The sequence below is a fragment of the Nicotiana tabacum genome, chromosome 19, assembly GCF_000715075.1.
Source record: "Nicotiana tabacum cultivar K326 chromosome 19, ASM71507v2, whole genome shotgun sequence".
Taxonomy (NCBI): domain Eukaryota; kingdom Viridiplantae; phylum Streptophyta; class Magnoliopsida; order Solanales; family Solanaceae; genus Nicotiana; species Nicotiana tabacum.
Window position 1 is genome coordinate 107,049,138 of NC_134098.1, and position 72,089 is coordinate 107,121,226.

General features: G+C 35.4%; 5 protein-coding genes and 1 long non-coding RNA gene across 7 annotated transcripts; 1 reads left to right on the forward strand and 5 right to left on the reverse strand.

Moving 5' to 3' along the window:
- The first annotated feature begins 4,014 nt into the window (after positions 1 to 4,014).
- LOC107759179 (uncharacterized) lies at positions 4,015 to 15,691 on the forward strand. 2 transcript variants are annotated; one of them, XM_016577055.2, is made up of 9 exons: positions 4,015 to 5,028; positions 6,026 to 6,214; positions 8,575 to 8,667; positions 8,831 to 9,013; positions 9,105 to 9,207; positions 9,307 to 9,492; positions 10,133 to 12,579; positions 13,166 to 13,761; positions 15,127 to 15,691. In XM_016577055.2, exons 1-9 carry the CDS (start codon positions 4,801 to 4,803, stop codon positions 15,134 to 15,136), a joined length of 4,035 nt encoding a protein of 1,344 aa, XP_016432541.2. In that variant the 5' UTR covers positions 4,015 to 4,800; the 3' UTR covers positions 15,137 to 15,691. The 2 variants fall into 2 exon arrangements, with proteins under 2 accessions (XP_016432541.2, XP_016432542.2); XM_016577056.2 differs by having other exon boundaries at positions 4,076 to 5,028; positions 13,169 to 13,761.
- An 8,959-nt stretch (positions 15,692 to 24,650) lies between these two features.
- On the reverse strand, positions 24,651 to 32,195 carry LOC107780767 (DEAD-box ATP-dependent RNA helicase 31). Its single transcript, XM_016601352.2, has 10 exons — positions 30,864 to 32,195; positions 30,032 to 30,138; positions 29,730 to 29,785; positions 27,762 to 27,986; positions 26,829 to 27,035; positions 26,669 to 26,755; positions 26,486 to 26,581; positions 25,881 to 26,096; positions 25,332 to 25,514; positions 24,651 to 25,150 (listed from the first exon to the last, which is right to left on the reverse strand). The coding sequence occupies exons 1-10, from the start codon at positions 32,084 to 32,086 to the stop codon at positions 24,923 to 24,925; spliced, it is 2,628 nt and encodes an 875-aa protein (XP_016456838.1). The 5' UTR covers positions 32,087 to 32,195; the 3' UTR covers positions 24,651 to 24,922.
- A 5,455-nt stretch (positions 32,196 to 37,650) lies between these two features.
- On the reverse strand, positions 37,651 to 46,200 carry LOC107780776 (long chain acyl-CoA synthetase 4-like). The gene is made up of 19 exons (XM_016601362.2): positions 45,875 to 46,200; positions 44,681 to 44,744; positions 44,340 to 44,429; positions 44,062 to 44,118; positions 43,475 to 43,523; positions 42,785 to 42,861; positions 42,587 to 42,626; positions 42,411 to 42,505; positions 41,566 to 41,733; positions 41,251 to 41,361; positions 41,086 to 41,173; positions 40,363 to 40,429; positions 39,861 to 39,936; positions 39,618 to 39,735; positions 38,883 to 39,128; positions 38,652 to 38,791; positions 38,261 to 38,443; positions 38,003 to 38,122; positions 37,651 to 37,896 (listed from the first exon to the last, which is right to left on the reverse strand). The coding sequence occupies exons 1-19, from the start codon at positions 46,024 to 46,026 to the stop codon at positions 37,861 to 37,863; spliced, it is 1,977 nt and encodes a 658-aa protein (XP_016456848.1). The 5' UTR covers positions 46,027 to 46,200; the 3' UTR covers positions 37,651 to 37,860.
- A 6,711-nt stretch (positions 46,201 to 52,911) lies between these two features.
- Positions 52,912 to 53,998, reverse strand: LOC107780749 (uncharacterized). Its single transcript, XR_012702891.1, has 2 exons — positions 53,630 to 53,998; positions 52,912 to 53,151 (listed from the first exon to the last, which is right to left on the reverse strand). It is a non-coding gene; the product is annotated as an uncharacterized LOC107780749 (long non-coding RNA).
- A 5,870-nt stretch (positions 53,999 to 59,868) lies between these two features.
- Positions 59,869 to 64,967, reverse strand: LOC107780788 (cyclic nucleotide-gated ion channel 1). The gene is given in 10 exon segments (XM_016601369.2): positions 59,869 to 60,115; positions 60,117 to 60,366; positions 60,467 to 60,861; positions 60,944 to 61,180; positions 61,687 to 61,798; positions 61,893 to 62,182; positions 62,479 to 62,691; positions 62,786 to 63,320; positions 64,608 to 64,765; positions 64,857 to 64,967. Coding segments are annotated over 9 exon segments (2,145 nt in total). The 5' UTR covers positions 64,640 to 64,765; positions 64,857 to 64,967; the 3' UTR covers positions 59,869 to 60,034.
- A 1,688-nt stretch (positions 64,968 to 66,655) lies between these two features.
- Positions 66,656 to 67,349, reverse strand: LOC107780759 (non-specific lipid-transfer protein 1). The gene is made up of 2 exons (XM_016601341.2): positions 66,927 to 67,349; positions 66,656 to 66,831 (listed from the first exon to the last, which is right to left on the reverse strand). The coding sequence occupies exons 1-2, from the start codon at positions 67,265 to 67,267 to the stop codon at positions 66,816 to 66,818; spliced, it is 357 nt and encodes a 118-aa protein (XP_016456827.2). The 5' UTR covers positions 67,268 to 67,349; the 3' UTR covers positions 66,656 to 66,815.
- Between the last annotated feature and the right edge of the window lie 4,740 nt (positions 67,350 to 72,089).

Genomic DNA, 72,089 nt, shown 5'->3' on the forward strand with positions numbered 1-72,089 from the left:
TGTAATTGTATTTATCAATTGTTGAGCGATATTAACGGTGATTTTATTGTCTTACTATGCACATCACTAGTTGTTTTATGTTGCCCATATTGTTATTTGTTACCTATTATTTTGTATATTACATTGCACAGGGTATTGGACTAGTGAGTGTCTTGACTGTACCTCGTCTCTACTCCACTGAGGTTAGTCTTGATACTTATTGGGTACCGACCGTGGTGTACTCATACTTACACTTCTGCACATTTTTGTCCAGAGCCAGGTATTGAAGATATCGGACTTGGGCAGAGTTTAAAAGGGATCGTAAGGATTCAAGGTAGAGTTGCTTGGTCGTCGCAGTCCCTTGGAGTCTTTTCATTTCATTGTACTGTTAATTTTTAATCAAACAGTATTGTATATTCGGTCCTCGTGATCATCCCATGTATTCAGTTAGAGTTCGTGACTTAGTACTACCAGTCTTAGGAGGTTGTATATTCATATTTGTTCAGCTGTTAGTTTTGATTACTTATTCATATTAAAAAAAAATCTCCAAAAATGTAATTGAAATCGGCTTACCTAGTCTTAGGGACTAGGTGCCATCACGACGCCTGTGGTGGAATTTTGGGTCATGACACTACTCTACCGAGGTTAGGCTTGGCACTTACTGGGTACCGTTGTGGTGTACTCATACTACACTTATGCACATCTTTTTGTGCAGATCCAGGTTCTTCCCACCAGACCAGATATCAGTGAGTTGGACCGCACGGGGAGACTTCAAGGTATATCTACCAGCGTCCGCAGACCTCGTAGTCTCCTCTCTATCCTTACTGTATTGTTTTCTTTAGACTCTAATATATAGAGACACTTAATAATTGCTCTTAGAAGCTTGTGACTTATTTCCACCAAGTTTTGGGAGTTGCAAATTATGGATTCTGCAGTTTTATATTTATATATCATGTGTTGAGATCAAAGTTAAACTTATTATTTATTTATTCCGCAAATTATTAGGCTTACCTAGTCTTATAGACTAGGTATCATCACGACATCCCACGGAGGAAAATTGGGGTCGTGACAGATGGTGGAGTTGTTGCGGCGCCACTGTTGCAAAAAAGAAAAAAAAAGTTAAGAAATTAAGGGAAAATGGAGGAGGAGGTTGAAGAATCAATGGAGGAGGAGTGAGAGGGAGACAGGAGGAGAAAACGAGAGAGAGAGAGAGAGAGAGAGAGAGAGAGAGAGAGAGAGAGAGAGAGAACCTTACCTAGAGGGAGAAAAATGGTGAAGGATGAGAGGGAGAGAGGAGGAGGAGAGAAAGAAGAAGGGAAAATGCATCTGTTTTGTTGGGAACGGGGTCGGGTAGGATTTTAAAATAATTTTCCGACCAATTTGGTCGAAAATATTTAATTATTTATTTTAAAAATACCGACCGAATCAGTCGCTAATAAAGTCGAACTAGTCAAACCGTCAAAATTTAAAAGTTTAATATCGACAGATTTGGTCGGAAATAAATTCCCGGGCTTTTGCGCCAAAAATTACGACCATAGTGGTCGGAAATGTGGTCGAAATTATTTTTAAAAAATTATATTTTTGATTTTTTTTATTTATTTTCCAACCGATTTGGTCTGAAATTTCCGACTATTTTTTTCAGTCAGAAATTTCGATCAGAATTCCACGATTTTCTAGTAGTGTATAAGATTTTTAGTAAGTTTTTTAGTATATATATATATATATATATATATATATATATATATATATATATATATATATATCTAAACTTCGTATCGAAAGTTATGAGTTCAAAAGAACTCCTAACCGCATTAAGTGCCTTGATTTATCATGTGATAGCTTGTTGTTTACCTCTATAATAGTCCTTTTCCTCTAATGTTGATAACCCTGAAATGTAATTTTTTTATTATTACAATTGCAAGAAAGCCATTTGGCGTTAAACATGCTAGAGTTTATCCTATCAAGTATTAACCATCATCCATTGATAATAACTCGTTTTTTTCTTCTTTTTCGCGTCATATGTCAACTATGTGTTCCCAAGCATTGTTATACTTAGCCTATACATAGATAAAAACAACTGGAACACGTAATGATTCAATGGTAGGAGAACAGCACAACAATGCATATCACCACCAAGGACCATTTTAATGGATCTACACCGCTTGAATCGATACTGAACTTTTTGAATTGACTTAATTCTCAAGGCTAGTCCCACAGTGATTAGACCGGCCATGTTGTATGAGTTGAGTGTTGACCCGTTAAGAATTCACATATCCAAAAGATGAAAGTAGCAGAAATGAAGATGTTGAGGTGGATGTGCTGGCACACTAGGATAGATAAGATTAGGAATGATGTTATTCGGGAGAAGGTGCACGTGGCTCCCACTGATGACAAGATGCGGGAAGCGAGACTTAGATGGTTCAGACATGTTCAAAGGAGAAATCCAGATGCTCCGGTACGGAGTTGTGAACGGCTGGTTGTGGAGGGCACGAGAAGAGGTAGAGGCCGGCCTAAGAAGTATTGGGGAGAGGTGATCAGACAGGATATGGCGAGGCTCCAGATTTTCGAAGACATGATACTTGATAGGAAGATGTGGAGGTCGAGTATTAGAGTTGTAGGTTAGGATGTAGTTGAGTCTTGACTTACTTCGTACCAGTGTGGGACTAGCCAGGTAGGGTTTTTGTCTAAGATAGCTAGTGACAATGTTGTGTTTTACTACTTCGCTTTTCAGTGCATGTCCTATTTACTAGCTATCGCATTTGCTTTGCATCTTTCTTCTGCATTTCATGGTATTCCTATTTTTCCTATGACTGTTGTGGTGATACTAATATTGTCTCCTTTTGTCCTTTTGTCTTTTTGTTTTCTTGAGCCGAGAGTCTTTCAGAAACAGCCTCTCTACTCCTTTGGGGGTAGGAGTAAGGTCTGCGTACACACTACCCTCCCCAGACCCCATTAGTTGGATTTTACTGGGTTATTGTTGTTGTTGTTGTTAATTCTCCGGGCTACTTCTTTTCAAAATACACACACATATAAAGTTTTAAATAAACAGAACACATGATACGTGTAAACACATTAATAGCTTTAAAATAGTCAATATTTTAATGTAAAATTAACATATTAATTAATTGAAAAACACTTGACAATTTAGATATCCATAAATTTAAACATAATGAAATACATGCTAAAGAGAAAAGGGGATAACACAGAGATGAAGGCAAAAGATGTCATGAAAATGTACATTAGAAACTAGTGATAAGGAGGTAAAAATTAACAACACATCAATGAACACACATTAGTAACATTTGCAGTAAACTGAAGTTGATGATTATATTTTATGAAGAGAAAGGAAATACACAAAGATATAAAGGCAAAAGACATATCATGAAAGTGTATATAGCGTAGAGGAGCGATAAAATCAAGAAAATGAAAAAAAAAAACGCACCTTCTCAAAATAAAGTAATATATTATTAAATTTAAATAGTAACAAAAACAGAAAACAATAAAAAAAAGAAAAGAAATTGAGCAGGGTTTGGTTAGGGCTAAGTAAGGCCCAACGCCAAGACCTACGCTAGGGCACTGTGTTTAGGTTATTGGCCCAAAATGCATAACGTCTACATGCACTTTTGATATTTCCTTCCCACAATAATAAGTAGTATAAATTTTTGTATTATTATTAATAAGATACCAAAAGAGAGAAGATTCACTAGATTCAAATTGTGAAATATTATTCAAATTAAAAGATAATAAATTAATAAAATTCAATTCTGCCCCCCATACCTCATTTTGTTAAAAATATTTGCGAAAAGCACTAATATTGTTTCATTAAGTCACGATATTAAAATTTCATGTGTTAAGTTCTTTCAAGCGGAAACTTATTAGAGGGTTTTAATTATACTAATAAATATATTTTGTGATTTTTAAAATATCAAATTCCATCATCGAAAACTTATGTGATTTTTAAAATAATCAAATTCCATCATTTGCCAAAAGTTTACAGACCCATCCCTTTCATTTGATCATTAGAATTAGAACATCACCAAATAATAGAGAAGAAGGATAAAAAGGGGCCAAAAAGGAATAACAAAAAAGAAAAGAAAAACAAATCTCTCTTCCTCCTTTCCCCAATATTTTTCTACGAGGCCAACATCCTCAAACTCAAAGCGTCAAAACCAATTCCTCTCTCTTTCCTGAATTCCAATTTTCTCTCACACACAGACACACACTTTAATCTGTGCTTCCTATTCTCACACACACACCTCTCTACGCTTCCCTTTCTCCTTTCCAGAAAAACACATTTGCCTTTTTTTCCTATTTTCTTTCCTTTTCTATTTTTTATTTTGGGAATGAAAAATTCCATCTTTATCTGTTAGAAAATCAAGAGAAGTTGTGGATTCGTCATTTTTGTTGTATTTCAGGGCTTATTTGATTTTCTCTTTTAGGGTTTCCTTTTCCAGTTTAATCCCTTGATCAATTATTCCTATCAGACCTCCTCTTTAGGGTTCTTTTTGTTTTAATTTTTTTTTTTTAAATTTGGGGAAAAGGTGGGGGTTTTTGGATTGATATATAGGAGTATATAAAAAACTATCAAGTGCTATTGACACCCTTTTTGGTAATTTATGGTTTGTGCAATTCAAGAATTGGCCTTGGCTTTTATTAATATATTAACCATATTGTTGAACTGCTTTCTTGGGGGTTTTATTTGTAATTCAGATTTAGCTTTTGTATGAGATACTTGATAAAGGGGTTGCTAGTTTAGCTTTGTGGGGAGAAAAGGTTGGATTTTCATTGAACAATTTGTAGTGAGGTTAAACAAGTAGTTGTATGGGAGAACATGAGGAATGGGCAGAGCCAAGTGGGCTATTGCCGAATGGGCTAGTGCCCGATGCAGGACCCGTGATCGGAGTCCTTGACTCTGAGAGATGGTCAAAGGCTGAGGAAAGGACTGCTGAGCTCATTGCCTGCATTCAGCCTAACCAACCATCCGAGGAGCGCAGAAATGCTGTTGCTGATTACGTTCAGCGTCTCATCATGAAATGTTTCCCATGTCAGGTTGTCTTGAATTTTGGTTACATTGCAATTTTGTTGGATTTATCTGTTGTTATGTTATGTGACATTTTGCTACTTCTCTGTGATATGAGTTACTTACTACCTCTATGAAGGAGGACCAATGAGTTTTCTTGTTCTAAATGCATTAGGAACTTTAGTTTGCATTGTAAACTTCTAAAATGATGTACATCTTATTGAAATTAGTGATCTTTATTCTGCATTCTGGAGCTCATTATTGAATATGAAACGGCAGATTAAGTTGGCTATTTGGTTAAAAGTTTGGATTTTCTTGTGGGAGTTCTTGGAGGGAGGGAGCCGAGGGTCTATTGGAAACAACCTCTCTATCCCAGGTAGGGGTAAGGTCTGCGTACACACTACCTTTCCCAAACCCCACTAGTGGTATTATACTGGGTTATTGTTGTTGTTGTTGTTGTTGTAGGTAATATTACTATGAAGTGCAGATTTCTATTTTTCTTTTATTTACAGAAGTAAAGGGAGCGGATTAGATACAAAGGTTGGATAGAAATAGTTGGCGATATTATGAAGGCTAATGAGTTCTGAAGTGGGAAAATGGAAGAGAATGTAGAGTGTGGGTATGTGGTGGAGGTGGGTGAAGAGAGGACAAGGTGGACTGGTGATGTTCTTTGGTGGTTCTAACTATTGCCTCGCAATCAATCTTTCCTAAAAGAGTGGAGTCGTCGTTCTCATACACACATAGCATTTGATATGTCAATAAACTTTGTTCTATGTCAGATACCAGTAAAGATAATGAATTTACTGGGTGAAATGAGTCTTCAAGCATGACTTCTACATTTTACTATTTTTTTTTTTTCCGGTTGTAAGTCTTCCTTCACAATGGAAGTGGTTACTTGGAGTTGCCATATAGGACTTTGTTCTATTTGCTCATCTGAACACAAAAAAGTTCCAGCCTTGTTTATGTTTTGTCTCATTTTTTGGCGTTTTGCTTGTAAATTTCTTTTAACCGCTTCAGATTTTCCAGGTTTTTACATTCGGCTCAGTACCCTTGAAGACTTATCTTCCTGACGGGGACATTGATTTAACTGCCTTCAGTAATAACCAAAGTTTAAAAGATACATGGGCTCATCAGGTTCGTGATATGCTAGAGAAAGAGGAGAAAAATGAAAATGCTGAATTTCATGTCAAGGAGGTTCAGTACATTCAGGCAGAAGTAAGTCCTCGCCATAAACCCCTTTTCTTTGAGATTTGCATGCACATATTCTTAATCCTCTGCGTTGATGCCTGTTAGAGAGAGTAGGTAGTTTTCTGGCTAGCTTTCTTTAGGAGATAATTGGAATTCGGCAACTTTTGACTTCTGATAGGATGGAGAATGTTTTAGGAGTATCTTTTAATTATAAGGAGTACTGTTCGGGTATTTTTTTAATTCAGAAAACTAGATGGTGCCATGAGTATCTTTTGTTGGTTATAGTTGGGACTTGAATTTCACTTGTCCCTTGTTTTTGGGATTCTAATCTAGGATGGTATAAAGTTATGGAGCTTCCCTGCTGACTATATTTTGATATTTGCTGTTGAATTTCAAAAACAAATTAAAATTTGCTTTTGTGACTATTTTTTGGATCAATCTTTTGAAACTTTTCTTTCCTTTTGGCTTTTCAGAGAATTTCTTTCCTTTTCATTTGGATGCAAGAAAACATGCACTGTCTAGTTTCTTATTTTATGGTTTACGCAATGGTTCTGTCTTGTGGTTATGGTCACTTTAGCCGAAGATTTCTCTGTGCAACTATCAAAACTTTGGTTCTTCTTTGATAATTTTGTAATGAAAAATTGTGTTACCATATCTATTTGAGATTACTTACCATCTGCTGATTTGATTTTTTAATTAATATGGAAGGAACTATCTTGCCTTATAAAAAAATAGAAGGAACTATTCCTATGAAAATATGTGACACTCATTTGATCCCTTTTTTAAAGTTGCAAAAGTAATGAAACATTTCTCTCATATTTACTTGAGACAAATCCTAATTAGCATTAAAGGAGCATCTCATACAAACATTAAAAGTATGATTGTATTTCACTCTAGTTGTCAGAGCAGAATTATAGTATTCTAAAAATTGTGTCAATGCTATATTAAGTTTCTTTCTTAATGCTTTTATACGAAGATATCATAGAATCAAGTGTTTAACATTTGGTCTCGTACGTGTAGATGATTTATGACTCTTTGGGATTATGTGTTTCAACTTTCAAGAGTAATTTATTTATGAGATTGCATGCCAGTAAAAAAACTAAATTGACTTCTGTCTGATATTTCATGTTTGTTAAGCATCACAAGAAGTTCTGCAAAATCATCAGTTTCAAGTGTTCTTCCCAATGCTCCTATTTATTGATTGAAGGAATGTTGCATCTGGCATTTAATATACATTTTTTCCCCTTAGTCTACCTTCTTCGGATATTTAATTGGAGTTATATTGGTATCATCATATATTCTGTTTGCATTTTTCATTCCCCACACTAAGAGCCCGTTTGGACATAAGAAATTTTTCCCTTTTTTTCGAAATCAGCGTTTGTTCATGAAATTTTCAATTTTCACTTGAAGATGCATTTTGGAAATTTTCGAAAATTTGAAAAACTCCAAAAAGCTGTTTTTCAAAATTTTCACTCAAATCACTCACAAAACTTAAAAAACAACCCAAAATTATATTCATGTCAAAATACAACTCTAAATTTCAAATACCATTTTCACTTGAAAAAAATTTTCCCCCTATTTTGGAATCTTACAATTCTTATGTCCAAACGCCCACTAAGTATATTGAAGAACTTAGGGAATTTCATCATGTATATAGTTTTACGTCTATAGTTGGATTTGTTGTAATGCTCCTTCCCGAGGTCGCTAACTGTAATACTTTTTATGCCTTCTTAATAGTATTGCCCTTGCTTTTAGGAATGATTACAATTGATTTCACAACAGTGTAATTTTTTTAGTGCTTAGACACAGACATTTTTCTCTCCCCTTGTTCTGTCCGACTATCAATCAGGAACTGAGAAATGGGTGTATAAGTTCTCCATAGAAAACCTCTTTGGTCTTTTTCTGCAGTTACTTGACCCTTCCGGTGTGGATCTTATCAATCAGATGTAGTGATACCTATGTTATTATCGGAGCTCATGAAGCTACATATAGAATATTTTAAGACTTATCTAGTTGGAGTATGTTCATTGCATAGACTTTTCGCAAGTTGTGAGGAATATCCTCCAGTTCCACTATTATCTGGGACCAAGGATGGGCTCTAAGAGATTATAGTGTTGAGTGGAGTTGGGAGATAAAGGAAATGTTATTTAAGTTTGTAGCTAATATATCTGTTTCAGAAAAAAAGGAAAGAAAGAAAGCTAATACTTCAAGATGAATAATCATTCATCTTTCTCTACTTGGATAGCGTAATAAGGATAGTAGATGCTAATGGTGCTTACTTGGTTATGTAGTTGAATTTTCTGTAGTTACTCTTTATTTGCACCAGTGCCTTGGTGATTCTGTTGTCAATGAATCCCTCTCATTGTTCTCTTTTTTTCTGACTGCAGGTGAAGTTAATAAAATGTTTAGTTGAAAATATCGTGGTTGACATATCTTTCAATCAGCTAGGGGGTCTATGTACCCTTTGCTTCCTGGAGGAGGTGTGTAGTTTCTTATGCTATTACAAAATCTGCTGTTTGATGATACAACCATAGATTTTACATGCTGTGCTAAGTACTTATCCTAAAATGGAACTAGTGGAGAAATAAAGAGTTCTGAGTAAAGGAGCATGAACTCTTTACTGTACTTGTTTGTTATTTGTAGGTTGATCACCTGATAAACCAGAATCATTTATTCAAGCGCAGCATTATCTTGATTAAGGCATGGTGTTATTATGAGAGCCGTATACTGGGTGCTCATCACGGTCTCATTTCAACTTATGCCTTGGAAACCTTAGTTCTTTACATATTTCATGTGTTCAACAATTCCTTTTCTGGGCCACTTGAGGTGACTAACTTTTGACTGATGTTTATTTTTTCCTCTTTATTTTTTTACGGGTTTTATTTCTTGTTCTTTAATGTTTACAATTCATACTCAGGTCCTTTTCCGCTTCTTGGAGTTCTTCAGCAACTTTGATTGGGACAACTTTTGTGTTAGTTTATGGGGTCCTGTGGCTATTAGTTCACTTCCTGATGTCGCTGGTAATGCACATGTGTAGGGTCATTTAGTATTTTTGATTTCCTGTAGTTTTGCTTGAGTTAATTTGATGGCTTAATTTTGTTGTGGGCGTCGTGTTACAGCGGAACCTCCTCGCAAAGATGGTGGAGAATTGCTTCTCAGCAAATTGTTTCTTGATGCCTGTAGCTCCGTGTATGCTGTTTTTCCTGGTGGGCAGGAAAACCAAGGGCAACCTTTTGTCTCTAAACATTTTAATGTGATTGATCCTTTACGAGTAAACAACAACCTTGGTCGTAGTGTGAGTAAAGGTACTTGAAATTTGGATATTCTTGTTCACTAATTATGTCAATATAGGCTCTGATGTCATCTTTTTAATTAACTTCTGTTCACTCTTGGCCATACTTACGGGGTTCTTTGAACATGAGCTTTCACTTACATTTAGTTGCAGTTCTTAATATTTTCCGTAATTTCTTTACTTCTCTGACGGTAGATTTAATTATATATTTTGAAGGTTCTGACGTTTAATTTCTGCCACCACTGATGAGTGAGGGATAACCTAGAGGAGAACATTCTCCACCTACAACCTTGAGGTTGGGGGTTTCAGTCACCTAGGGTGCAAAATGGGGAAGGGCTGGTGACTCCTCGGCAGGTGGGTTTTGGAGGGGTGGGTTTAACCATATCAGCAAAAAGGGTCTGCCACCACTGCTTTTTACATGATGTGTGTTGGTGTCCTAGAAGAACAGAAAGTAATTCAATTGTTTAGTATCTTAAGTTAAAATTTCTTTGACTAGCAAAAGTCTGAGTGAGGGAAATTCATAAGGCACAGCCTTGAATGACAACTGCTTAATAGAAAATAACTGCATGGTTTTAGATCATTTCCTAGATATGGCGTGTTCTTTACATCATTTCTTCTTGGTACTTCATTTCGGCTGATTATAATTCTGGCAGGTAACTTTTATAGGATACGGAGTGCGTTTGCATTTGGTGCCAAAAGGCTGGCAAGATTGCTGGACTGCCCAAAAGAAAATCTAATATATGAAGTAAATCAGTTTTTTATGAATACTTGGGACAGGCATGGCAGTGGCCAAAGGCCTGATGCCCCAGAGGCTGAATTGTCACGCGTAAGATTGTCAACACTAGATGACGTACCGGAGTCTCAGAATTTTAGGGTCAAACCCAGTGGAAAAAAGGTGAGTAAGGTGGAGGGAGCCAATCCACGGAATGCTTCTTCTCAATATATTAACCATTCTTCTGGAACCTTCTCTAGAACAAATGATTTTTCTGTGTCCTCTTATACTGAAAACCGAAAGGGCCACAGCAATTTGAGCAACTCAAGGGTTTCTGATCAATTGCAGAAGGAAACCGCTACCTCTCAGGTTTCACATACTGACAAAATTCAGAGAGATTCAAAATCTGATCAAATACTGAATGATATACAGGGTAGGTTTGTTTTTGCCAGAACGCGGTCTAGTCCTGAGCTTACAGACACCTATGGTGATAGTAACAATCAAGAAAGGCATGGAAGAGCTCCAGAGACTGCAAAAATGCAACCCACTCCGATGAGGCAGGACAGCAGTTATAAGAGGAGGAATCAAGGATCTGAAAATGTTGCAGGTCAGAGCGGTCGAACTCTAAATGATAACACGCCATCTGTCGGACACATTCCATCCCTCCAGAGTCATGATCTTGGGACCGAATCCAACGGTGGATCAAATAGCTTTCACCGAGAATCAGGCATCGATGTTCTGAATGAAGAGCTCTCGTCGACTGGTGGGGGGACACAGGGGATGCATCAGGAAGAGCAAGATCTTGTGAATATGATGGCATCTACTTCAATCCATGGATTTAATGGTCAAGTTCATTTTCCTTTTAATTGGGCTTCAGCTCAGTTACCTTTTCCTATCTCTCCCTCATTTCTGACGTCTATGGGCTATAATCAACGAAATATGCCAGGAGTTCCCACTAATTATCCGTTTATGGATCCTGCATTTTCGAACATGCAATTTCCGCATGGGTTGATTTCACCCCATTTCAACCAGTACTTCCCAGGCCTCGGGTTGAATCCAACTTCTGAAGATCCAATTGACCGCAATAATGAAAATTTTAGCTCTATGGAGATGAACTCAGGCGAGGCAGAAAATGATTTCTGGCAAGAGCCAGATGCTGGCTCCAGTGTTGGATTTGACCCAGAAAATGGAAATTACGAAACACTTCAATCTGATCTTAAGCAACAATCTATACATTCAGGTTTTAACTTTGTTCCTTCATCTTGGGTTAGTGGCTCTGGTAACTCTCTGGGAGCTCAGCAGAAGTATATGAAGGAAAAACATGGGCCAATTAGGGAAGAACATTCTGATAATATTCTTCAGGATAGCAGAGCGAATGACATTTATGCTGAAGAAAGGATGGCAAGTTCCAGGTTCTCGTCCAGTGCTCATAGTAGTTCAATGAGAAGTAAAACCTCTTCTGAGAGTTCTTGGGATGGGTCATCCGCTAAAAGCACAAAGTCAACAAGGGAAAGGTGGGGAAAGAAAGCAGCTGCCACAGAGCCAGCTACTGGTTATGGAAAAGGTAAAATGATGTCTGACCATGTGTCAGATCAAGCTGAGGAGGATGATCAGGATTGGAATTCTGTGTCAAATGTGGGTACTGAAATGGCTGAGAGAAGTCAAGGACCTCAATCTGTTATTTCCATGCACCTTGCAAGGCATGTGCCTGAACATGAAGTTGCTCAGACAAGTGGATCAGACCCAATGATACCCATCGCACCAATGCTTATTGGGCCTGGTTCTCGGCAAAGAATGGGTGATAATTCTGGGGTTATTGCATTTTATCCCACTGGGCCACCAGTTCCATTTCTCACTATGCTTCCAATATATAATATTCCACCTGAGGCAGGAACTCCTGATTCTTCAACAAGCCATTTAGGAGAAGAATGCCTAGATCATAGTGATTCAGGTCAGAACTTTGATACATCTGAGGGACTTGACCGCTCTGAAGATTTAACTCCATCCAGCTCTTTTAGGGGCCCCACTTCTATGGAGGGGCCTGGTGAACACAAGTCCGATATACTTAACAGTGACTTTGCTAGTCATTTTCAAAATTTGCAATATGGAAGGTTTTGCCAAAACCCTAGACATCCTGGACCACTTGTTTACCCTTCTCCAGTAATGGTACCCCCTGTATATTTACAAGGTCGTTTCCCGTGGGATGGTCCTGGAAGACCTCATTCAGCCAACATGAACCTCTTTACTCAGTTGATGAGCTATGGTCCTCGCATATTGCCCGTTGCACCACTTCAGTCTGTTTCTAACAGACCTCCTAATATGTTTCAACGGTATGTTGATGAGATACCAAGATTCCGTAGCGGGACTGGGACGTACCTGCCAAATCCTGTAAGTAGTATCAAAGCTGTACATTATTAAATTTTATATCTATATCTCTTTTTATCTCTCTTTAATAGATAGTATTAGGTGGATATTGTAGAGAAATATGTGCATCTTTTGTTTCCAAAAAAAAATATTCTTGCACATCTCTCTTCTTGTTTCTTAACTAATCGTCCTGTTCTCATCGTGCTGACTGTGATTTATAGATTTATTAATGCAATCCGATGTTTTCATTCTGTCCTTTTCACATAAATGTTCAAGCATTAGGATAAAAAATGGTTGCTCAGATGCCTCTTTTATTAGTGGTAGACAACATTATCCTTGTAACTTGTTCCACGAGAGATGTTTGTGAAAAGTAGAATCACTATTCTGCTTTGTTTTTCCATGCTTTTGAATTGATGCTGAGGATGGTTACAGTGAGACATTACCTATATTATGTCCATGAAGCTCACATAATCATCTTGCCTATCTTTCCATTACGGAAGCTTGATTTTGTGTAAAACTCTTCTATTCTGTACACAAGATCTTTTTGATTGAGACGTGGTACTATCATTTCAAGTGGATATTTTACCTTTGCAATTTGATGTCGCTTCAGAAGGTGTCAGCTAGGGATCGGCACTCATCTAGTACAAGAAGGGGCAATTACAGCTACGAGAGAAACGATAACCATGTGGACAGAGAGGGGAATTGGAATATGAATTCAAAATCTCGTGCTGCTGGGCGCAATTACAACCGCAGCCAATCTGAGAAATCAAACTCAAGAGTGGATCGGTTGGCATCCAGTGATAGCCGGGCAGACAGATCTTGGAGCTCACATAGACATGACTCCATTCCTTCTTATCTGTCCCAAAATGGTCCATTGCGTGGAAACTCAAGCCACGGTGGCCCTCCTAATGCAGCATACGGCATGTATCCTTTAACAGCAATGAACCCAAGTGGAGGGACTTCAAATGGACCTGGTGGATCCCCTTTTGTAATGCTGTATCCATTTGACGACAACGCCAGTTATGGTTCACATGGAGAACAGCTTGAGTTTGGGTCTCTGGGTCCAGTAGGATTTTCAGGTGTAAATGAACAACCTCAGCCAGGTGAGGTAAGTCGACAACGGGGAGCATTCGAGGAACAGAGATTTCATGCAGTTTCTGGGCAACGCTCTTCTCCAGATCAGCCATCTTCACCTCATCATCAAAGGTAATATTTATGTTCACTTTCAGGGGAATTTTCGAAATCATTACTCTGGTGCATTTGTTCAATTTGCAGTTGTGAAACTGAGCTGGTGTTGCAGTCTAGTCTCTAATTGTCATATCACTCTCTTGAAGAGTCTAACTTAGATCCTTTCCACTTGGGAACTTTTTTCAAAGTCCTGAAATGAAACATAATCTGAATAAATCCTGTTTTGGGGGGTGGGGGTGGGGGTGGAGTACTTTGTACTGGAGCATGTGAGAAGTATTAAGTAGAGTTTTCTGAATAGATTATTCGGAAAAGGGCCTAAAGTGCCCCTGAAGTATTGAGTTTGGTACAATTATGTCCTTCCACCTTTTCAGATAAAAATGCACCTACCGTTTAACTTTTGGCTCAGCCATGCCCCTATTTCTAACAGTTTTTATTTTTTAATTCCACGTGTAATATTTTTGTTGACTGAACTTAAAGACCAGCCCTAATACACTAACCCACCCGTAACCCGCCCCCCTTTAGTTCGTTTTAACCCAAAGAACCATTTCTTTAAAGACGCAACTACTTCTTCTTCTTCCTCTTTTCATTAGGGTTCTTCAAATTCTCCCTCTCCCATCTCCTACCTCCCAACTTTGTATCTTCTTCTGAAATTTATATTAATAACTATTCTTCCTTTAGCTTCAAATGTCTGAATCTTCTTCTGCTTCTTCTCTTGACCAAGGTGATTCCCGTGCATGTTATTGTGGATTAATTGCCAACCATTTTACTGTTACGACACCTATAAATGGTGGTCGTAGATTCTACAAATGTTGTTGTTCTGAGAAGAATGGTGGTTGTTATTGGGAATGGCGCGATGAACAATTTCCACCTCATGTGTCAATGTTTATCCATAATCAAAAAATTTCATTTGATGCCCTTCGTCAAGAAAGGAACAAGTTGAAGCAGACTGTGGCTGATATGGTTCGTAGCAAAGCTGCAGATTTGAACAAAGTATCTGCCTTGGAGGAGAAAGGTTCCAATTTGGAGGAGAAAGGTTCCAATTAAAGGGGGGCGGGTCGATAACGGGTGGGTTAGTGTATGAGGGCTGGTCTTTTAAGTTCAGCCAATAAAAATATTACACGTGGATTAAAAAAAAAAAATTTTAAAAAATAAAAGATTGTTAAAAATAAGGGCATGACTGAGCCAAAAGTTAAACGGTAAGTGCATTTTTATTTGAAAAGGTGGAAGGAGGGCATTATTGTACCAAATTCGATACTTCGGGGCCACTTTAGGCCCTTTTCCGTAGATTATTTCATATTATGGCTGTATCTATCATTCACTGCCAATTTCTTTTTTCTTTTCGATGACGGCAATTTCTAACTTGTCAATTCATATTCTGAACAGGAGGATTTAAGTACTTTGCCAGATAAGTGGCTGGAAGAAATTATCGTTTATCGGTACAATATGAAGCTGGAAGAAGATAGTGATTCGTTGATGGAAGAAACAATGGTGAGGGACTGGCACGTTACCAGTCAATCACATCCTCACTTTAGTTTTGCAATGAAAGACCGGACCTTGAGAAGTTACTCATCAGATTTTGCTAAAAAGTGGTCACATCTGGTCCTTCAGTTCCTAGTTTTGTATGTTAGCTCTGGGATCTTTGTTTAGCTGCAGCAACCCTCTTCAAAGACATATAAAGTGGTTGGATGGAGAAGAGATATAGGTTTGGTTCTGTTCTTGTAGAGATTAGCATATTGTAATCTCATTGAAGTAGAAATTCTTCCAAGAATTTAGAATTTTTAAACTTGCTATGGCAGTGTTACCATTAAAAAAATTCATTTTCAACAGAATGTAGTAGGATTTTGTCGAAAAAATGAACTTGTACTAGCTTCAGCTTACGCAGAATATTTACAGTGTAGTGCTGTGACTGAATTGTGATGATCACAAAGAATTTAGAATCCTTTACAAACATGATGCATCATCTGCTGTGCTACTACTCAAGGCGCTTCTGCATCAGTAAGTTTTCTTTTAATTCATGCAATGGCGGAGGGATCATGTATCATATTATTTCTTTTAGAAAGCACGCATCTAGCGTCAATGAAGCTCGAATATACCACGGGAAACTCGGGTTTAAATTCCAGCAGAGGCAAAGCTTTGCTAAAGTTACCACCGAGGGGCCAAGCAACTAATGCAGTTTCGTATTAGAATTGTGGAAGACCAAATCATTGTCTTATAAACTATTTTCTAAATCACAGCGACTGAATATATATTAGAAATAAATACTAAGATAACTACAACTTTTAATACTTTGTTAAATCAAAATACATAAGTGAATTTTATTAGGAATATTATTAAAACGCAAGGCAGCTTAATTTTCATTTCACATTAGAGGACTCAATTGCTTATAACAGGAAGGGATAAATTTTGGAGGTTATTGCTGTGTTTTTATCCCTCCCAAAATTGAAAAGAACTTTGAACTCTCAAAAAGATTGATAAATAATTCATATATAAGGAACATGATTTCATCTGTTAAAGTTTAACCACCGTTTCTCGGTGAAGATTTTATTTTTACTCGTTATTTAAAGCTAGGTATTATGTGCATAATTCAAAACAGAAATATAAGAAGTGATTAGTCCATATTAAAAGTGCAATTTGCTCTCTTTTTATCCACGTTGATTCATTTTTTTGTCATGCCTTCATTGAAATCATTCAATATTCTATATATTATGTTGGTGTTCTTTTTTGTGTGATGTTTCTCGGTTTCATTAGTTATATATATTTATTATATTATGTTGGTGTTCTTTTTTGTGTGATGTTTCTCGGTTTCATTAGTTATATATATTTATATGTCAAGAATTTGTAATCAGTTTTATATTATTACCGTATAATAATGAGACTTAGAATTTGACACGTTTTTTTATTAAGAAGTAACAACCCTGTTAATGTCCAACCAACTTAACAAGATTCCTATTTATTTTATCCAATAAATGTTCGTATTCATATGTCAATTACGCATCAAACTTATTGCCTTACTAGTGAATCCACCCCCGCGAGCGCGGATTATTAGATTTTACGAATGCCAAAATTTATAAAATTTCTTTTGTCTTAAATTCAAATATTTCAAGTTTTAACCAATTATAGTATCCACACACAGCTTTATATATTTTCCATAATTTTTCATTCACTTAGAGTTTTTAGTCTTCCAAAAATACTTGATTTTTGTATAATCTATATAATTGAAACAATACTTTTATTTTCGTTAAAAGAAATTAAAGAAGGAAAAGAATTTCAAGAAAAACTTTTTCTGTGCATATGTTTAACAAATTTAAGACATGGTTAGTTCTTTGCACTATTAGGTGCATATAAATATCTAATTATATGAATCGGTTATGTAATTTTTGTTTTTTATTTCCATCCCCCCCCCCTTTAAACCATTTTATCTTTAACTTTTTCTTTTCCCCCCTTTCCCCCTTTCTTACTTCTCTAACCGTTCACTTTCTTTAAAAAATGTCGAATCTCTTTTTCTTTCTTCAACTTTCTAATAATAACGATAACTAACCAAAAGATAATAATTCTCAAGTCTCAAAGTAAACTATAACAAAGATATACAAATAGTGCATAGAAATATATTCCACTATAGGATGTGATTATTATTATGCATTAATTATCCAATTTAATTAGAGAATACGAAAAGAATTAGTTTAATTAGAGAACAAACAGTTAGCAACATGAAAAGCCCTACCATATAATAATTTTTCTTTTTTGATCATTGAACTTAACAAATTTTCTTAGAATCCTTATATTAATTTGATGCCTATCTTCTATCTGCTGGTAGCCACTTCCTTCTTTTTCGAATTCATTTTACCCTTTGGTCCTTTTAACGCTATGCGTATAGTGAATTATGTTTGGTTGATGATTATCGAAATATCGTATAACAATGAAGATGAATTTTTCTCATATACAATTCTGGGATGGTGAAAGACAACATGAATATTTTTTTTGATTGACCGCCGAAGCAATTAGCAAGTGGAGCAGTCCAACAGACAACAATAAGAATAAGATGCAAAGCTTAAAATAAATGCATAACTTAGTGTGAGATTCCAATCTTTGTAAATAAAGATAGAAATAAAACAAAAAGAATTTTACCTTGCATACAAGTAATTTCTTTATTTTCTTCATTGCCGTAGAAATATGAACGACTATCCTCTCCAATATAAATTACATGAATACTTACATATTGTTTTCCTTTGCTAAAAGATTAGAGAGCCTAAATAAGTAAAATAACTGGGTAAAATTAATGTACATGTTTAACTTCTTTTGGTTTCTCAAGTTGAATTAACTTAGCACCATAACACGGTTCAAGATTTCCTCCGAACCAATATCATTATCTTTACACCATAAGATCACTCACTCTCCTACTTAAAAATCAGAACTTCAACTCATCTTTCAGCAAAAGTTCAAATTCTATTATCAATAGCAAACAATAACTATAGTAAAAAAACTAGATCCATCCAAACCAACGCAAGAAATTAAATGTCTCCTTCTGCAGTTTATTTTCAATTCTATAGCAAATGCTATCATTTCTTATCAAGGAATTAGGTTTTGCCTCTAGTTTCAAATCATTGAATTTCATAAACAGCTTCCAAAATCATACCGTGTCAAAAAGAGATTATGAACTTTGCACGAATAAGGAAATTAAAACAAATAGGAGTGGCAAAAAATTTATGAACTTAGAGAGTGAATGTAATTACCTTGAAGAAAAGCATCCAGCGTTAGGGTAAATACCACGCCCACAACGCAGATGAGAAAGCACGAATTACTAAAATCTAGCAAATATTGAGTAAGAAGCAATTATGGGACTCAAAAGTATAAACTTATAAAAATATAGGCATACTTTTGCAGATAAGGGTATGGGTCCATTTGAATATGCTGCCAAGATGGAACATACAAATAAGTTCAATCAAGATAGAATATCCATGCTAACACATGAATATAACAGTAAAAATGAACCCCCCCCCAAAAAAAAAGAATATAGCAATACAAATTGTAACTACGCAAAGTGAAAAACTTAAAATATAATAGACTTCATTGGTGGACTTGAATTGAATTTTCAGATCCTATGGCATACTGTAAAGTGCCAAAGACAATATGCTGGAGAATTTTTCAAAGCACATTTGACACTAAAACGGATGGATCATATGCTTATAGCACATGAGGCTTAGGTTATTGTCTTTTTATCTCCTACCTTTGATGCATTAAAAAACATCAATAAAGAAGGGGAGAAGAACCATAACGTTTAGAGAATTTAATGTAGACTTTTAGGCATTTTAATATAAAGCTAAACTAATAGAATGGAGAAAAAAAAAAAAAAACAGAAAAAAAGATAAATATGAAAGCTGGCCAAATAGGGATGCCCACACCAGCCGGTCAATTCTCAGCTCTCTCTCTCTCTCTCTCTCTCTCTCTCTCTCTCTCTATCTATCTATCTATATATATATATATATATATATATATATATATATATATATATATATATATACACACATTTGGTTACTTTTCAAAATGCGATTGCGAAGACTCAGATTGACTATCTCCTCCTCAGGAGATGTGAGGGTTGTGCAAGGATTGCAAGGTGATTCCGGGTGAGATACTCGCGACGCAGCATAGGCTCTTGGTGATGGACGTTGGTATTATGTTAAAGAGGAGGAAAATGTCTACTCGAGGAAGACCGAGAATCAGGTGGGGAGCCTTAACTAAAGATAAAGCCCAAGAGTTGGAGGGGCGGTTGTCGGCCATGGGAGATTGGAGGAGCAGTGGTGACGCGAGTACTATGTGGTCAGCGACAGCAGACTATATTAGGGAGGCTGCGAGAGAGGTGTTAGGGGTCTCGACGCGCATCTCTGGTAGGCACAAAGGAGACTGGTGGTGGAATGAAGTGGTCCAAGGTAAAGTGGAAGCGAAGAAGGCGGCGTACCTGAAGTTAGTGGGGAGCATAGGTGAGGAGGAGAGGCGAGCGTGCATGGAGGGGTACAAGGCAGCTAGGAAGGAGGCTAAGACTGCGGCTTATGGTCGTATGTACGAGGAATTGGGGAAAAAGGGTGGGTGGGGAGAAGAAGTTATTCCGGCTGGCCAAGTTGAGAGAGAGGAAGGCTCGGGATTTGGACCAAGTGAGATGCATCAAGGACGAAGATGGTAGAGTATTGATGGAAGATGCCCGGATTAAAAGGAGATGACAGACTTACTTTCATAAACTTCTGAATGAAGAAGGGGATCGGGATATTATGCTAGGTGAATTGGAACATTTCGAGAGTCACCGTGACTTTGGGTACTGCAGGCGTATCGAGGTTGAGGAGGTCGTGGGAGCTATGCGTAAGATGAGTAGGGGCAGAGCGACCGGGCCAGACGAGATTCCAGTGGAATTTTGGAAGTGTGGGGAGAGCAGGTTTGGAGTGGTTGACTAGGTTGTTTAATGTTATTTTTAAGGCGAAGAGGATGCCGGATGAGTGGAGGTGGAGTACGGTGGTTCCATTGTATAAGAACAAAGGTGATATCGAGAGTTGTAACAATTATAGGGGTATCAAATTAGTGAGTCATACCATGAAAATGTGGGAGAGGGTGGTTGAAGCGAGGGTGAGGATGACAGTGTCTGTATCCGACAACCAGTTCGGGTTCATGCCGGGTCGTTCGACTACAGAAGCTATACACCTTGTTAGAAGGTTGGTGGAACTGTACAGAGAGAGGAAGAAGGATCTGCACATGGTGATTATTGACCTAGAGAAAGCGTATGACAAAGTTCCTAGAGAAGTTCTCTGGAGATGCCTGGAGGCAAAAGGTGTGTCGGTTCCCTACATTATGGCGATTAAGGACATCTATGATGGGTCTAAGACTCGGGTTAGGACAGTAGGAGGCGACTCTGAGTATTTTCCGGTTGTAATGGGGTTACACCAAGGTTCTACGCTCAGTCCGTTCTTATTCGCCCTGGTGATGGACGCGTTAACACACCATATTCAAGGGGATGTGCCATGGTGCATGCTATTCGCCGATGACATAGTTCTAATTGATGAGTCGCGAGCCGGTGTTAACGAGAAGCTGGAGGTTTGGAGACAGGATCTTGAGTCTAAGGGTTTCAAGGTGAGCAGGACGAAGACGGAATACCTGGAGTGTAAGTTCAGCGTTGATCCAGGGAAAATGGGAGGGAGGGGAGAGGCTTGATTCGCAGGTCATCCGGTGTTAATTGATGAGGCTTGATTCGCAGGTCATCCCGAGTAGAGGCAGCTTCAAGTACCTTGGTTCAGTTATCCAGGAGGGAGGGGAGTACACACCGTATTGGAGTAGGATGGATGAAGTAGAGGTTAGCATCTGGAGTCCTATGTGACAAGAGAGTACCACCAATACTCAAAGGTAAGTTCTATAGAGCGGTGGTTAGACCGGCGATGTGCGGGCACACTAGGATTGATAAGATTAGAAATGATGATATTCGGGAGAAGGTGCACGTGGCTCCCATTGATGACAAAATGCGGGAAGCGAGGCTTAGATGGTTCGGACATGTTCAGAGGAGAAGCCCAGATGCTCCGGTACGGAGGTGTGAGCAGCTGGTTGTGGAGGGCACGAGAAGAGGTAGAGGGCGGCCTAAGAAGTATTGGGGAGAGGTGATCAGGCAGGATATGGCGAAGCTCCAGATTTCCGAGGACATGACACTTGATAGGAAGATGTGGAGGTCGAGAATTAGGGTTGTAGGTTAGGAGGTAGTTGAGTCGTGCCTTATATCGTACCATTGTGGGACTAGCCATGTAGGGGTTTTATCTAAGATAGCTAGTGACAATGTTGTATTTTACTATTTCGCTTTTCAGTGCAGGTCCTATTTACTAGCTATCGTTTTTGCTTTGCATCTTTCTTCTAGATTTCATGGTGTTAATATTTTCTTATGATTGCTGTGGTGATACTAATATTATCTCCCTTTGCTTTGTATCTTTCTTCTGGATTTCATGATGTTCTTATTTTTCCTATGATTGGTGTAATGATATTAATATTGTCTCATTTTTGTCCTTTTGGCTTTTTGTTTTCTTGAGCCGAGGGTCTTTCGTTGGAGGGGCGGTTGTCGGCTATAGGAGCTTGGAGGAGCAGTGGTGACGCGAGCACTATGTGGTCAACGACAGCAGACTGTATTAGAGAGGTTGCGAGAGAGGTGTTAGGGGTCTCGACGGGCATCTCTGGCGGGCACAAAGGAGACTGGTGGTGGAATGAAGTGGTCCAAGGTAAAGTGGAAGCAAAGAAGGCGGCGTACCTTAAGTTAGTGGGGAGCATAGGCGGGGAGGAGAGGCGAGTGTGCATGGATAGGTATAAGGCAGCTAGGAAGGAGGCTAAGCTGGCGGTCACAGAGGCTAAGACTGCGGCTTTATGGTCGTATGTACGAGGAATTGGGAGAAAAAGGTGGGGAAAAGAAGTTATTCCGGCTGGCCAAGTTGAGAGAGAGGAAGGCTCAGGATTTGGACCAAGTGAGATGCATCAAGGACGAAGATGGTAGAGTATTGATGAAAGATGCCCAGATTAAGAGGAGATGGCAGACTTACTTTCGTAAACTTCTGGATGAAGAAGGGGATCGGGATATTGTGCTAGGTGAATTGGAGCATTCCGAGAGTCACCGTGACTTTGGGTACTGCAGGCGTATCGAGGTTGAGGAGGTCGTGGGAGCTATGCGTAAGATGAGTAAGGGCAGAGCGACCGGGCCAGATGAGATTCCGGTGGAATTTTGGAAGTGTGGGGAGAGCAGGTTTGGAGTGGTTGACTAGGTTGTTTAATATTATTTTTAAGGGGAAAAGGATGCCGGATGAGTGGAGGTGGAGTACGGTGGTTCCATTGTATAAGAACAAAGGTGATATCCAGAGTTGTAACAATTATAGGGGTATCAAATTACTGAGTCATACCATGAAAGTGTGGGAGAGGGTGGTTGAAGCGAGGGTGAGGATGACGGTGTCTGTATCCGACAACCAGTTCGAATTCATGCCGGGTCGTTCGACTACAGAAGCTATACACCTTGTTAGAATGTTGGTGGAACTATACAGAGAGAGGAAGAAGGATCTGCACATGGTGTTTATTGACCTGGAGAAAGCATATGACAAGGTTCCGAGAGAAATTCTCTGGAGATGCCTGGAGGCAAAAGGTGTGTCGGTTCCCTACATTATGGCGATTAAGGACATGTATGATGGGGCTAAGACTCGGGTTAGGACAGTAGGAGGCAACTCTGAGCATTTTCCTGTTGTAATGGGGCTACACCAAGGTTCTGCGCTCAGTCCGTTCTTATTCGCCCTAGTGATGGACGCGTTAACACACCATATTCAAGGGGATGTGCCATGGTGCATGCTATTCGCCGATGACATAGTTCTGATTGATGAGTCGCGAGCCGGTGTTAACGAGAGGCTGGAGGTTTGGAGACAGGCTCTTGAGTCTAAGGGTTTCAAGCTGAGCAGGACGAAGACGGAATACCTGGAGTGTAAGTTCAGCGCTGAGCCAGGGGAAATGGGCGTGGGTGTGAGGCTTGATTCGCAGGTCATCCCGAGTAGAGGCAGCTTCAAGTACCTTGGTTCGGTTATCTAGGGGGGAGGGGAGATCGACGAGGATGTCACACACCGTATCGGGGTAGGATGGATGGAGTGGAGGTTAGCATTTGGAGTCCTGTGTGACAAGAGAGTGCCACCGATACTCAAAGGTATGTTTTATAAAGCGGTGGTTAGACCGGCCATGATGTATGGGGCTGAGTGTTGGCCTGTTAAGAACTCACATATCCAGAAGATGAAAGTAGCAGAGATGAGGATGTGCGGGCACACTAAGATAGATAAGATTAGGAATGATGATATTCGGGAGAGGGTGCATGTGGCTCCCATTGATGACAAGATGCGGGAAGCGATGCTTAGATAGTTCGGACATGTTCAGAGGAGAAGCCCAGATGCTCCGGTACGGAGGTGTGAGCAGCTGGTTACGGAGGGCACGAGAAGAGGTAGAGGGCAGCCGAAGAAGTATTGGGGAGAGGTGATCAGGCAGGATATGGCGAGGCTCCAGATTTTCGAGGACATGACACTTGATAGGAAGATGTGGAGGTCGAGTATTAGGGTTGTAGGTTAGGAGGTAGTTGAGTCGTGCCTTACTTACTATTTCTCTTTTCAGTGCAGGTCCTATTTACTAGCTATCGCTTTTGCTTTACATCTTTCTTCTAGATTTCATGAGGTTCCTATTTTACTTATGACTGTTGTGGTGATACTAATATTTACTAATATTATCTCCCTTTACTTTGCATCTTTCTTCTGGATTTCATGGTGTTCCTATTTATTCTATGATTGTTATTGTGATACTAATATTGTCTCCCTTTTTGTCCCTTTTGTCTTTTTTTTTTGAACCGAGGGTCTTTCGGAAACAGCCTCTCTACTCCTTCGGGATAAGGGTAAGGTCTGCGTACACACTATCCTCCCCAGACCCCATTAGTGGGATTTTACTGGGTTGTTGTTATTGAGCCGGGGGTCTTTCAGAAACAGCCTCTCTACTCCTTCGGGGTAGGAGCAAGGTCTGCGTACACACTACCCTCCCCAGACCCCATTAGTGAAATTTTACTGGGTTTTTCGGAAATAGCCTCTCTACTCCTTCGGGGTAGGGGTAAGGTTTGCGTGCACACTACCCTCCCCAGACCCCATTAGTGAGATTTTACTGGGTGGTTGTTGTTGTTGTTGTTGTTGTATTTCTCCGTAATATATTATTTCACTTCATTTCAATATCGCAAAAGTAAGATAACAAAAAAAAAATCAAGAATGCAGCGTCATAGGAGAACTTATCTGAAAATAACTTCAAGATGTCCTCCCACAAGTTAGATACATAGCACCATTTGTGGTTTTGACTTCACATTATGAAAAGCTAGACAACAAAACTAAGATTCTAGAATTGCTGATATCTGAGAACTACAGGCATTTGTAATTCCCGCACACTAAATGAAGAATCAATACAGTATAACTAGAAAGAGGAAAGGCCGATTTGCCTGTTAGCAAAAAGATACTCTAAATTATGTTCTGTAAAGGCTCTCATTCTCTCCCCAGTAACGAAATTACAATCGTTGCAATATCAGCACTAAGCTAAAAAAATAATTGTTGCATTGCGTGACCTGCACTATGTATATATACACTTGTATGCATATATGAAGAAGCAACACTATCTCAACTTACTTGGAACGTAGTCCGGGAATATTTTTCAAGCCCATTTTCCCAAGAACAAGCTTTGGAATCGCTGGAGGGTTGTCAAGCCCCATTGTCCGACTAAACTCATTTGCAAGTTCAACAAGTCTGTACTTGTCCTTACCGATAGCTCTGTTGGAGTTATAGTAACCAAGCCATGCCTGGTATGCAGTTTCTTTGCTTTTCATATCTATATGGGATAATGCACGTTCCACCTACACAAGCATATATGTTAGCTTAATCTTGCTATTATCAAAAACATATTATTTATAAAATAGAAAAAGAAAAACGAGGAATTAAACAAGTTCAAGAACAAAATACTCCAGATTCAGCTTCGCGCTTCAGATTGTGCCACTAGCTAGAAAGAAACATGCTTCACATAAAGTTGATACCAACCTTTTTCTTGGTCTCTGGATCAATCAAAGGTACGGGTGCCTTTGATATGGGCAAATCTTTAATTGTAGACAAGAAGTATTCCTCCCATGGAGCCAACAATAAAATGCCTTGTCCTTCTTTACCTTTCCGCCCAGTTCTACCTAGACGATGGATATACTGCTGTCTATCAGCTGGCACACCAATCTACAAAAGTAAAGAGTCGACATAAGCCTACAGACGCATGATATCCATTAACAAGCAGTTGAAAAGATGATATATATAAAGCTTGGTTTCTAAGAAATCAGTCCAGATGAATAGCAAAATAACTCTGGTCAGAAAGCACTTCCAACTGAACAATGAATGTATGACATAGACTTTCAGATGATAGAATCAAGGTTGATTAAGTTTTTTGTATCACCTGTGCCAGGGGAGAGGGTTTTGACACAACTTATGTTTACAAAAACAAGTATCAGCCTTGGCTTGGTAAAGAAATTTAAACACTAGACTGAACTAAGGACATTTCAGATTGTGCAGGTGACATCACATATAATCGAAGTTGACAAGACATACCTGTATAACAAAGGTGACATCTGGATAATCTACTCCACGGGCAGAGACATCCGAGGTAACTAGAATAAGACCTGTTGACTTGCGAAATTCATCTGAAACTCTTGTTCTATAGCTTTGCGGCTTACGAGAATGAATCTCCCGGACATTTAGGTTAAGTTCACTAAGAAGTTCAGCGACGAGTCTCGTTACCATTGCAGTTGTGCAAAATACAAGAACCTGCAGTCAAGAATCAGAGTCTAAGAAATTTGGAAGCATTCGCAAGTAATTGTTATTTGAACTTCCTATACAAATATAGAATAAATGCGACGAGTACTTACCATTCAAAAAAACAAATATAGCATATATGACAAGTAAGCTGTGATGGCAGACTTACCGCTACTACGTATTCAAATGTCTTTTTTGGTACTTTTGGGATAAAAAGAGCAGATCATTAACATTAACCAGTGAGCGGTATCTTCAAGTACCAGAACAGCATCAAAATAAATATGACTTACCAAGACCATTTCACTTTTCCAAGCTACCGAAATTGACCTACCTTTCCTTTTTCCCCTTGAGAAACTGAAGAAACAAATGTGTATTAATATAGTAATTTCCAAGTATAGTACCTTATAGTTAACGTCATCAGCGATGTGCTCTTTTAGTAGAGCATAAAGGAGGGAAAAGTGTGTTTCTAGAGGAGCAACCAGCTGAATCTGCTGAACCTGAAGATTTCAGAAAGAATTAAAAAGTCAAGTCATATCCAACAAAGGTATCAGTTCTAGGAACTCCAAGAAATAACCAAGACCTACTTGTGCGTGTGTCTCTTCACTGCCTTCCTCAACAGTATTGATAAATTCATGATCTCTTTTCAAAGCAATATGGCAAATTTGACGGACCTGCAAAGTTAAAGGTAAATTCATTTCCAACTCCTCATACTACTTACTCCAAGAGAGTAATTAAAGTAAATACCTCTGGCGGAACTGTTGCAGAAAAGAGAAGTGTTTGGCGCTGTTTTGGAATAGCAGAGATTATTTTCTCAATTTCTTTACGGAATCCCATATCCAACAAATGATCAGCTTCGTCAAGCACCAACACTTTAACACCCATTAATCGGGTAGCAAATCCTGCTGTATTCTCTACGTGATCTCTGAGCCTCCCAGGTGTCGCCACAAGTATCTGAGTCACATATTGGAAAACATTAGTAATTATTTCTTTTTTGATAAGTGACATTGTAGTTATTTCTGGAGTGAAAGCAGATTTGGAAGCATAGAAGCAACCAAGAGGCTCTAGTTTGTTATCAATTGATCACCAGTTAAACGCTGACTTGCGACTATGCCCATTCTTGCTTGGGATGAGGGGCAATCATGACTATAAATAAAATAACTTATTCATTCTCAATGATAGGATACACTGAGATGGTTCAAAAATTGGCCTCTTACACACCCATCCGTACCTTCACGAAGACGTGTTTGCCACTTTATCCCGTAGAAAGTTCATAAGCATGCCTTACTCAGTTGGAAGAATGCATACAAAGGATGACAAAGACTAAACTAAGAGGTCAGTGACTATTGATATAACAAGGTGCTTTGTGAGATCAATAAGGACTCACAAGTCGAGAAGCACTTTTAATATTCATCATCTAGGGCCTAATTTACCCTTATTGTGACCCCATGCCTGTAACATTACATCCAATACACAAGCATATCATCATCGTTGTAGAAATACAGCAGTTCTACTAGATTCTGGTCATCCAAACCTCCTTTTCTGAGACGCCAAAAACTTAAGATCACCAATGTTAATTCTTCTTCTAGGCTAGAGAGCTGCTGCTTTATTTATCAAAAGAGCCATGTATATTTTATAAAGCAGGAACTTCACAATGATTTAAGCATACAAAATAATTACCTGGCATGGATTTGCTTGCATCCTTTTCTGCTCAAGTGCAAGCCGTGTTCCTCCTATAACAACTTGAACCCCAATTGAAGGGTGATATTTCAACAAGGTGTTGGCCTCGGTAGCTGCTTGAGTTGCAAGCTCCCGTGTAGGGCATATCACAAGCACCAGAACTGGTGGCCTCTTTTGATCACGAGTATTGGGGGGTGAGTTTACCACAACTTCAATTGAAGGAAGCTGAAATTCAAATAGGAATGATTAGGCCAACATGATCACAGAGATGCCAGCCATTTTCTCAGAGAATTTTAAAATGATTATGCAAACTCTATATCAACTTTTGGAGAAACTTTAACATGACTTGAGTTAACAGAGTTGATATTTTATTAATAAAAATGATTACGGTAACAGAATCCATTTTCGAAGTCATAACTCAATCAGAAAATAGCTGTTGAATCTCTCCTTTCTGGCTTTCTTAAAAGGAAAGAAATTTACTAGTAAAAAGCAGCTATTAACAAATGAGACAAGTTGACTTCCAGAAAATCTGATAATTACTGAAAGTTGCTTATATGCAATATGCCAAAGATCTAAAGTTAATAGTATCAGAGGCAAAGTACATGACCCAAAATAGATGCAACTTTGTCCTTAGATATTATTGCTAAAATGTCTAAGCTTCCCTAGTTTGTCCATTTCTTGTTATATATAATGCTTTTACTGAAGTGTGAGGCAGAGTTTGAAGACAGCATATAGTTTTACCAAAGAACTATAATCAACCAGCATATTGAGAACTGTAAGGTCATATATAATCATAGTACAATTTGGCACTCAATATTAGCAGGCTATCATCACCTTTTTGTTCACCAAAAGAAAGTTCATGTTTAAATATAATTTAACTCGTTAAAATTGGATCAAATAGTTTTAAATAGTAAAGTCAAAACTGTATACAATTTGTTGTTCCATGGCATACAAAGTAACTTCATGAATTTCTATGAAATAAAAAAATGAAAAAGTTTTATTCAAAACTTCAAAAAGGTCCAACTGACTATCTTGTGATATCTTTTGGTAAATATTTTATCAATCATTTTCATGAAATAAGAGCTAACAATGAAAGAAAGGTGAATGTTATTTTCTTTTTATGCTAGACATAGGAAAATTTATATGGATATTTAACTATGAAAATCCCCTAATACAGAAGTACTATTGTTTACACCAAAGGTTTTCACTCTCAAACTATGGCAACAGGTCATGTAGTTTGTTCCAGAGAATACCTTCCTTGACCTTTTCAAGCTATATCCAATCTGACATTGATGAAGAGCAGTTCTCAGGATAGTTTTTTTAATATGTAGTTCTTGGGAAAATCCACTAATGCAATTGTTAAAACAAGGTTGAGAATTCTCACCGTGATGTTTAGTACAGGAATTTTCACGTTTAAACAAAGACAAAGAATAGCGAACTACATTTTTCTTTCCACTCAACAATGAAAAAAATCCACATGTTAGTGATAGAACAAAACACAGATACTCATCATCCATTGCACAAGTCACCAAGGAACTTATAGGAAATGGAACACCAAAAATGACAAACTAAACCAGTAAAAGGTAATTTTTTTGTTGCAAGGGGACAAATTTTTGGGGTTCTCACTCAAATGTTCAAGTAGAGCAATTCCATTTTCTAAGAAAGCTTACACATTCGACAAACCAAAAGAATGCACATATTGGTAACATTACAACATGAAGATACTCATCCTTCAGTTCGAATAATGGTGTTTCTGTCAGCCCTGTTCCACGAAATCCAGGATGTAGAGATGTGTAATTACGCAAGTCACCAAGGAAGTTATAAACATTATCGAAAAAGGAACACCAACAGTAACAGATGACTAGTGAGTATATAACTAATGGATATAAGTGGGATTGCATGCAACAATTTTTTTCTTGTTCAAGCATCAATAGGTACTCTGTGATGGGAAAAGATATAGTGTTTTACCAAAAATGCTACAGTCTTGCCAGTGCCAGTCTTTGCCTTGGCCAGAACGTCCTTACCTACAAATACAATTGATTACAACAGGCACTGTCATCATTAACACATATAATAGTGCTCAAGACAAAAAATCTTAGCAACAGACTAGGCAAGAGTAGCATTCTAATACATAGTATGTTTCTGCATGTAGAACCAGACTGGTTGAAGTGTGAACTTATGATTTACGGAGCCTTCAACCTCTATATATTAAGTGATGAATGTCATCCCAACACACTATGCTTTAAGCATCTAAAGATGAAGAGGCTAACCTTTCAGAATAGCAGGTAGAGTTGCCTCCTGCACTACGGTCATCGTTTCGTATCCAGCATCTTTAACTCCTTTCAGAGACAAGGGAGAGAGTGGAAACTTATCAAATCTGCAGGGAAAAGGATACAAATATTATCTAATAGAATAAGATATTTAAACTGACGGAACACAATGACTTTTCCTTGAGGTTACTTAGAGCATGGATATTACAGTATAACTGTCTTAAGAATTATAAGTTCTACAGAAGATGCATCTAAAACTGGACAATTTACCACATCCTTGGGCAAAATTCCTCAGTTCGTATAGAGACAAGCAAAAGAGCCACTCTGAACGTAATTGACGAGGTATAACTCATGCGCTCAACACCTTCATCTATGTTTCTTTATCAGTTTCCTTCATTTATGTTTTCCTACACTATGATTAAGCATATACAGTGTCTCTCTTCTTCCCATAATATTTGATGATATATTCTAAACTGTCATTAATCTAATGGCACACACAACAAGAATCCAGTCCTTCTCGGATTATCTCTTTATATTGTCTTTAAAATATTCCCCACTCACGACTATCACAGATCTAAATCTTAAGTGAGTTTGAAGTACTGAATAACAACAACCACCTTACTCTCTTTTGTTAATAACAACAACCACCAAAATCCACATTGCTTTTCTAGCAACAGATTCGGCTACTTTTGGCACATAATTTCGAGTGCCATTATTTATTCATTATTTTACAAGCACGGCATGCTTCTAACAGCTCCATACAGCTACTCAAAAAGATTCTAACAATCAGCATGCTTCATAATACATAGTTAGTCATGAGTTTATAAGTTACCTGGTCTCAGTGAGGTGGGAATCACTTTTTCCAGTTGAGCGCGGGCCTGATGCCCTGGGACTGTCCTCCTTTTCCAAAGAGAACATTTTTCCATCCTCAACCTCATCATCTTCATCAGATTCTTCACTTTCTTCCTCACTGTCGATCAAATCTCGAAACCCCTTATAACCACTTTCCTCTTCTTCCTCTTCCTCTTCCTCATCCTCATTATCTGTATCATCTTCATCCAACAAAGTCGAACTCCCTCGCCCCATATTTGTCCCTTCTTTCCTCCCTAACCTATCACTACCACCTTGTCCTCGCATATCTCCATCATATCCACTACCAACCCTGCCCTTACCCCTCCTACTGTCACTCGGACCTGCCATTTCACTTCCAAACCTCCCTCCCTTCCTCTGAGAGGACTCCATCCGATCTCGGCCTCCACTTCTTCTACCCTCATTCCCACTCCCTATATCACTTCCAAACCTCCCTCCCTTCCTTGGAGAGGACTCCATCCGATCTCGGCCTCCACTTCTCCTACCCTCACTTCCACTACCTATATCACTTCCAAACCTTCCTCTCCTTGGGGATGACACCATCCTATCTCGACCTCCACTTCCTCTAGCCTCATTTCTACTCCCTCTATCATTTCCAAACCTCCCTCCATTTCTTGAATTCGACTGCATTTGACCTCTTCCTCCACTTCTGCCACCGTCCAATTCACTTCCAAACCTCCCTCCATTTCTTGAATTCGACTGCATTGGGCCTCCACTTCTCCTACCAGGCCCATTAAAATCATCAAAATCTACATCTCTCCTTCTCTTCTCACCTCTCTCTTCTCCACCGCTACGTCTATTACCAAATTTACCCCTACCACCATCATTATCATCACTATCACTATACACCTGAGTTTTCTTAAACGAATCGGACCTCAACCCGCTTACCCAATCACTGAGTTCAGCTTCATCTTCAATCAAGCTCTTCGAAATCCGCACCTCATGACCCGAACCCGAGCCGGGTCTTGATCTACCTGAGCGAGACGAGAACCTACGGAGCTCCAGTTGTTGGGCGGGTAAAATTGGAAATCCAATTGACCGATACTTGAGCTTGTGTGGGAACATTCTAGAAAAAACGGGTGTTGTTTTAGGCTTTAATGTTGAATTGCATTTCATGGTGGGAAAATGGGTAACTGGGAATGTAGAATTGAAGAAACGAAGCTGTGGTAAAAGCTTGAACGGCATGGAAAAAGGAGATAAATATATGGGGGGAAATTAGGGTTTTTGGAAGGAGGAGAAGAATGAGGATAGGGTTTAAGCCTTATTTGCCCTCCTTTGGAGGGTTTAAGGGTAACGTTTGAGATTGAGAGGGAGGTATTTGTATGTCAGGCTACGACGACGTTCTATGACTGTAAATATAAATACGGCATCGTGCCAAATATACCCCTCTAATTTCGAAAATGTTGTCAGTATACCTCTCGTTATACTATTGGGTTATTTATAACCCTGCAGTCATATTTTGGGTTCAAATATACCCCTCATTTAAACGGAAGGACACGTGTCATCGCCCTATTGGTCAATTCTAAATATCTCCTAGTTAATTAAAAAGACTCATTACCCATACCCGAAAAATAAATTTTTTTTTTTGTAAAAACTGAAAAAAACTGAAATTATTTTTACTAAAAATTAAAAAAAACGAAAATATTTTTTTTTCTCCAGTTTTTACAAAAAACTACTTTCGAAAAAATTGAAAAATATTTTCTAAAATAATATTTTTGTAAAAACTGAAAAAAAAAGAAACTGAAAATCAATTTTCTAAATCAACTAAAAACTGGAAAAACTGAAATATTATTAACTAAAAACTGAAAAAAAAAGAAAATATTTATTTTTTCAGTTTTTACAAAAATATTATTTTAGAAAATACTTTTCAGCTTTTTTTAAAGCAGTTTTTTTGTAAAAATTGGAAAAATATATATATTCATTTTTTTCAGTTTTTAGTAAACACAAATTCAGTTTTTATAAATAAAAAAAACTGCTTTAGAAAATTGATTTTCAGCTTCTTTTTTTCAGTTTTTACAAAAATATTGTTTTAGAAAATATTTTTTATTTTTTTCTAAAGCAGTTTTTTGATAAAAACTGGAGAGAAAAAAATATTTTCGTTTTTTTCAGTTTTTAGTAAAAATAATTTCAGTTTTTTTCGATTTTTACAACAAAAAAAAAATCGTGTATGGGTAATGAGTATTTTTAATTAATTAGGATATATTTAGAATTGACCAACAAGGCGATATCACGTGTCCCTCCATTTAAATGAGAGGTATATTTGAACTCAAAGTATGACTGTAGGGGTATAGATAACCCAATAGTATAACGAGAGGTATTCTTAGACTATTTTCGAAAGTAGAGGGGTATATTTGGTCCTTTGACGATATAAATATGAAACAAGAAGGATAAATTATGTCATGAGTGCTTGGTGTTTGGTGTTATATTCAATTTGATCCCAACAATTTTATTCTTTTTCGTTTATCCACACACACTTCATTTTCTACACAATCGTGTCCAAAAAATTGGAGTCCATGTTATATCGATATAGTAGTTGAATTTGTCTGGAGACTTGTCTAATTGTGAATAGATTCCAAATGTTTTTTTGACAATCATGGCGAACTAAAACCTTATAGGGTTAGCTAGAATTTGATAGATAAGACATTTGCCCTTGTATGGCGTCAATTGTATGGCGTCAATCCCCATACTTTCCGCTAGTTTGTTCGTTATGTACATCTAGTGCGAGTTTTGCATGTAATTAACATACACTTTAAAAATATTATTTTTTTTTATTTCTACATTCACGTGGAAATATAATTAAACAAAAAGTTATCTCAAAAAAACTTTTTGTATAGTTTCATGCACGCATAATCTGAAATACTATATTATTAAAGCTAATCATAAGACAGTTCATCCCTATTGTTTAAGAATGGCAAAGGGACGGCACTATTTTAATTTTATCATATTTAATGAATCTAGTTTTTCGAATCCCGTTAATTATTGATATTAAATTTATACGCTGAAAATAATTTTCTATGAATTTTAGAGACATGAGATACAATCAAACTACGCTATTATGTTTTCATGTCAATCATAACTATAATAATCTTACGTTGACTATATTTACATTATTAAGAATGCCAACAAATTTGTTTGGCAAATAGTGAAATTGTTCGTCCGAAGCAATTTATGAACTCAGTTGCGGATCATTTTTTCTGTTTTCATATGTATTGTTTAGAATAGGGCAAAGATCACTTTTAGCCCGCAGCCAAATATATTTATATTCGGTAGTCGTAAAAGTGTAAATAATTTTATATGCTTTTTGTATATAACATCCTGAAATGTGTATATATAATATTTTGAGAACGGCTATACAATATCATTTTCCCTTTAAAATAAGTATATTAGTAGTGTAAAGAAAAGTAATAGATTAAGGACTCATATCAGCAAAATATCAGAGGTAAATATAATAATTTGATTTTATTCATAGTAAATCATTTGAAATAATATCTTCTTATGATGCTTCCTCGATCAAAAATCAAATAAAACAAAATTAATGCTGTGAAAGAGTAAAACCAAGTAATTTTGAAGAAAATATTATAAATAGATCCATGATACAGGAAATTAAAAAACCTAATTAATAATTAAACATAAGCTGGATTAATATTCTCAAATCTCCAAATTTGAAATTGCAAACCACCCCATAAGAGTTTTAAATTTTCGACAGACCATCGACTAAAACAATAATGGTCCATGGTTAAAGTACTATTATTATTGTTATTATTATTATTATTATTATTATTATTATTATTATTATTATTATTATTATTATTATTATTATTGATTTAAAGTACTATTTTACTACGTAAAATATATATAGGATATAATTTTCTATTTGAGCCAAAGTGTTAATTTTTTACCAACTTCAGCAAAACACGGTACTAATGTATTTCATTAATTATGTCTATTTGCTTCTTCTTTTTTTCACTACAATCGTAAATCTTTTTAGGAGATATACTCTAATTAAAATATATGTTAGACATTTTTGACTCCACAAAATTACTAAGAGATAAATAAAAATCATTATGAAAGTATCCGTCAGTACCATAATTAAATTGAAGAAGGTAAATACTTCGTGCATCTCAAATTGAAGATTGATTTTCAAATTGAAACAATAATAAAATAAAAAAGTTGAGTCAGAAAAATGAACCTGATTTTTGTTTCCACATCAAGTTCTTCCAATCTCTCTAAGTGATTGTGTGACTAAGCATATTAGAAGATTTCTTCTATCGGTTAATTTTCCGTTTCCTACTCACCATTCTTGTTATTGTTTGATATTTAAAATTGTTGTACTCGAACATTTCAAATAGTGGTTGATGTTAATTTCTCAGCAATTTGTTGATGGAAGTTCATAAATCATACTATGTATTCAGCCATGGGAAACACAACCTTGATTTGCTTCAAATTCTGTTTGAGCTGTTACTATCTCCATTTAGGTGCTAAGTGTTTATATGAATGGAGCAAGCCATTTGGCTTCAAACATTTTTTTATTTTATCATTTCACGTAGTGGTCGCTTGACAAAATTGACTTATTCCATTGGAAGTTCTAGTGGGCACTTACAAGGAAATGTTTTCGAAACCTTTTGCAAACGGTACTTACGTTCTTTTTGTATCGGACATTTCTCTCTATCTGAATGGTGACTCTATATGGTGGCTTTTCAGAAATTGGTTCTTTTGAATTGTAACATAATTATTTATCTATTATTAAATATAAATACACATATTAAGGGATAATTTAGTCTTTCAACCTTTTAGTTTAAGACTTCCCACTTTTATAATAATACTAATTTCTCTGCATGTGCGTTGTATGTGTATGTCCGAGTCATGTAATACACAATTTTGTAAAATAATATCAATATTATTAAAGAAAATATTTGAGTAAATAATTATACATGACAAAATAAAAATATATATGTGAATGATCAATGTAAATTATCGTACAATAGTTTGTTTGTCTAGGTCAAAATGATTGGATCATCTGATCCTACTAAGATAAACAATCAATATTCAGTTAGATACATGTGATTTTCAGCAAAATCTCCCTATAACGTAATTTTAAAATTTACTATATTTAAATTTTTGAAATTGCATAAATTACATTATCTTATTTATATAGTACAAAAAACTAATATTTTTGTGAAAACATATATAATTCTAACTTACCTTTAATTGTAACTATTATCTCTCTTCTCCTACTTCATCCTTCTCCGATAAGTAATTTCATTGTTACTAACATGAAAATTATGAAATTAATTTAGTGATAAATATAAATTAATTGTGCTAACAAATAATTCATAAATTTTTATAAAGAATTACCACAAAATAGTGCGGTTACTAGATTTTTCGCCTCTTCCAAGGATAAGCCATTTGATTTTTTTTTAATTGCGAATGTCATTGTCAAATTTCTTTATAAAGGTATTGTTAGTAAAAGTCATTTCGACTTCTCTATGAAGAGTGGTTAGGATTAACACGACCTAAACAACCATTAATAATATAATAGCTCTTAAATGATTCAAAAAAGTTCTTATGTTATTTTTGATGACTTATCGGAGAATGTAAAACAATGAAAGACCTTATTATATACCCGCAAAATAAATATGTCCATAACGTTATAATAGAAATAGGTTAAAACAAATGGTCTCTTTAGCATTAATCATGTAAACTAAGATATTTTCTTGATTAATATAATAATTTTTTTTGCAAAATTACTAATTAGATATTTCTAATGTAAATATTTTCTAAGGAAGACTATATGTTATTAAATATATTACTTTTGATTATATACCATTCATGGAGTCACATGAAAGATAAAGTATTAAAATAAAATAAACTTAGTAAAACTTGTAAAGAATTATGAAAAATATGAAAATGATAGAATCTCCGAATAAACAATAAAATGATACTCACAAGTCACAAGTAACTGTAACGGGATTTGAGAAAATCAAGTCCGCAAAGATAGAGATAATATAGAGTGGTGTTCAACAGACCCTATATGAAATCAACTCACTTTAGTATTAGAGGTTAGACCAAATTGAAGATATATAGTAGAAGAAAAATACCACTAAAAGGCAAGGAGTTTAATTTTTATGGCATGAGATGAATTAGTTAAATTTGTACCAGAATAATCATTTATATGAGAAGTTGGCAAAATGAAGATCTCTTTGAATTCTCTGTTTGTCGATGATGCCCATCCGTTGGCTATGTATTAGAGCATTAACTCTAAAGGTTGCAACGGTTAAAGACTATTATTGAATAATACGATTGAACGGACACAACTATTCTAAAAATGAACACTTCAAATTAGTTTTATTCTTTTTAATTGAATATTATTATGATTAACTAATATTTAAAATGGGTAAAAGATTCCATCATTTTATGGGCATTTTTGTAATTTAACTTTATGGCGCAGACACTGCAGGAATAAGCTTGAAAAAATCTTGACAGAAGAAGAAGATAGACTGAAGGTTGTATTGGCAAAAGAGACTGCAAATTTACCAAGTGTTGGAGCTACCATTTATGCATTAAAGTTAAAGTTTGCCACCAACAATTACAAAAATAAGATAGATTAGACCACTATATACCTGGGTTCTGAAATGATTCACAATCAAGATATCTTTACTTGTGTAGGTTAGATTAACTGGCAACTCCTCAATTTCCAAATGGGTGAGTTGATCTTTGGAAGAAAAAGATAAAAAAAACTTTGTATCCAGTAAATGAAAGGCATCTGAGACATTCAATTGTGGAAGAAATAGCAAGTAATATAATTAGCAGTACATATATAATTGGACTTTTATGAGGTACAATAAATAAGGAATTACAAGTGATAAATATGAGCTGATAGAAAGCTTCATTTGGGGTTTGTAGTCATAGATATAGTTACTTTTATCCAGCTCGGATGTGAAGTCAAGGTATCTGGTTGCTTATCTTGTGCTTTCGTACAGTGTATCAATGATGTTCTGCAATTTCATGTTAGTTCTGCGTCAGCAATTAACAAGAGTATGGCTTCCAACTTAAAAACAAAAAACTCATGTTAACAGACCCTATTGCAGAAGAATAGCAAACCTGGTAATATTTGAGAAACTGGACCCTCTTTTTCTTGTGAGTTGGGGTTAGAAGTTCACGCTCCATATCAAATGGTATAGGGTCAAGGTGCACAACTTTGATAAATTCAAAGCCTTTCAGCTGTAAACAGAATCACATATATCCAGTCATTTAAAAACAGTCAATCGTAGACATTCAGTATAGAGTTAAAACTATCTAAATATGAATATAAAACAAAGGAGTTTGCTGTCTATATGTAGATACAGGATGAGGGATGACCTTCTTTTCCTTAGCAGTATTGGTTAGTTCCGATAGAATATATGCTTTTGCCTTTGGGTTTTCACATATAGTATCAAAATCCCCGGTTAGTCCATTCTCCTCGGCCCAGGACTGAAGAGCGCCCATATTGGGATTCACAACGGCAACAAGAAATGACTCATAGCTACTACCGTAGATCCATATCTGCTTGAAATGTGCAGAAGAATTCATCAAGACAAAATGTGACAATACAACTCTGTCTAGAGTGGATTTGATCATTTAATACTGAAGGACAAACGGAACATAACTTAAGGGGATGAGTGAAAACTAACTGAGTTTACTATGATGTGATTTCTTCTAGTAGAAACCTAACATTAATATTTGAGACATCTATAAATTAAAGGAAACATACTGCATCCACACTAGAGGCAAGAGAATAAATGCCCTCCAGATTCTCAACTGCAACATATTCTCCTTGAGAGAGCTTGAAAATGTTTTTCTTCCGGTCAATAATTTTCATACTCCCATCCGGCTGCCATTCACCAACATCACCTGTTGCAAGTTTATTGTAAGCAGCATTATGAGGCAACCTACCAAAAACATGTAATTGGGTTGAAATATGAAGATATTTGTCCAGTCACACCTGTGTGGAACCAGCCATCGACCAACACCTCTTTGGTGAGGTCTTCGCGCTTGTAGTATCCTGAGAATAAACACTTGCCCCTTATACATATCTCTCCACGAGGGGTATTTCCAAGGGCGTCATACCCCATTTCAGGAACAGATTCTAGGCACACATCTATAATTGGCAAAGGAGGACCCACAGTACCAACCATTGCAAGTTCATCTGGTCTTGCAACAAATGACCCTGCACAGGTCTCCGTTAAACCTACAGCATATATTGAGAAGTTAGAGTTGGTTTGCAACATTTCTTCGTCTTCAACTCAAAACTTCATTAAGAGCTCCGTGCAAAGTATATTTAGCTAGTTCAAATATGTGGTGATGTCTATAGTCTGAACAAACAGCAAAAGAGAGGGAAAGAGTAGTAACTAATTGAAAATATAAGCTCTTTTATGACTTATGCCTGAAAGAAGTTGTTGATGTAAATTCAGGTTGCTGAAAGTGGAAATAAAAATCATTTATAAGGCTTCTGGCTTATTGGTATCAATAAAAATCAGAAAACAGCTTGTTGTCTGATGAATTTGGGAACAAAGAAAAAACAAATGATACTCCAAGAATTGCATAGAAAAGTTAGCATCTTATTCATGCTTATTATGTTTGAATAAGAACTTAATGCTAGTACCTAATGAATTATTACTTGCATACATTAGGAAAATTCTTTTGTAAGTAGAAATTTCTGATAAATAATAACGAGTACCATATCCTTGAAGAACATTGGCACATGTCACAACTCGTAAATATGTTTCAACAGTGGAAGAGAGAGGTGCTGCTCCCGATAGAATGAGACGCAAGTTTCCTCCTAAACCCTCCTTCACCTAAATTAGTAATCATCACATAAGGCATTAGCAAATCACTTCATAACACTGTTTTTTGTGACACCAAACGATGGGGAGAAAAGGATGAAAGAGAAGCTGCTGAGAAACATATAATTGTTTCCTACCTTGTTGAAAATTATTTTGTCAAAAATAGGAGCTGCCTCTGCATGTTTATACCCTTTACTCATGTTACCCAGTTTGCTGCAAAAAAATGTGTTTTATGTGATCATTGTACAAATAAAAAAGCTCTTAGTAATATTCCCAATATTGCAAAATCGTCGCGCTAACTTATCTGAGAGGTCTTTTATGCACATCGAAAATTTTACACAGCAAGGAGTCTCTACATGTATTAAGCTTTAACTCTAATTAGAAGCAAATTTCTGTTGTTTCAATATGCAACTATCTAAGCTATAAAGGAAACCGCGTTATGAGCATCAGATGTACATATCTAGTTCAGTCACAGTCTCACAGACATGGACTCAAGTAATGCAGCACATCCGGAAAGTCATCAACTAATAAAGCTTTTACCATTCAAATATCATCCTGATTGTTATATTCTACCACATGAAGCATACTTTTAAGATGACTTATCTTTTTCCTTGCAAGCAAAATAAAATGGGCACTTACAAATTAAAAGCAAAGTTAAACAGTTTGTGTTTGAGGAAACCAGCAGAAGAAATCTTGTCCACCAAACCTGAAAGTGAAAATAGATAAAAATTTAAGCGCCTTAGTTGAATTGTGCAAAATAGTGCAAGAATCTGTTGCTATGAATATAGATTATCTGATAGCATATTTGTAGGAAGCAAAAAGGAGAAGTTCATGTAGCAATTAAAATGACAGTCTTCTATGGCAGTTGAAGAAAAAGTTCTTGTTTAAAAAGCATTTATTCAAGGATTTCAATACTCATTGTTTTCTGTAATCTTTATCCCTTAATGTTATGAGGAGATTAGCGTGGGGCCTCCAGTTTCAGAGATCCTGTCTGAGAATCAATGCATAAAAGAAATAAAGAGATGAGATGACATTGTCTAAAACTTAGATTATTTCTCTAGCGTGCAAACCTTTCTACCATGTCCCGACAGCTATGCTTTCCTTAAATCCTAGTGAGAGAGGGAAAAAGAGAGTTTATCCTACACTAACTTTTGGCACCATAAGAAATGGCTTTCAAGAACTAAATTAACAGAATGTAGAACATCTAGCAGAATTCCAGAAGTAGTGAAATGGATTTTTGGGTTTGACCAATTTTTAGGAAGTCTCAACCCTCCTCAAAAACAATGGTAAAGTACATCCTAAGCACATGGCTGCCTTTCTATAGTAAAATATCACGCAGTGCTGTTAGCTTGTAGCTTTCACCTGAATAAATCCTGTCCAGCACACGCGGAACTGCACAAAATACAGTTGGCTTTAGCTCTTTGATGTCATCAACCAGTTGTTTAACATCCTGAGGATTCAGTTAATAAAGCATCGTTACTTTCAAGTATTTCAAGCCACTAAAATTCTCCATGTTTCTTCACTTACCTTATGCCAAAAACCTATCGATGCACCTTTGGAAATGAATAATTCTTCAATGACCCGATCAAATATGTGCGCTAAAGGAAGGTACGACAGATATACATCCTTATCAGTGAACTGCATACCACAGAGAGATTTGTAAATGACCACACTAAACAAAATGAAAAAGTTGAATAAAAAGAATAAATAAACAGCCTGAAACATATAGAATATACAGTATATATGTATATTTTGAAACATATACTTGCATAAATCCTGATTGACACACTACGAAAGACTTTTTGCTGTCTTGGAAAACAGAACAAGGATCATTTATATTACCTCTTCATTCATGGTCTCCATATGGTGGTTCACTCCAGAAATAAGGGATAAAATGCTCTCATTGGAAATCATGACTCCCTTTGGGTCACCAGTTGTTCCACTTGTGTACATGATTGTACATATATCTATTTTCTTTTTAACAGGAAGATCAAATTTCTCTTGCATTCCCTGCAGATTAAAGCTGAATATGAATACAAATTACAAAAAATGGAATTGGAAAATAAGTTGTAAATTAGTATTTGGAAAGTTAGTATCAATAATAGGAATATAGCTACTAAGTATGCTGGTTGATGTTGACCAATTTATAATGAAATCTGTTTTTGAAAGTGAAAAACTACTTGAAGGGTATATGAAAGCTGATAACTGATATACATGCAAATGTTTCAATAACCATAAGTTTCAAATTGTTTTGGATAGAAGTTTACACCCAGTTATGAACATAAGAGGATGAGCACGTTCCATAAAATGGAGCTGGGTTCAGGCCCTATTGTTAAAACTGATCTAAGGTGAATATTCCAAGCATTATCCTACCCTTTCAATGTGGTACAGGTGTGACACTACATCTATCGTTTGTAACGACAGACCCCACTGAACATGTTGCTCCCACGATAATAACTTTAAGTTGAAATGTGAATTAGATCAAAAAGGATAAAAAGCAGTAGAAATTAGTATAAGAAAAGTAGACCTTCCTTGCTTGACATATTTATACTACTAAAAGTTATTAAGAAAGGCAAAAGCTAAGAAGTGCGAAATCCAGGAAGAATTTCAGCCAGTGAAGAATGTTTCTCTACAATAGACAAAAAAGGAGGAAGACATGACTGTAATGATAGCTCCAAGTAACTCACCAGTAGCAAGAACTCATCCCAAGAATACAGTTTCAAGTCAAAAGTTCCAGCCATGTCTTTCTGTTCCTGTGTGACCTTACCGAAGCTTACAAGAGCTACAAAAAGGAGTGACAAACTTAGCACCTTTAAGCCGATTCTTGCTCTAATCATTAGAAGTTAAAACAGTAGTTACTTACTTTTCAGGAACTTTCCAGCGTTAGGAAAAGTTTTGAGCACCTAAAATGTACCAAAAGTAAACAGTCAGTTCCTGATGGAGCGAACTTGAGGCGGACAAAGAAATATACAAGAATATGAAGAAAAATAGGAGAGATGTAGACTAGCGAAGTGGATAAAAAACTGAATAAAGTGTCATAATGTAGTGTGATTGCTATTACCTCAGAAATTTTTGTTTCCTCTGCAAAAGCAATGGAAACTTCTGCATGGCAAATGATATACTCAACTGCACCAGCACCTGAAGCCATAATATTGCTCCAACAATGAGTGGGAACAATTATATATTGGAGTAGCAAATGAAAATCTTAATCAACCTATTCCTAGCTATGATTACACAAAAATTGTATTTGTCTCTATATCTATGATTAGCTGAGTATGATCCGAATAAACCAAATCTGACAAAAAATGTTGCAAACTCCTGTCAAACTAATTAAAACAATGACTGAGTCCTTTTGAATTGACTTGCCTATGTCTATATGTGTCTGCTCTCTTACTATATCTTGCTTGTACCTATTTATATGCCAGTCATAGAAATAACACATCTTGCTCAAACAATCCTTACAACTCTGCATAAATTGACTATCTACATTTCCCATCACAGTTTCTCCATTAAGACATCATATCAAGATAGTTTAACATACTTTCTTGTAGCTGTGATGCTATGTCCTGATAAATGCAATTTGTAAGATATACCGAAAACATTACTCTTAAGTCCTAACAATATGCTAATTCATGCTAACATATATTGTCCTCTTTCAGAGTTTCTTTATACTTCAGCACCCTCTTTAACTTTGTGTTTCCCTTCAAAAGGGAAGGGAAGGGAAGAGGGTCTGGAGAGGTGACATGCTTACCTAGAGTGTCATATAAGGGGACGCAATAAAGACCATGAGCATTGCAGGCCTGCAAAAGGATGTAGACCATTTTGCTTATTTGGACAGCATATATGAGAAAAAACATTGAAATAACACTATTAATCTAATTCATATTTGCGAAAGATTTATTATGCATGTAATGAAATTTATCTGTTTTATCATCCAATTATTGACAAGTTATCCTTGAAATATCCCCCTGGACAGTAAAGTGCAGGAGGTACCACTCATACACAAACCGGAAGTGAAGAAATCAAGTGTATGGAAGAGCGCAGAACAGATGCTGCCTGCAACAAGAGTATAAGCAAAAAGATGATGACAAAAAAATTGTAAAACTATAAAAGAAAATGGTCATGAGGGCCTCCAAAGATAGTCTTATATTGCACTAATGCCTCTGTCTCAGAACCAGAGAAGGGGAAAGACTTCACTTGTTCTGTGTACATTGCGGGATACTCCAGCTCCAACATATGACATGTATCATATTATTGGACAGATAACAGAAATGAAGCAAACAACAGACCTTGAAACCGCTGTATTCAGAAACTTCAAGTATATTAGAAGTTTTATACCTGCATGCTTATGACCCAGTTCGAACAATTGGCGCCGTATATACCACATTTTCCACCCTGTATATAAGCAATCAGATAAAAACTCATCAGATAACAGAATTCAATGCATGGTTCTGACGAAACTGCATCTCTTTTGTAACAGTTTCAAAAAATGTTTTCTAAGCTTATTAAGAGATATGAGTTAAATGTCTTCTAAATATTAACTCAAAAATTGCACAACACTCTATATTGAATGAAGTTCTCTGTCATTCTTCAACTTTAAAGTATGAATGGCTTACTTGCTTAACACCGCAGACACGAATAGAAGCTCCAACTTTTAACACTAGATCATACACTTCCCTGTAAGTTAACCAAACGTATTTACCTGCCTACAAAGACATAAAATCATGGACATTTCAAGAAAATGATCAGCAACAATAAAAGAAAGAAAATTCTTCAAATACCTGAGCTTATTAAACCAGAAATCTGCATTTTTTTGCTCAAAGAAATTGATAATTTCCACTAAAAAATGTGTAATCCGAGGAGATTCTAGAACCTTATTGACACCAGTAATACATGAGAGGATTTGTAGCCTTTATAAATAAATAAAAATGTGGGTTGAAAGTAAAAGGACGAATACCTGACCGTGAAACATTTCCCGCTCACCTAACATTCGGCTTTCTGGAAATTTTGTGACAGACTCACTATACCAAAACAAAAAGTCAAGTTTAGTTTAACTGCAGCTCGTTAACTAATAAAGATTGAAACTTAGCAGATGAAACGGCTTACACAATTTAATTAAACAAAATTTCTGGATTAACCATCTAATAAAAATATTTTCACACTATCACGTCTTGTGGACCTAAAATGAACAAAATAAGAGTGTAACAGTTTAAAGATTTTGGATAAGACATCCTACTTGACATGCATATAGGTATGTTAATGTATATGATTAACTCATCATTCGACTCCGACCCCCCAAAAGGGGCAAAAAGATCACTTTTAGCTTGCCGCGAAACTATTTATATCCGGTAGCTGCAAAAGTGTATAAGATTTGTTTATTTTTGATAGTACATATATTTTTTTATAACTATTATTTTAAAAGCGACTATACAATATCATTTTTCAAAAAAACAAAAATTATCATTCGGCTTCTCGTTTTCCGCGGGTACTGAGGGATGTTGAAGACGAAGTAGTGGCCCAGTGGGCCTCATATCACTTGGATATATCCAGTCCAAATGTGTCCTGAGAGATTTCAAACAAGTGGTGTGTATTCCAATTTTCAGACTTTGATCATCGAAATTTCATCTTTTATTCTAAAAAGAGTGCAAGAAAAAGGATAAATTTTATATGCAGTAATGTTTTTATGCCCTTATATTTAGTTAACAAGGATTCAATTTTCCAAAAGGTTAATTTCACGGATGATTACTTAACTTTCACTTTATAATTATACCAAAGTCATTAGACTATTTTTTGAAATGAAAGATTCATGCAATTTTACCTAAGTATCAAAGAAGTCACTCAAATTTGGTAACTGAACTATTTTGGTAACTAAAAAGTCGCTCAATTTGTTTAAGTATCACAAAAAGTTGCTAGTCACAAAGCTATGTGAGAAACTAAGATTATGGAAGTGTTCATTCAAAATTTCTGCAGAAATCTACGGACTAAAAGGAAATATAGTGAGAGTTAAGTAATTTCTATGCAATGACGAGGTAAAAACTATTTACAAAGGTCACTTGAAAAGTATTATAAGTAAATCGATATGATAAACATTAACCCCACATGCTATTACGGGTTACTTTATTAACAGTGTAAAACTAAAAAGGGAGCTAACCAGAAAATATCCCAGCAACTTTCAAGTCCATAAGATAAAGGCCTGAAACTATCTGTGGCTAAGACATTACGGTAAACAGGTCCTATTGATGGCCTTCCATCTTTGCCTTCTTTAGCTTTCTCAACCTCAACTACGTACTTCTTTTCCTCCATATTACTTTGTTGATCTCAACAGCTGCAGCAACTCTTTTTTTTCGTATGAATAAAACAAGCACTGATATATATAAAGGATTGATTATTATAGTGGCTAATCTGAAGTACTTCACGCAAGCTTCCATTTTATGGTGGCCCAAAATAGGATATCTATTTATGACTTTATTTAGTCGATTCCAACAAACCCTCAACAAGGTTTTTGAGTATTAGTTTAAGTTATGGGAAACGAGGGAAAGAAGAAACAAGAGATCTAATGTCCTATTAATATATATATTCTTCTAAATTAGCTATGTATTTATGCAATTGTTATTGAATAAGTTGATTGCGTGAAGTTAAAATAGTTGTTTTATTACATAAAGTTAGGTTTCAATACTGATGAACGCTGATGCCAATAATTCATTGGTCGTCACACCAACCTTACTTTTTATACTCATTTAACCAAGTTTATAAGCATCATAATATTAAAAGAAAATTTGTGAAATTAGTCAACACGAAGTTTTCCCATTTAATTTGTTCTGCTCTCTAATAAAGAAAGTTTATTTATCATTACCCCCTCTTTTGGTTAGACATTGGCTCCATGATCGTTATTTAATTATTTATCTATATCTATATTTATATCTATATCTATATCTATATCTATATCTATATTTATATCTATATCTATCTATATTATTATAAAAGCATAAATACAATATCGATTTACAAAAATAACCTTATAATTTTAAGCATAATAACTCATAATAAAAGGACATAACCGGAATTCTAGATATTAACTTTATAATCCTATTAGTTTTAGGACATAATACTACACGTTAGGAATCCTACATGATTACCTTTAAGAATCCTATTAGTATAATTATTTTCGGGTTGTCTAATCCATATAAAATTGAACAAGTAAATATATTTAGTCTTGTAATCATATTACTTTTAGGATATACTTATTAAAAATTCTATTACCAATTTAATTTGAAAACGTATTATAATGTTCTATTACTAATTTAATTTGAGAATGTATTATATTGTCCAAATTTATTTAGAAAAATGAGAGCCTATATTATTATAAACGCATAAATACAATATTAATATATCAAAATTGCCCTAAAATATTAAACGGAAGAACTCATAGGGAAAGGACATAACTGCAATAACCTATTTTTTTGGACTACAATATCTTCTATGCTAATTTATAATATATAAAATTTTAAAATTAATAAAATTTTGTCTATTAAATTCTTATTTAAAATATGTATGAAGGTTTAATAAAATCATTTTCATAAGAATCCTCCATATTGGCAATACATTACCACTACATAATGTCCAATACGAAAAAAAATAAAAATAGTATTAAATAGAATGCATAAAGAGTTAAAATTGAGAGAAAAAAATACCACCATGATAATATATTTTTATATTATATTTGAACTATTTTCCTACTCAAATAATATTTTTTATCAATTTTTTGTGTAAATACCCAATTATTAAACAACAACTAAGAAAATATTTAAGAATATAAATTTATGAGAAAAATAAAAAAAAAATGGTCTTAAGAGTCAATACCACTAATGATTCTACAAACATAAAAATCTAAAGTGAAATGTCATATCAATCTTTTACTCTTTGAAAATAAAATTTATGGTGGATAATAATATAATTAAGATTAAATATTCAAAACAAGAGATGAACTAATATTAAGATCTGAATCAACATAGAATAAATTATTTTTTATTTTAAAACCAAATAATTAAATATTTTAATTAATTATTTAGAAAGAGAATCCAATTCAATTATTTTTTAAATTCATCATATAAGTAAAATTCTTTTTCAAGTTAAAACAAATCTCAGGGTATATAAATGTTTTTCATAAAAAGAGCGCTAGAACATAAAGTAAAAAGGTTAGTATATCATTAAGAATCAAAATGCTATACAAGTGTCTGAGGAAGCACAATCAAAGCTAAATCCTAAAAAAGAAGAAGTTTTCAAGACTATATTATAAAGAGTCGACTCTGGTATAACAGGATTATTCTTTGTAGATGCCTCCGGCGAAATCGAAATAATATTTCTATGTCATGCATTACTTGCAAATATCATATCAAGAGGCATGACACTGTTAGCAATAATAGCAAGTGGTGTATAAATAATTTATTGTGAGACCACCGACTTTAGATTTGATATACCTCTTCAAACAACTTAAATAACCATCACAAATATATCAAAGCAGAGCAATGATGCTAAATTTATAAGAAAATCAAAATTGATAATATGGGATGAAGCACTTATGACTAAGTGCGAAACGATCGAAATAATTGTCCGGAGTTCTAGAGATATATTGGATATTAATGAACCGTCTGGTAAAAAATTAATGGTTTGGGAGGTGACTTTTGTCAAGTACTATCAGTGGTTCCAAAATCGACAAAAGCATAGACTGTAAAAGTTAGCTTACCAAAGTTATACTTCTGGCCTCAACGAAAAAGATTCAACTGACAAGAAATATAAAGTAAGAACATATCCAATATTCAGTGTCTTCTTGCTTCATGTCGGAAACGAAAAAGAACATCCAATAAAAGATGATTTTATTCTTCTCGAACACTTGGTTATCAATCTCAATGGTAATAGTAGTGCATTTAATAAAAGAAATATTTCTATCATTAGATTAAAATGCAATTTATGCAAATCGCATGATAGGATTAAAAAGATATCTTAGCTAGCAAAAATGAATATGTTGATCAACTAAATAAAAGGTTGATTGTAAAATTTTATAGTAAAAACAAAATATTTTTCAGTTTTTGACTCAGCAGAAAATGACACTAATAATTACTACCAAGAAAAATACTTTAAATGGTCTTCTACCATACATGTTTGTTGTGATGTTTCTTATTTCTTACTTATGTACCGTATATATAGTAGACTAAGTTAAAATTGATCTTCCATTGTATATAGGTTAATTTTGAAGAAAAATATGCATGTCATGCTACTGAAAAACTTAGATACGCCGAATAGCTTATGTAATAGCACACATATGGTATATAGAAGTTTTGACAATAACGTCATACATGCAAAAATTATGATACTGGTTAATGTGCTTCTAAGTATATTCTTATCTCTCAATTCAACTTTCGTCTTCCGAAACTAAGGAATGTCCTTTTAAATTTGTGTGAAAATAATTTTTAGTATGTTTATATTTTATAAATATAATAAATAAAGCATAAGGACAAATATTCTAAATATTGGACTATATTTATCGTAATATATTTTCTTGCACGAACAACTGTATTTCAAGAGGGATATAAAGATCGACAACAAGAGTTCTGGTTAAGACAGAGCAACCAACGCATTAGGAGGAAACATACACAAAAAATATTGTCCACAAAGAAGTGTTCGTTAAGATACCATCACTTTAAATATTTTTAAACTATAATATATAATTATCTAACTAACATGACAAAATTGATCATTTGTATAAGTTTTTACGATGTCCTTTTATTTTAAATTCATGTATTATGCTAATGTAATAATATTTTTCGGCATTTAGATTATTGTTGTAATATTATACATAAAATTTCTCTCTTTAATTAAATTTTATTATTCCTTCATATAAATAAATGTTTAAATTATCACGTGTCATTATTAACGTGCAACGCACGTTCATAGATACTAGTTATTATAAAAGCATGAATATAATATTTGTTTACAAAAATAGCCTTATAATATAAGCATAATAATTCACAATAAAAGGATATAACCAGAATTCTAGACATTGGCCTTATAATCCTATTAGTTTTAGGACATAATATTACACGTTAGGAATCCTACATGATTACCTTTAGGATTTCTTTTAGTATAATTACTTTCGGGCATAGACATATAACACTACATGTTAGCATGTAAACTTAATATCTTTAGGAACACGTTGAGATTCCTATTAGTATAATCACTTTCGGGATAGAGACATATTTTTAGCCACGTAATCCTATTATTTTTAGGATATACTTCTTAAAAATTTTCATTACTAATTTAATTTAAAAACTTATTATATTGTCCTATTACTAATTTAATTTGGGAATGTATTCTATTGTCCAAATTCATTTTAAAAAAAAGGAGAGCCTCTATTTATTATAAAGGTACGAGTACAATATTGATAAACCAAAATACTCCTAAAATATCAAACAGATGAACTCATAGGGAAAACACATAACTGTAATAACTTATTTTTTGTACAACAATACCTTCTATGTTAATATTTTTTAATATTTAAGAGTTTAAAAGTAATAAAATTATCTATTAAAAATATGTTGTAAGTTTTAATAAAATTATTTTCATAAGAATCCTCCGTATTGGTAATACATTATCACTCCATAATGTCCAATAGCAAGAAAAAATAAAAGTAATATTAAATGGACTGCATAAAGCATTGAAATTGAGGGGAAAAAAATCCATGCGATAATGTATTTTACATTAAATTTGAACTGTTTTTCTATCCAAATAATATTTTTTATTATCCATTTTTCGTGTAATATTAAAAAATATACCCAATTAGTAAAAAAAAATAACTAAGAAAATATTTAAGAATATAAATGTGTGATAAAGAAAAAGAAAAATAGTTGGTAAGAGTCAATCCCACTAATGATTTCGCAAACATAAAGAACTAAAAGTGGAATGTCATATCGATCTTTTTACTCTTTGAAAATAAAATTTATGGTGGATAAAATTATAATTACGATTAAATATTCAAAACAAGAGATAAACTAATGTTAAGAATTACTTTATGAGTAAAATTATTTTTCAAGTTAAAAAAAAATCTTAGGATACATAAATTTATTCCATAAAAAATAGTGTTAGAGATTAAAAAAAGTTAGAACACAAAGTAAAAAAGGTTAGTATAGTATTAAGAATCAAAAGATTATACAAGTGTCTGGGGAAGCACAATCAAAGCTAAATCCTGAACAAGAACAAACTTTCAAGATTATATTATAAAAATCGGCTCTGGTATAACGAGTCGGGATTATCCTTTGTAGATGCCTGTGGAGGAATTGAAATAATATTCTTATGTTATGCATTACTTGCAAATATCATATCAAGAGGCATGAAACTATTAGCAAAATAGGTGGTGTACCAGAAAAGATTTTATTATGAGGTCGTACAACTCACTTTAGATTTGATATAGCTCTTCAAACAACTGAAATAACCATCATAAATATATCAAAGCAGACCAATGGTGCTAAATTTATAAGAAAATCAAAATTGATGATATGGGATGAAGCGCTTATGGCTAAGCGTAAAACAATCGAAACAATTGCCCGGAGTTTTAGAGATATATTAGATGTCGGTGAACCGTTTGATGGAAAAGTAATGGTTTGGGAGGTGATTTTTGTCAAGTACTACCGGTAGTCCCAAAATCGACAAAAGCAGAGACTGTAAAATCTAACTTGCCAAAATGATACTTATGGCCTTACTGAAAAAGATTCAACTAACAAGAAATATAAAAGTAAGAACACATCTAGCATTCAGTGACTTATTGCTCCGTGTCGAAAACAAAGAAGAGCATCCAATTAAAGAAGATTTGGTTCTTCTAGAACACATGATTATCAACCCCAATGGTAATTTTAGTGCATTTAATAAGGAAAATATTTCAATCATTAGATTAAAATACAATTTGCGCAAATTACGTGATAGATATTAAAGAGCAATCACAGCTAGCATGAATGAATATGTTGATCAACAAATAAAAGGTTGATTGCAAAGTTTTGTGGTAAAAATAAAATATTTTTTATTTTTTGACTTAACAGAAGATGATACCAATAATTACTCCAAAGAAGAATACGTAAATACTTTAATACCAAATGGTTTTCTACCATACAGGTTTGTTGTCAAACTCATTATATATATATAAAATTGACTAAGTTAAAATTGATCTTCCATTACATATAGGTTGATTTTGAAGAAAATATGTCTGTTGTGCTGCTGAAAAAACTTAGATCCACTGAATAGCTTTTGTAATAGCACAGAGATGGTATATACTAGAAGTTTTGATAATAACGTCATACATGCCGAAATTATGATACTGGTCAATGTGCTTCTAAGTATGTGTTTATCCCCGAATTCAACTTTTGTCTTTCGAAACCAAAGAATATCCTTTTAAATTTGTGTGCAATTATTTTTAAGTATGTTTTGTGTTTTGCAATTATAATAAATAAAGCACAAGGACAAACATCCTAAGTATTGGAGTATATTTATCGCAATATATTTTCTTACACAAACAGCAATATATTGCACTTACAACAAGAGTTCTGATTATGGCAGAGCAACCAAAGTATTAGAAGGAAACTTATACAAAAAACATCATCTACAAATAAGTGTTCGGTAAGATACGATCACATTAAATACTTTTAAACTATAATACATGATTATCTAACTAACATGACTAAATTGATCATTTGTGTACGTTCTGATGATGTCCTTTCATTTTGAATTCACGTATTATGCTAATGTAATAATATTTTTTGACATTTAGATGATTGTTGTATTATTCAATATAAAATTTCTCTCGTTAATTAAATTTTGATATTTCTTCATATAAATAAATCACATGCCATTATTAACGTGCAACGCATGTTCATAAATACTAGGATCTTTATTTACCAATTAAGTAATTAATTAAGGATACATATGTAAGTTACTTTGGCATTTCCACTTAGACACGACAACGAAATTATGAGCCTAGTTTTTTTTAACTCTTGCCGTTCTGGACAACATTAAAGAGCTAAATTACATTCTGAAGTGGGGGAAGTAACTTAGTTATACGTTACACAGGTTTGGGTTATGCCTAAACCCCCACCTTGAAGCTTTGAGGGAAAAAATGGACAAGTTCTTCGTTAGTACGTGACACAATTGCAAAAGTACTCCACAGCTCATTTTATTTCCTTTCATATATAGTTAAGTAGCACGAATTAAATATTCACATAGAAGAAAGGGACCGATATATTATCAGTACAATTTCTTCATGAGAATGCAGTTTTATACATGATTATTTGTCATTTATTTATATTTTATTTTTGACTTCAACCACCAACATCATCAAATGCCGTTCTTATATAGTAGCCAACATCCATTTGCAACATTCAGATCGCCCTGCACCATTAAAATAAAACGGGATCAATATTCATTTAATTTGAGAAAGAAATACTAGTAAGCGTCTAGAGTTTATATAAACTTCTTATTTCTCGTTGGGTGGAGAGCATACACAAATATTTAAGTTAATCGGCAGTACAACTTCAACCAATGCTATTTTATGATAGCAAGTGAGAAGTCAGGATAAATATATAGGTTTAAATTAGCTATATTGACAGTGTAAATTATTTATACTATCAATATAATTTAGCCTATTATAACAAATTATTTACTCTATTTTCATTCTACAATCATGTTTATTATAAACAGTTACTGATTATTGCAAGTAATTTCAGTCTGATGGTTTAAACAATATCATACACTAGAAGTGATAAGAAATTAAACTCTAAGTACATGTTTTCAAATATTATCGACTGTATATGTAGTTTAAATCAACTATATATACACATCTAGCGAATCTATCGAATAAAAAAAATACCTTGCACAATTAGTGTTTTGGCCAACGGAAGGCAGAGATGAAGGCGTATGACACTGTTGTGAAGCAAGTGTGATACGAGTGGGATCATAATGAATACGTGAAAGTGCCATCTTTATACACTTGCAAACAGCTACACGATCCTTGCCATTTTTTATCACATTGGCTATGTCATTCAGTCCTTTGCAGCACATATTTGATGGCTTGTCCGATTTATGATGTTTCCCTCTAATATAAGACACACAAGGTACTATCCCTTTTGCAACAGTTTTACAAGAAGGTTCAGCAATTGCTGATGTTGCTAAAGCAAGCAAGAGAATGATCATAGTATAGAATAGCCTAGCCATTGTTTTTTTTGTTTTTTGTTTTTGGTGCTTGTGTGCAAAGGGGAAACTTAACTAGTGTATCATTTATATCATGTAAGGCAAGTGGTTGTTGCCTGAATTTCTTGGGAGTTAGCACACAAGTATCGTGGAATGCTGATAATCCTCCACATTTCAAGAATGTAATTGATTCAATGTGTAACAGGAAAAAAAAAAAAAGAGAGAGAGAGAAAAACTAATTGATTATATATGTTAGGATCGGGAACCCGGGTAGTGCAGAATTTAGCCAAACAACGGTATAATGACAATAACAAAGACAATGAAAGTTGATAATAACGGCAATTAAAGAATATAAAGAAGACACAAATTTAACGTGGTTCGGTCAAGGTGACCTACGTCCACAAGCGGAGAGGAGCAATTTCACTATACCAACAAGAGTACAAAAGAGAGTACAAAATTAGAGTAAATACTCTAATTAATCCCAAATACCCCAAGAGAATAACCTCACCAGATCACTCCAAAGAAAGGGTTCACACAAGTGTTTCCCAACACTCACTTTCTTACAAAATACTCTATAATGAAATAAAGGAGGAGAAAGAAAGACAAGAGTGAAAAGCTCTTGAATTTGTATGTTTGCAAATGAGGAGAAACTCCTCTATTTATAGCAAGAAATCCTTGGCCTAATAATGGATATTATGTCATGGCAAATGTCATGATCCACAAGTTTGTTATAATGGATATTATGTCATGATCCACAAATTTGTTATAATGGATATTATTTCATGGCAAATATCATGAAAATTTGGGTATATTACAAATCTCCACCTTGGCCCAATTTCGGCTTATATATAGTAAATTTGCTCCACCTTCTCCGCAAAAACCCCAATGGGCAAAATCATTCTTCATAAATGCCAATCAAGTTCAGGCAAAGCTTGAACTTGGACACTAGAAGAGGTTTTGTGAACATGTCAGCAGGATTGTCTCTAGTGTTGATCTTCTGAACAGAGACTTTTCTTTCAGCAATGATTTCTCGGATGAAATGATACTTTATATCAATGTGCTTCGTCCTCTCATGATACATTTGATCTTTAGTCAAGTGAATGATACTTTGACTATCACAGAAAATGGTAATACCACTTTGGTGTAAACTGAGTTCCTCAAATAGACCCTTTAACTATAAAGCTTTTTTGATCGCCTCAGTCACTGTCATATATTCTTCTTCGGTAGTAGATAAAGCTACTACATGTTGTAATGTAGCTTTCCAACTAATAGCGCGACCACCGATGCAAAATAAATAGCCTGTCAGTGATCTTCTTTTGTCAAGATCACCTGCATAATCTGAGTCTACAAAACCAACCAAAGTGTTAGTATTTCTCCCAAACTCCAAACATGTGTTTAAAGTACCTCACAAGTATCTGAGAATCCATTTCACAGCATGCCAATGTGCTTTACCAGGGCAAGCCATATACTGGCTTATCACGCTCACTGCTTGTGAAATGTCTGGACGTGTACAAACCATTGCATACATAATACTGCCGACTGCACTGGAATAAGGAACTTGTGCCATGTACCTCTCTTCTTCCTCTGACTGCGGGGACTAAGCAGCTGATAACTTAAAATGAGCAGCAAGAGGGGTACTAACTGGTTTAGCATCTTTCATGCCAAACCTCTCCAAGACTTTCTCCAAGTACTTCTTTTGGGTCAGAAATAGCCTGTTGGCTTTTCGATCTCTTTTGATCTCCATGCCAAGGAATTTCTTAGCTGCTCCCAAATCTTTCATCTCAAATTCACTTTTCAGCTGACTCTTCAAGTTGTGAATTTCTGTTAAATCCTTAGCAGCAATGAGCATGTCATCAACATTTAATAATAGGTACACAAATAAACTATCATTTAACTTCCGAAAGTAAACACAACTATCATACATGCTCCTCGAATAACCATGACCCAACATAAAGGAATCAAACCTTTTATACCATTATCTTTGAGATTGCTTTAATCCGTACAAGGATTTCTTCAACAAGCAAACATGATCTTCTTTTCCTTCAATTTCAAATCCTTCGGGTTGATGCATGTATATTTGTTCCTCAAGTTCGCCATGTAAGAAAGTTATCTTAACATCAAGTTGTTCTAATTCCAAATCATACATGGCAACGGAGGCAAGCAAGACACGAATAGAGCTATGTTTAACAACAGATGAGAAAATATCATTAAAATCAACTTCTTGTACCTGACTATAGCCCTTTGCAACTAATCGTGCCTTATACCTTGCATTTTCAACCCTTGGAATGCCATCCTTTTTCTTAAAGACCCATTTGCAACCAACAATTCTTTCTCCTGATGGCGGCTTCACAAGAGATCAAGTACCATTCTCGTGGAGAGATTCAATTTCTTCATTCGTTGCAATCAGCTATTTGGCTGAGTCAGCACCAGAAATTGCTTCTAAATATTTTGATGGTTCTCCAATTTCTTCAGTTTCCTGTGCAACTGAAAAAGCAAATGCAACATAATCTCCAAACCTTAATGGTTGTTTACCTTCTCTTCTTAGTCTATGTTTGGCTATAGAATACTCCTCTTCTTCTGGTACAACTTCAGGAGTTTCAACTTCAGGAATTTCAGCTTCTGTCTCAACTTCAGGAGTTTCAACTGTATTTTGCTCTAAAGTTGATGAGCTTGGCTCAGAAGGAATGCCAATCTCAATCTTCACTTGGTTCTGTGTACTCTTTCCTTTATCTGTATTACAAGAACTAGAAGACTCTTTTCTAGAATGTAACATAGAGGATTCATCAAAGGTTACATCTCTGCTAATTATAAATTTTGGTGCCATGGGATCAGGATACCATAGTCGGTATCCTTTCACCCCAGATGCATACCCAAGGAAAATGCACTTTTTAGCCCTTGGCTCTAATTTTCCATCATTTACATGCATGTATGCAGGGAAACCAAATATCTTTAAATCAGAATAATTAGCAGAAGTACCTGACCACATCTCCTCTGGAGTCTTAAAGTTCAAAGGTGCATAAAGAGCTCGGTTGACAATATAACAAGCTGTAGAGATAGCTTCTGCCCAAAAGGCATTTGTCAACCCAGCATTTGAAATCATGCAACGATCCCTTTCCAAAAGAGTTCTATTCATCCTTTCTGCCATACCATTTTGCTGAGGTGTCATTCTCACAGTACGATGTCGAGCAATTCCTTCATTCTTGCAAAAATCGTTGAATTCATCATTACAAAATTCCAAGCCATTATCTGTTCTAAGCCGCTTAACCTGTTTTCCTGTTTGCTTCTCAATCAAAACTTTCCATTGTTTGAAATTTAAGAAAACATCACTTTTATTTTTCAGGAAATAAACCCAAACTTTTCTTGAATAATCATCAATGAAAGTTAACATATACCTGACACCACCTTTTGATGGGGTACGTGAAGGACCCCAAAGATCTGAATGAATGTAATCCAAAGTACCTTTTGTTCTATGAATCGCTAAAGATTTGAAGCTAACTCTTTTTTGCTTCCCGAACACACAATGTTCACAGAACTCCATATTTCGGGTACTTTGGCCACATAAGAGACCTCTTTTACCGAGGATGGAAAGACCTTTTTCACTCATATACCCCAATCGCATATGCCACAATTTGGTGATGTCAGAATCTGATTTATCTGATATTGAAACTGCAGCAACACCTGTAACAGTAAATCCCAAAAGAGTATACAACGTACCAGATCTGCGTGCTTTCATGATCACAAGAGCACCATGAGAAATTTTCAGAACTTCACCTTCACCTGTGTACTTGCACCCAAGAGATTCTAGAGTGCCCAAAGAGATGAGATTTTTCTTCAAGTCAGGAACATGTCTAACATCGGTGAGAGTTCTCACCACACCATCGTGCATTTTGATTCGGATGTACCTTTTCCAATAACTTTGCAGGCAGCATTGTTGCCCATCAAGATAACTCCACCTCCAATTGATTCATATGTGGTAAATAAATTCCGACTGGGACACATATGATAAGAACAACCCGAATCTAAAATTCACTCATTATTAGATCTGAAACTATTATTAGTTGCTAAAAAAATAGTTCCCTCAGTCTCATCAGCAGCTACACTTGCTTCGGCAGTGTCAGTATTTTTGTGCTCATTTTTCTTTTCTGTATGCTTTTCTTTGTTTTTCAATTTAAAGCATTCAGAAATAATGTGACATTTCTTATGACAATATTTGCACATGACATTTCTGTATCTAGATTTTGACCTTGATTTAGGTTTCTCACTACTTGAATCTTTCTTATTGGATCTACCTCTTATGAATAAGCCTTCCCCTTGGTTCCCACTAGTTTCCCCAGTAATATCTCTATTTATTTGTTCTTTTGATTTCAAAATAGATTTGATATCTTTATAAGAGATATTATCCTTTCCATAAAGCATAGTATCTCTTATATGTTTAAACGACTGGGGTAAGGAAACAAGCAATAACACAGCTTGATCCTCATCTTTGATTTCAGCATCTATGTTACTTAAATCCATAAGAAGAGAATCAAAAGTATCAAGATGAGTAAGTATAGAGGTACCTTCAGCCATACGAAAAGTGTAGAGTTTTTGCTTTAGGTAAAGCCTGTTTTTTACTGTTCTTTTCATATATAGGGTTTTAAGCTTTTTTCATATGCCTTTGGATGAGCTTTCTGCTGCAACTTCACGCAAAACCTCATTTGAAAGATTTAAAATAATATATGCTTTTACCTTTTTGTCTATGACAGCAAACTCCTCGTCCGTCATTTTATCCTACATATTCTCCTTTCCTTGTAGTGCCAAATCTAAGCCATCCTGAATTAGGATAGCTTCCATCTTTAATTGCTACATTCCGAAGTTTGTACTTCGGTCAAATTTCTCAACATAAGACTTTGTTAGAGTCATTTTGGCTATTTAAACTAACCCGGTTAGATCTGGCTCTGATACCAATTTGTTAGGATCGGGAACCCGGGTAGTGCGGAATTTAGCCAAACAACGGTATAATGACAATAACAAAGACAATGGAAGTTGATAATAACGGCAATTAAAGAATATAAAGTAGACACAAATTTAACGTGGTTCGGTCAAGGTGACCTACGTCCACAAGCGGAGAGGAGCAATTTCACTATACCAACAAGAGTACAAAAGAGAGTACAAAATTAGAGTAAATACTCTAATTAATCCCAAATACCCTAAGAGAATAACCTCACAAGATCACTCCAAAGAAAGGGTTCACACAAGTATTTCCCAACACTCACTTTCTTACAAAATACTCTATAATGAAATAAAGGAAGAGAAAGAAAGACAAGAATGAAAAACTCTTGAATTGGTGTGTTTGCAAATGAGGAGAAACTCCTCTATTTATAGCAAGAAATCCTTGGCCTAATAATGGATATTATGTCATGGCAAATGTCATGATCCACAAATTTGTTATAATGGATATTATGTCATGGCAAATGTCATGAACCACAAATTTGTTATAATAGATATTATGTCATGACAAATGTCATGAAAAATTGGCCATATTACAATATACTGGATTCAATTGTTGACATTTCCGCTGCGAGAAAGGAATTCAACCAGGCTAGAATATGCAAAACTTTTTGCTTCTTCTTTTTCTCAAAAACAAAAATCCACCTATACGAAATCTTGCACAATCAAGAGAATATTTTTAGTACGAAAAACAAAGTTTTCAAGGTCAATTTCTTTTTTAATACGCTTCCTTATTTTTTGGAATACAAGATGAGAAGCAAAAGATCACGGGCCGATAACAAGATTCACATCCACCTTTATACACACACATCTGTGTGCGCACGCGTGCAAAATCGTGTAAATTTGATAATTTTCTCTCTTTCTGACTCTGCTAACTCTCATAAACTCTAAATCTCGACTTCAGAGTTCAAATTTGACTAGAGCGAGACATGTAAAATAGCCAACATCTATTGAAACCCATAGTTTAGTAGAATACTACAATTTACAAGGCAGGGGTAAAATGCCAGTTATATTCAGGGATTCTAATCTTACAGAGATACAGCAGACTCTTCTATCTGAATAACTAACAGTAAAACCAAACTGCAACAGCCAGGTCTTAGATGAGCCTCTTTCCAATATTCCTAATTCTAGCTTTAGGAGCTAAAATCAGGTTCAGCTGGCTTCTGAAGCAGTAAGGGACTTACTCTGCTAGATGATTTGGAACCCTTTAGGTGGTTGCGCCGCAAGACACGCAATGCGTTGGCAGCAAACCTTGATGCATAAATGGTAGCCCCAAGACTTGGTATATTTGCAGTCTCATTTTCCAATGCAGCCTGCAGTCTATCTTCTTCCTCTCTCAAAGATTTCTCAAGCTTGTTCCTGTAGTGTCTGCGCCATGCTGCTTGTATAAAACATGCTGCCCATGTCCTCCAGTGCTGTGAATAGAACCTAAAACAGACAAAAGTACATTGAAATTGTTAAGAGCTTCTCGAAAACTGATGGCAGAAAGACTTGTGCTTTGAAATTGAACAAGGTTTGGTCAACATACCTAAAAGCATGCCGAATCTGCTTACTATGAAGGTGTCTAAATTGGGCGGCAACAAACTTGAGATCATCAGCTGTGAGAGCAAAAGCTTCAACATCTATAACAGCTTGCACTGTTCTAGTTGAGGCTGGAAGAGTCGAGGAAGCATGGGGATCCAAAGCCCATGTAAGAAGCTCCTCTCCACAGAAATCACCAGCCGTGAGAGATGCAGAGTTGAAGAAGCCAGTTCTTCCGCCATTGGTAGTTATAGTCAACAAAGTACCTCTCATCAGAAAAAGCATCTCATTCACTGGATCTCCTTCTCGAATTATGAAGCTATTCTCTGTGAAAAGAGCTGGTTTCAGTCGATCACACAATGCATCCAGTAACTGTTCATCCATTTTCTCAAACATGGGTACCTAAACATATAGAAGATTAAATAAGGCCATCAGTTTCAAGAATGCAAGAAAGGACATGATGAGAACAAAAATAGGAACTCACTCTTTTGAGCAAAGACCAGCAGAGATGGCGCTTTACGTCTCTCCTCAAGTCTTTGGGAAGGTTACAAATTAGATAATCTTCATCAACGCCTCTAGTTTGTTGCCATTTGTACTGCTCATATCTTCGAATGCGCTCTCTAAGGTTGTCAGGAAGCATGCGGTGAGACATCCACTGTTCTGCATCCCGCCTTCTCAACCTCATCCCTTCTACTCTAACTGTGATAGACTGCAAATATTCCTGTAGCCAGCAATTAATGAAACATTAGTTAACGTCAATTCTCTCCAATGTAAGGCATTTTCATCTTTTCTTAGTTTGGCAAAAGGAAACCCACAACTTAATCTTGAAAATAAAAGAAGTTGAAGTGCTGTAGAAATGAAATACATAGTCAAGTTAATGATTTACTCATTTCTTGATAGATTAAAAACTAAGAGGAAGAGATTAAAACTCAATGCATATTGATGCCATGAATGTTAAAAAAATTCACTTAAAACAGATTAGCTTAATTCAAGACTCTTAAGGTAAGAACTAAGAATCCGTTTGGATTGGTTTATTTTAAGTGCTTTTAAGCCATTTTGTAGTGTTTGGATAAAGTAAAAAAGTGCCTTTGAACACTTGTTTTTAAGCTAAAATGACAAAAATAAGCCAAAAGCCAGAATTACTAACTTACGACTTTTGGCTTAAAAGTCACTTAAAACAAGCCCATCCAAACGGACTCTAAGAATAGGTGCTCCATCAACGTGTACCTGCATGTTGCCAATAAGCAAGGAAAACAGAATCAGCCCAAGAATGCAGATGAAGACCGCAAAGAGAATCTCCCCTAGAAAGTCGCTTGTGTTAAGGCCTTGGCCTAGAGAACTGAGATACATAAGACAGAAGGTTCTGCTTAGCTGACAGACAGTTAGAAGATGATTAATAAGGATAATGAAAAACAAAAAACAGTAGCACAGACCTTAAATTTCGCAGCCCCCACCAGAAGCAATAGCTGAGTTTGGACCAGAAGTTTCTTCTTTGTACAACTCGAGACTGAAGAGCATCACGAAATATCCCAAAATCAAAGTCATTCTCTTGTATTTCTTCCGGTTTCAGGAGACGACAAGAAGAATTAAGAAATTGAGCATTTTTCCCTTGTTGCCCGCAACATAAGTGGTCTAACACACATTCTTCAAAACCCTTACATACTTGGCTCCAGCAGTTGTCTTGTCTTTCCACTGTGATCAAATACCACAGGGCTCCAACTACCTGAGGTCCGATAGTTGTGCATATTATTATACATGTGAAGAGAAAAAAGAACATATATATACACACACACAAAAAAAAAACAATGATCTCCTGTTTCGTTAGGAATCAGTGTCTTAGTGGAATAGAACATGCAAGTATAGTTATAAATAAGTAATTCAGATATTAATTACTAAAGTAAATAATATGTCTCACAAAGGATGATTTATTTTTGCAGAAGACAGGTAAGCAATGTCTGCAAATTCTGACCATAGATTAAAGAACAATTGATATAAAATGAGTGATATAAGGAAACATACATTACTGGCGATCATGAATAGGAATAAGTTGAAAGCAGCTCCAGCCCATGCCGTTTCAGTAAAAAAACCTGTTGTCCTTGTTACTTCTTTGTATAACGGAAATATCCTAAAGATTCTTGGAACATATTGTGTGAAAACAACAATCACCAACTGTTTTTTCATCACCAGAGATATGGCACGATTCGCGTTAGGAGCGTTGATAAAGAGCACGAGCTGGTACCAACATAAGGGTAAGTATACACGTTAATATCAATCTGTAACCAATATATATAAGCTTTGAAGCATATTGAAGGAATTAGACACAAACCTGTGGAAGTGGAAGAACAGCTAGAATGTCAATGATGAAATAAGGGATGTATCGCTTGGCTATAAGGGAAGAGTCCTCAATCAACTCACCCCTACCAAATACTCGAGAAGAAGGAGCAATAAAGCCAGTTCGAAATTGCAAGATAATATGATATATATAGAAAAGATCGGTGACTGATCGAAGAACAGAAATAGGGATCTTTAATGAGTGGTCCAAATCAAGGCATTTCCTCTTGATATCAACGACAGAAATGTAGAAGAACAATGGATCAATGGCCACTGAAACTATACAAGCCAAGACAAATATTTTGTTCCAGAATTGAAGAAAAGGCTCCTGAGGATCAAGAACTTTATTTCTTGATGATCCTGCAGATACTTCTTTTGGCCTGCCACTTAGAGAAGGGATGTGCAGCGATTTTCTTTTTAAACTACTTATTCTATTGGAAAATCCTCTTCTAATAGTACTCATCCATGAGCTGGTTGATGATTTTCTGCCTGAAAACAGCCTATTATCTTCTGACTTGCAGTCCTCAAACCTGAGTAGAACAGGTCATATTATTAGATACTAGAAAAATTAATTATTTCTGAAAGTTAGAAACACAGATATTTCTATCTAATATCATAAGGCAAGGGATTTAACATACATTGTAGTTTTACTTTACATAATTAGTATAATTTAACCTGTTGTAACAGGTTGCTTATATTGTTTTTCCGGGTAACTAGCTTCATTTTACAGTTACTTGTAATTTATCATTTTGCTGACATGATGGTGTTTTATTGTTCTAAACTTTCAAACTGTCAGTGTATGGAAGTTGAATGTTTACCCGAAAAATAGGATAGAGTTAAATTTGTATATGATTCTAAGGATACGTGATATAACTTGGTACAAATTGCAGAGTGAAATAGAAATATATATATTCTTTGACAGATGGAATGAAATATAAGGCAGAGAAAAAGGAAATGTTGATGAACAAGGCAAAGTAAATGAGCCCAAAAGTGTTAATCTCTCTTGTCTTTTTTTACAATGCCCTTTATGCTTACAAGAATTTTCCTCTTTATAGTAGAGGGATCCTACTTTATCTATATAAAAAATATATAGTGGAGAACCCATGATAAATTGTCTTTTCCTCGATTCCTGCCAAGATTCTCTCCCCTGGTGCGGTTGCAACGGCTCTTGTCTGTGAGCTCGATACCGGCTCGAGCTCGGTATTGGATCGAGCCCTCGGCCTTGGTTCGAGCTCGACTCTGACTCGGAGTCTTGATATTCGAGGTGAGTGTTGGTTGGTCTATGCATCTTCGATAATCTCCGCTTTGCCTCGTAGTTCGATTTGGATATGAGCTCGATAATGATACCGAGCTTGTCGTTGATTGGTCTTAGAGCTCGAAGCTCGACACCCTTACATCGGATCTCGACCCGTCGTCACGCAGATACCCTTTGATCGAAGTATTATCACCTCGACCAGTCCGTACGACTGACTCAATCGGTTTTGACCGTACACATTGAACTTTAAACCAAAAGATACTATGCAAAATACAAACATAGAGCAAACAGAAGCATAAAACAACAACAATAATCCAGTGGAGTCCCACAAATGGGATACGCAGACCTTACCCTAGCTTGGGAGGTAGAGATTCTGTTTCCGAAAGACGGAAAAAATATCAGAAGATACTCTACAGACTACAATAGCTAAATTCAAGAAGCCATTTCATCAGGTCTTAAAATTCATGCAATATTACTTCTGATAACAGAATTGTTTTAATTTGTCAGTTCACAAGTCAAAGGTGCAAAACACAGGGTAGAGGAGGCTGGTCATCGAACTAACCTTAAGTATTTTTCTTGATTGACAATCGTCATTTTCAGCTTCTGCCCTTATGGTATGCTCGAAACTTCAACTTCTCTTTAATTTCTAGAAAGAGAATAATGGTCAATCAAGAACGGTTCCCTCCTTCCAGTATACAGTGCTCTTATATAGCATGAAACCTACTCTTCCAATTGAAAGTTAATCAATGATAACTAAATTAAAAAATTCAAATATCAAAATACTAGTGTCATATTAAATTTCAAAATGTACCTTGAGGTATATTAAAGTGGAGTCGAGAGAAACTTACATTTGGAGAAATAATAATGTACCTTGCTTGAGTGCGACTGAGGAATATAAGAAGAGAAAGAAAGGGCGTGTTTTCATAGATTGAGAAGGTTCCTGGAAATTGCTTTGCTGCTATAAATAAAGCAGCGTTGGATCATTGCACGTCAAAATTCGGTCCTTTTCTTAATAGCTGAAACTCTCAAAGACTAATTTGGTCGGAGTACAGTCGTAAGTCAATGAGGAGCTGCTAAAAAGGGACTGTTATGGGTCCTACCAAGCACTTATAAATTTTAATCGCAAGGTTAGACTAATAAGGTAGTTTAAGAGTTGCTCAAACGTTTAATAAAGTGAACGGTTTTAATTGACCATAATATCTTGAGACGATGTTGAAATTGATCGGTAAATGAAGGACTTTCTAGTCCTACAATATAAAGTTTCTGAAGAAACAAATAGAAGTGTGAAAAAAAAAAAGAAATTGTTTATGTTTCCCTAATAAGGGAGCTTCCATGTTGATACAGTAGTAATTCGACCGATCTAATTATTATGGCATTACAGCCTCTTTGGCTAAGATTCTAACTTTAAAAAAAAAAATGTTGATAAGAAGTAATTTGTGTTTGGCTAATTAACTATTTTTCTGCTTCTGCTTAAAAATATTTTTTTTTTATTCTAAAAGTTTGGTGAAACACTTCAACTTTGAAAAAAATATTTTTAAAAAAAAATATTTTTGGCTTTGGAGAATTTTGGCCAAACAAGCTATTCTTTTTCTCAAAAACTGCTTTATTTTTATCCAAAAATACTTTTTTACCTCTAAAAGTTTGGTCAAATAACTTAACTTTAAAAAAAAAAAAAAATATTTTGACCAAAAAGAAATTTGACCAAACCCGCTACAGTAATAGTTCAGTGCAAAATGCAAATACAGTAAATGAAGAAATTAAAGAACGTTCGAAGCAGTAGTTATCCAAAAGGAAATGCATTAAATAATTAACTCATGGAACATTTGGTCAAAAGATTCGATGTTGACAACCCAAATTCCATAAAGACAGGAATTTAAAAAAAATAAATATTTCACGCGGGTATATCGTTGAAACAAAAGCTTATCCTCCACCTAATTCGCACTATCAAGTTGGAATCTTACGCTTGTTTTTGGATGATACCTTGATTTAAAAATTGATTAATAGAAGGACGATGAATATTTTTATCCATGGAATTCTGAAAGATATTATTAATGTCGTATATGGGCTTGAAAAGTTTTTTTAATTTTTTTAAAATAACGGAATTAGAAAAAGACTATTCAAGAATCAAGACAAAAAGATTAATTAAAAAAAAAAATTAAACAGTTAGCACACCAGGGTGGTCGAATATGAGAGAAGCAATCGATGAGAATAATTTTTGCCAATATATGTCACTCTGCCCTAACAACCTAATTAATCCATAGAATTATAAATGTTAGATTATTGTCACATCTCTCCTCAAGATTACACAAGCAGTTTTGGATGGCAATATCATGATCTAGAAGATGATTTATTTACACATGTCGTCGTCTTTAACCCAAATATCCATATGTTTTTTGATGATAATACAGTGTCACAAGTCGGCATTCATGAGATTATTTTGGTACGATAGAAATTATTTTTCAATTTTTCATAAAAAAGTCATTTTCTAGTGTTTATTTATTAAAGAACTTCCAATATTTTCCATATAATGATAATTTATTTTTCATGAAAAAGCTCATATGAACCGTCTCTCTTGGTGAACTTGGTCTAAGACTACCAAAAACAAAGGCATTAACCAAATTTATATATATCATAATTCAACATTTAACCGTCTGCATACATTTGAAGTTTACAGTGGATCAAATTGCTTTCAGATTTCAGACATGAGATGAACATCTATATATGTTTTATTCATAAATTTGAGCAGCTTCCGAGATTCACTACCCATTCATCAGTACATAGAAATCCTGCATGCATGTAATAAAAATAATAAGTTAGATTAGATTAAGCAGACGACACAAAATCGGTTGAAAATTAAAGTTTAAAGGTATAAACTAATTACGTGTTACAGTCGTAGTTTTTATCAATAGGAGGCATATTAAAAGAAATGCCACATTTCTTGGGGAGTTCAGCTACGAGAGTGGGATTGACATTTCCAGCATGAATAAATGCGTTTTTTAAGCAGTTGCAGATAGCGACTCGATCTTCTTTGGTTTTAGCGAGTTCATATATGTTATTTATACCAGTGCAGCAAGGTACAGATGGATCACCTCCACCTTGAATGTACGATAGACAAGGAGCCAGCTGCGTTGTAACTGTTGGACAGGAAGGAGGAGCACCCAACGCGCCCTTCTTTGAAATTATTACAAGGGCTAAAGCAAGGAACACAAGAAACCGAGCCATATCTATTGCTTTATGGACTAAACTATTGAAGAAATGTAAGTTAAATTCTCTCTGTGTGTAGAATTATGTGCAAATGAGTGACATATATATATATATATATATATATATATATATATATATATATATATATATATATATATATATATATATATATATACACACACACACACACACACACACACACACTTGTAACATGCGATTCTCATGAATTAGAGTTTTCAATTCTCTGCGCAGTTTGTTGTTCAATTGGAATTTCACACGATATTTCCTCTTCTATTTGGAGATGTGAGTTGCTTGATTCAAATTCTCTGTCAACGACAATATACGTATTAGAGGAATAAATTAAAGCAAACCATTGGCTGTTCATGTGTAATTAAAGCAAGCCATTTTTTTTTTTTTTTTTTTTTGGGATTTTAAGGCAGCCTGCCGATCTTAACTTTGCACATAGTAATTTTTTTTTTTTTTTTTACATACAAAGTCTCTTTTTGTTGGGTATATTTTTAGGGCAAAATATAAAATTGGCAGGTTGACCGAAACTAATTGTATTCATTTGTCAAAAAGTATATAAAATATGTATCTTTTTCGTATATAATACATACACATAATGTATGAAAAATATACATTTTATCGGCTATTATTTTTGGGAGCGGCTTAAATATAATTTCACATATTTTTCTTTATATGGTTGTTCTTTTGCTGGTTTACACACTACTACGGTTTACACACTTATTTTATGCGGTGAAAAGGAAGTTATTAAGATGTTTTAGGCGATGCCTCCTTACTTTTAAAAGATCTTCTCTAAATAAGGTGTGATAATCACAGATTCTTTCCATTAAATTAAGATATATGAAAAAGTCAATCGCATCAAAGTAAATCGGGTTTTGTAAAGGAGTTAGTTAATTGCACTATAATTCCCTGATCATTAGTTAGCTACAGGAGTAATTATGTCATTTTTCTTATTTACAACGGTCATCTATTAGGAGTCAATAAATATTAGTATAAGTATATGTATACATTCATTTTGTTAGTAATGACCGACATTGCTAAGCAGAGAAGTAATCATATTGTTCTCTCTGTTCTTTACCTTTCTTCTGCTTTCAATTTCGTCTTCTCAATTCATTCAGTTGTGGATTACACTTCATAATCAGTATAAATCAGTGAAAGTTAACATGGTATCAGAGTCCTAATTAGCTGAATTGAGGGATTTTTTGCAGATTTCTGGTTAAATCGAGGAATTCAGCTCTTTTTGTGGCAGAAACCCTAATTACTTATTATTTTCATGGCGATTGAAGATGATGTTGCCGATAAGGAAAACGGAGTTACTGGCGGTATTTCCGGTGGAGGACCGATGGTGATTGACCATAATCACCCACTCTATCTCTACCAGTCTGATGGCCCAGGATCGTTGTCCATAGATTTTTTATTGACCGGCATGGATAATTACATGATTTGGAGTCGAGCTATGAAATTGTCACTACTTGGGAAAAATAAACTCGGTTTTGGGGACGGCACGATCTCAAAAGAGGATTTTGAGCCAGAACTATGGAAGTTATGGAATCGGTGTCACGACCCGAAATTCTCACCTTCGGGACCGTGATGGCGCATAATATTTCACTTGCTAGGCAAGCCAACGTTAGAATAATATTAGTCATTTTTAAATAATTTTAAAATTAATTAGTAACAAAGAAACATATACGAAAATAAAGTCTGAAATAAAGTGAATAATCCATAATAATAGCGATGTCTAAATACCATCCCAGAACTGATGTCACAAGTGCACGAGCTACTAGAATAATACAAATAAAGATCTGAATAAAAATGAAGTTGTGTGAAAGAAATACACAGTTACGACAAAGTGGAAGGAGACTTCAGAACTGCGAATGCCATGTAGTTATACCTCAAGTCTCCTGCGAATAGCTGAATCCGAGCAAATCTACTGTGCGCCACTGGGACCAACTCCGGTATCTGCACAAGAAGTGTAGAGTGTAATATGAGTACAACTGACCCCATGTACCCAGTAAGTGCCGAGCCTAACCTCGACGAAGTAGTGACGAGGCTAAGGCATGTCACTTACATTAACCTGTATGCAATAATAATAATAACAACAATACTAGAAATAAAACAGGCAACTCATTCAACAGCTGAAGTCAACTCGACAGTCATAACCAATTATTATTTCAGTCAGTTTCCGTTGCGGCATGCAACCCGATCCCATAATGTATTCATATTCAATTCCGTTGTGGCGTGCAATCCGATCTTATTGTTGCGGCGTGCAACTCGATCCTCAATATATCTTTTTAATCAATTCTGTTGCGGTGTGCAACCCGCTCCTCCAATATAATTTACCAAATCTTATAAAAAAAATTACTCTAATAAATGCAATAATAAATATAAAATTATAAGACAACAAACATACAATAATAATGAACTATTTAGAAATAAGTGATGACATGTAGCAATTAATTGTAAAAATTAAGGAGAAAATAGGCAATTTAATAATTAGTATGCTAAATTTCAAGTAGCAATTAAGTCACATAAATCAAATAAGGATGAAGCAATCATAGCATGGATTTAAGGCATAATATTGAGCAAGGAATATGAGAGAAATAATTAATATAATAATTAATTCATGATTTAAAACGATTTATGATTTTTAAATAATTATGCAAACAATTAATTTGATGACGTATAGACATTCGTCACCTCGCCTATACGCCGTTCACATGAATTTCACATAACAATAATTCAAGAGTTCTATTCTCTCAAGTCAAGGTTAACTACAACACTTACCTCGCTTCGCAACCAATTTCAAGATTCCAATAAACCTTTGCCTCGCGAATTTGTGTCCGAAAGCTTCAAATATAGTCACAAACAATTCAATATACTCAACACAAATCGTAGGAATTAATTCCATGTGAATCTACTAATTTTTCGAATTAAAATTCGAAATTTATTTTAAAAATCGACAGTGGGACCCACGTCTCGAATCCCGGAAAAACTCACGAAATTCGAACACCTGTTCCGTTACGAGTTCAACCATATAAAAATTATCGAATTTCGACATTGGACTGATCTTCAAATCTTCATTTTACATTTTTGGAAGATTTTATAAAAATTTGATTTTTCTTCTATAAATTCACGGATTCATGATGTAAATGAGTATGGAATCATGAAATATAATCAATATAGGATAAGGAACACTTACCCCAATATTTTCCCTTGAAAATTGCCCAAAAATTGCCTTATCCGAGCTCAAAATCGTGAATAATGAAAAATGGGACGAAATCCCATTTCCAGAACTTAAGTTCTGCTGGTCCAGGGATTTCTTCTTCACGAACGCGACAGCACCCTCGCGTTCGCGAAGCACATTTTTGTGCTGCCCCAGATTTCTTCTTCGCGAACGCGAGGGCAATCTCGGGAATGCGATGCCTTGCCAAACTTGGCCTTCGCGGACACGGTCCCCCCTTCACGAACGCGAATCCTTATCACTTGGTGCCCAGCCAGGCCCCGCCCCTTCTACGCGAACGCAAACACCACCACGCGTTCGCGATGAACACTACCATTTACCCTTCGCGAACACGGTCCCCTCTTCGCGAACGCGAAGAGTAAAGTTTGCCTGCCTCCAGTTCCTCTTCGCGAACGCGAGACCTCTCTCATGAACGCGAAGAAGGAAACCAGACAGTGCATCAGAAAAATTCCGGCAAAGTTCTAAGTCCAAAATTCAACCCGTTAACCATCCGAAACTCGCCCGAGGCCCGGGACCTCAACCAAATACACCAACAAGTCCTAAAATATCATACAAACTTAGTCAAAATCTCAAATCACATCAAACGACGCTGAAACCACGAATCATACCACAATTCAAGCCTAAGGAACTTAAGAATTTTTAACTTTTACATTCGATGCCGAAACTATCAAATCAAGTCCGGCTGATCTCAAATTTTGCACACAAGTCATAAATAACATAATTGACCTATTCAAATTTTTAGAATCGGATTCTGATCCCGATATTAAAAAGTCAACTCCCCGGTCAAACTTTCAAACTTAAATTTCTATTTTAGCCATTTCAAGCCTAATTTTAACTACGGACTTCTAAATAATTTTTCGGATACGCTCCTAAGTCCAAAATCACCAGAGCTATTGGAATCATCAGAACACTGATCCAGGTCCGTTTGATCAAAATGTTGACCGAAGTCCACTTAAGTGAGTTTTAAAGCTCTATTTCACATTTTAATCAATTTTTTAATATAAAAACTTTCCAAAAAAATTTACGGGTTGCGCACGCAAGTCGAGGATGATAAATAGTACTTTTTGAGGTCTTAGAACACATAAATAAATGTTTAAATTAAAGATGACATTTTGGGTCATCACATTCTCCATCTCTAAAACAAACGTTCGTCCTCGAACGGAATTAGAAAAGAACCTTAGCTGGTGAAAAGATGTGAATATTTACTTCGCATGTCCGACTCGGACTCCCAGGTAGATGCTTCTACCAACTGACCTCTCCATTGCACCCGAACTGAAGGATAACTCTTAGACCTCAACTGTCAGACCTGCCGAGCTAGAATAGTTACCGACTCCTCTTCATAAGTCAAATCTTTGTCCAATTGGACTGAGCTGAAATCCAATACACCGGACGGATCACCATGATATTTTCGGAGCATAGACACATGGAACATCGGATGAACTGCTGATAAATTAGGTGGTAATGCAAGCATGTAGGCTACTTCATCTACCCTTTCAAGAATTTCAAAGGGTCCAATATACTTAGGGCTCAACTTGCCCTTCTTTCTGAATCTCATTACACCTTTCATAGGTGAAA

Excerpts from the sequence above, each read along its gene's own strand:
- LOC107780759 (XM_016601341.2), bottom strand. The coding sequence starts at position 67,267 with ATGGCTCGGTTTCTTGTGTTCCTTGCTTTAGCCCTTGTAATAATTTCA.
- LOC107780767 (XM_016601352.2), bottom strand. The coding sequence starts at position 32,086 with ATGCCGTTCAAGCTTTTACCACAGCTTCGTTTCTTCAATTCTACATTC. Across the intron at positions 27,987-29,729 it reads GCAAGACTGTAGCATTTTTG|CTTCCTTCAATTGAAGTTGT; the intron begins GTAAAACACTAT and ends TTTGAATTTCAG. Across the intron at positions 27,036-27,761 it reads TGCAAGCAAATCCATGCCAG|ATACTTGTGGCGACACCTGG; the intron begins GTAATTATTTTG and ends TATGTGACTCAG.
- LOC107780776 (XM_016601362.2), bottom strand. The coding sequence starts at position 46,026 with ATGGAGGAAAAGAAGTACGTAGTTGAGGTTGAGAAAGCTAAAGAAGGC. Across the intron at positions 41,174-41,250 it reads CGATAGGTTTTTGGCATAAG|GATGTTAAACAACTGGTTGA; the intron begins GTAAGTGAAGAA and ends CTGAATCCTCAG. Across the intron at positions 39,129-39,617 it reads CAATGTTCTTCAAGGATATG|GTTTAACGGAGACCTGTGCA; the intron begins GTACTCGTTATT and ends TATATGCTGTAG.
- LOC107759179 (XM_016577055.2), top strand. The coding sequence starts at position 4,801 with ATGGGAGAACATGAGGAATGGGCAGAGCCAAGTGGGCTATTGCCGAAT. Across the intron at positions 9,014-9,104 it reads CCTTTTCTGGGCCACTTGAG|GTCCTTTTCCGCTTCTTGGA; the intron begins GTGACTAACTTT and ends ATTCATACTCAG. Across the intron at positions 12,580-13,165 it reads GGACGTACCTGCCAAATCCT|AAGGTGTCAGCTAGGGATCG; the intron begins GTAAGTAGTATC and ends ATGTCGCTTCAG.